At 46.3% G+C, this 62,463-nt stretch overlaps 1 protein-coding gene across 1 annotated transcript; it reads right to left on the bottom strand.

The window, feature by feature from the left end:
• Window positions 1-241: 241 nt before the first annotated feature.
• LOC130110378 (protein phosphatase 1H-like) lies at window positions 242-53,771 on the bottom strand. Its single transcript, XM_056277460.1, has 10 exons — window positions 53,502-53,771; window positions 34,778-34,967; window positions 26,968-27,351; window positions 20,918-21,030; window positions 20,397-20,481; window positions 18,619-18,737; window positions 13,210-13,273; window positions 6,731-6,838; window positions 2,359-2,510; window positions 242-620 (listed from the first exon to the last, which is right to left on the bottom strand). The coding sequence occupies exons 1-10, from the start codon at window positions 53,732-53,734 to the stop codon at window positions 473-475; spliced, it is 1,596 nt and encodes a 531-aa protein (XP_056133435.1). The 5' UTR covers window positions 53,735-53,771; the 3' UTR covers window positions 242-472.
• Window positions 53,772-62,463: the final 8,692 nt, after the last annotated feature.

Here is a 62,463-nt window from a genome sequence, read left to right on the forward strand (position 1 = left end):
CTCTGCCAAGGTTCAGAGGGAGACGACCATCGGTGTTAGCTGCCCTTGGGGATCCACCGCCACCACCAGGATTCATGTTGACCCCCCCAACACACACACAACCTATCATTAGCTAGAAACAGGCAGAGTTATTTCCTAAAAGTTTAGTTGAGGGCACAAGATGAAATAATATCACCACCATCTGCCCGTTTTTTTCCTTTCCTTTCTTGTTTTCAAATGCGCTACAGTTATGATGTTTGGACGTGCGTTTATAAAAAGATGCTAAAGGAAGCGGCGCTGTTCTACCGGTTCCTGACCTCCAGAGAGAAATGTAAGTTCAAGTCTGACAAAGTAAAAGGATTTTTACGTTGACAGAGACCAGGGGGTCGGGGTAAGAGGGTGTAGGTGGGGATCTTGAGTTCGGCCCTGCTGATTTGAGAGCTCGCGTGGGCTCCTTCCGAGGTCCAAGATCCTCGTCGTCCTCGTGTAATTCCTACGGCTGGCGGTTGCCGTACATCAGCGGCACGATGAAGACTGAGATGTCGTCCCCGGAACCCAGCCGCTCGTTGGTGATCCTCCAGCCCCGGTCCCTCAGCACGCCGCGCGCTCGCATCACCAGGTCCTGTGCTGCCATCGTGTACCTGGCAAACAGGTGGGGGAAATCAGTATGAATGGACTCCCACTAAGGCTGGGGATATATTCTTCCTCCCCCCTGAACAGGCGCCCCGCACGACCAGAAGAGGCACTAGTGCAGCGACCAGGACACATACCCACATCTTTATATAGCACTTTATCTAGACACCCAAAGTGCTTCACAGAAAAGAGGGGGGAACTCACCTCAACCCCCACCAATGTGTAGCACCCACCTGGTTGATGCACAGCAGCCATTTTGCACCAGAACACTCGCCACACTTCAGCTTGAGGTGGAGAGGGAGTAATCATTGAGCCAATTACATGGGGGGGATGATTAGGTGGCCAGATGGAGAGAGCCAGGTTGGGAATTTTGACAGGTCACGGGGGACCCCCTACTCTTTGCGCTAAGTGCCATGGGATCTTTAATGACCACAGTGAGTCAGGACCTCGGTTTAATGTCTCATCCAAAGGACGGCATCTCCTACTGCACAGTGTCCCTGTCACTGCACTGGGGCATTGGTACTTTTTTTTTTAAGACCAGAGGGAAGTCTGCCCCCTACTGGCCCAACAATAACTCAGTTTTCCCGGGAGGTCTCCCATCCAAGTGCTAACCAAGCCCACACCTGTGTACTCCAATGACTTCCAGTTTCTACTGCAGCAGTCATACCAGTTTGCTGTTTGTTGGCATGTGCTATTGACAATGGCATATTTTTCACGATGCCTGCAAGATTTACCATGGATAAATGTCAATGACATGCACACAATTGTCGACAAACAGGTGAAAAGTTTCAAGTTGTACATGTCAAGTTACGTCCACAATTATGAGGATGAGTCCTCATCCTTTTGGCCATTCTCCTTTTTGCTAGCTTGTGATTCATGCCCCCCTCCCCTTTATGGAAATTTTCATAAAGTTAGCGATGACAAAGCCCATCCATTTAGAGGGAAGACATGATTGGTCAGTTTTACTGTCATTTGAAATTACTCTATTGTTAGGACTTCTGTAAAATTACAGCTGGAACACCAATCACAGAGATGAAAGCTTAGCATTTTCTTCCTAGCAACTGCAGAGGCAGCAAAATTCTGACAGAGAGACAAAAGGGGCTTTTTCATTTAACCCATAACATTGCAGCACAAACTGAGTAGGCAGGTTTGAAGGGTTTATTTTCTAAGAAACATTTTGTTTAGATGATAGAACTGATGACTTTTTAAGTAGTGTTTTAGGGCCTAGAGGGCCCTGGGGGTTCCCCTCTGCAAGTGACCAATCATGCCGTTGTGCCTTGTGGGATTAGGTTGTGGGTTAGTGTGGGTTACCTATCGGTTAGGTTAAGGTTAGCTATCACTTAAGGTTAGGGTAAGGTACGTGTTAGGTTAGCTTGAGGTTATGTTAGGTTAACTTTGGTATTTTTTCCCGCGTTGCCAAGGCACGAGATCAAGTCAATTTTATTTGTTTTGCCCAATATCACAAATTACAAATTTGCCTCAACAACTTGATTGGTCTGCTGCAATGATGGTCCAGGAGCAACACTAATTATGGATGTCGTGGGAACAACACCAACACAGCGATATCAGATTGTGCGATGACGGTAAGTGCAGCACAACATTGGATGTTGTATTCATGGAAGGATTTTTTTTTTTGAGGCAGCATGACGCATGGTACCAAAGACTGTGTTGTGTGGATAACAAACATTTTCTGTGCATCTTTTCATGTGTAGGAGATGTGACACACAGATACAAGGCAAGCCAAACCTGTGCAAGTCGTCCGGGTCACAGTTGGCCAGGAAGGTGGTGACGGACTCGGCCACTTCCTGGTTAGAGAGGACGTCCCACAGGCCGTCCGTTCCCATCACTAGAACATCGTCGGTTCCGTGCTCGTACTGGGTCAGATTATATATCTTCACCTGGATGTCACGAAATAACAAAAGAAGGTTAGTCCTTCCGAAAGAACTGCAGAAGAATACACAGAAATCTCGGTTATTTCACAAAACACCGGTTACTTGAAAAAGACAGGACTATTTTGCAAGCCTTTAGTGTTTAACGTGACCCGAAGCCTATAATGTTAATTATTTCATATTATGTTTATAAGTGTTGGATAATCGGTTTTGGTGTGCAACTCTTCACACAAGAAATCAACACAACTAAAGTGTAAAGTCTTTGCCCACCATCTCTCGAAATTGCGGTCCAATCTTACTGTTGTGTCAAAACACCATTTTGAGAAGCAGTCGATCTTTCTATGTTGCTTAAATTACACTTGATTGTGCCTTTTCTTGAGAAAATACAAAAAAAAAATGGGACAGTCTTCAGTTCTAAAAATGTAATTTTGATAAACGGCATGTGATACAACAAATTATAAGCATCATAGGTGTCACCATTCTGGCGATGCTTCGGCTAAATCCAGCTTCGTGTGACTCACATATTCACCGGCACCACATAATAGGACCTGACGCAGACAGTAGGACATAATTCATATTTAACCCCGCACGTACCCACATTTAATTTTTAACATACTTATATAAGGCGCTTACTTGTTCACTAAACCGCTGAAGCCCACGCATCGCTGAACCCATCATAAAGACTATTGAAATGCATCAAGCTCATCTGGATCACTGAAAAGCTCTCCACATAAACTACTGAAGCACCCTCATGACAACTATCGAAACGCTCTCCTAAGCACCACTGGAAAAGCTGTATGTTCATTTCTGGCACTGAACTGCTGTCATATACTGCACCGAACACTCGCACATGAACTACCGAGTTACTCACACTGATGAAACACTCTCAAACACACCAAGGTGAATTGTGCTTGTATACATTACTGCAAAATACAGTTGTGCATGTACGTTCATTCAGTGACTATGTATGGTAATTTCAGTTCGAACGGGAGATTTTCTGCTAGAAATAAACAGAATTGGCGAGAACAACATTTGGCTAGTTGCCATTGGCTTCCTCAAATGTCAATCGAAAAAAAGAAGGGAACAAATATTTCAACAACTGTGGCTGCTGCAGTGTCACACACTTTAGTCAGACGGATGCTTTTTTTTTTCTTTCTCCCCAATTGTACCCATCCAATTACCCCACTTTTCCAAGCCATCCCGGTCACTGCTCCACCTCTGATCTCTGCCTATCCGGGGAGGGCTGCAGACTACCACATGCCTCCTCCGATACATGTGGAGTCGCCAGCCGCTTCTTTTCACCTGACAGTGAGGAGTTTCACCAGGGGGATGTAGTGCGTGGGAAGATCATTATTCCCCCCAGTTCACCCTCTCCCCTGAGCAGACGCCCTGACTGACCAGAGGAGGCGCTAGTGCAGCAACCAGGACACATACCCACAACTGGTTTCCCACCCGCAGACATAGACAATTGTGTCTGTAGGGAGCCCGACCAAGCTGGAGGTAACACGGGGATTCGAACTGGCAATCCCCATGTTGGTAGGCAACGGAATAGACAGATATGCCACCCGGACGCCCCCGTGCTTTTCTGAATAGCATCCTCTCAGATCAAAAGGGGGACATAGTTTTTGAAGTATGTCTATAATTTCTGGTCATGCCATAATGGTTAGCAAATGTGTGAAGATCATCAACCATTTTCCCATTAAATTGGCTTGATTTTGTTACCTACTTATCTTAGCCTGACACATTTGATTGTTTTAGTGCATTTTATCTATTTTCAGATGCAAGAGGTCTTTAAGAGCTGCTGGATGTTCTAGGTGATTATGGGTGCAGCCAAACATCGGTGGTTGAATGCTCTGAAAACAGGCTTGAGGAAGTAAGAACACAGGAATATAAATGTTGTGACAAAGAGGAAACCGGTTTATAGAGGGCTGGCAAGCTCAAACACAGCTCGAGCTGGCTCAGACATTTCAAAATCACATTAAAATGGGTATCAGCCCAAGCCCTCTCGAAACACGGTGCAAAGCATATCCATGGGATAATGGATTCAGTGCAGCTCTGTATCCCTATTTGACTCAGTGAACAACAAATAACACTTCAGAGACTTTGGGGTGAGCAGTGCAGCTTAGAGAGAGAGAGCGAGCGAGCAAGAGACCTATAGACGGAGATACAGCAAGGGTGCTGGGATGAGTAAAGTTTACATTGTGAACTCGACGTGAACCCGGGCGTTAATGAATTAAAGATCAAGCAGACAGAGAACTCTGGGAAAGTAAATGCAAAACTATAAGTTGAACTACATGGGGAGATGAAAGGGCTTTGAAAGCACTGCCAGAAAGACAGGTGAGTCTGAGTTCCTGTGCCGCTCAGAGCCCCATTCAGGCAAGAAGAACAGAGCTCCTCCGGAGGCTGTGGCACAACATCTGACGGGACTGAAGTAGTTTAAGTAGGTTACGACCTCATCTGGTCTATCTTGTACGGGCGAACGATAAGAAAATAAGACGGGCAGGATGGAGGAGATGGAGAGGAAGAAGGTCGAAGGATGGAAAAACAGAGAGGAGGAAGGACTGTAGGGCAGATGGAGGAATTGATTTTGACATTTGAAAATGGAAACAAAAAAAAAACACACTGCAGGCTACAGCAGGACTGGGTACACTAAAATCTGCAGTGCCGTCAAGACACACCAGTACAACACAAAATCTAATGGACCTCTCTTTTCATTCATTATCCAAACCGCTTATCCTTAGGGTCACAGGGATGCTGGAGCCTATCCCACCAGTCATTGGGTGGCAGGCGGGGAGACACCCTGGACAGGCCGCCTGTCCATCACAGGGCCGACACATTCACACACATTGACACCTAGGGACAAGTTAGTACGGCCGATTCACCTGACCTACATGTCTTTGGACTGTGGGAGGAAACCGGAGCCCCCGGAGGAAACACGCAAACACCACACAGAGGACGACCCGGGACGACCTCCAAGGTTGGACTACTCCGGGGCTTGAACCCAGGACCTTCTTGCTGTGAGGTGACTGCGCTAACCACTATGCCACCGTGCCGCCCCACCTCTCTTTTCACAAACCACAAATATTCATAAATGGGAAAGTATAATTTCACAGAGAATATACAGGCCTTTGGTGTACAGGGTCCATCTCGTAAAGAATGAAAATGGAGGAAGAGGAGGAATTGAAAAAGGGAAGGATGGCCCGAAAATATGAAAAACCAAGTGAGACGATGGACATTTCTCAAGTCTTTTACAGTGCTGTTTCCTCGGCAGATTTTGCTCCACAACTGCTGTGACACAAGTGAACATCGATCAAAACAATTTCTTAAAAACCTGTTATATGCTGCTGAACCATTGGGAGAGCTAACAAAGTACACACGTAATGTAAATAACTGGCTCCCAACGTGGACACACACTTGGAAAAATAAGTCCAAGTCGAGCAGCTGTCGACTCCTTACCTTTATATTGAATACATTTTCACCCTGTGCTAGGGGCTGAACAGTATCTATTGATTCAGCACTGACATCACTATGTGTACATGCGCAATAGTCCCACTGCAACGGATGCAAATTGGGCCTATCAGTCACATCGGGCTAAATAGTTTCTTCGGTCTACTTATTTCCATCCATCTACCCATTATCAGAACCGCTTATCCTGCTCTCAGGGTCGCGGGGATGCTGGAGCCTATCCCAGCAGTCACTGGGCATCAGGCGGGGAGACACCCTGGACAGGCCGCCAGGCATTTATTCAAAAATCACTCAGAACCGATGTACAAGTGCTGTTTAATTCTTTTCTAATGTTGGTCATTTAAAAGAAGTTTGTATTTTTAAATTGGAGGACAGCACTGTGAAGCTGACTGTAACCTCATGATACCTTCCTAGACACCACCCTTCTTTCACTCATTCACAGATCCGCCTCCATCTTTTCAGCGTGAGCCAAGTGCACCAGAGCTATTGTGTCGATTATGGACTAGCCTAAATTCATGGGCGAATATTGACTGAATACAAGCGTGTCACATCGAGTCGACTGGAGTGCTCAGAAACTGCCTTATCTTCCCCTCTAAATTCCCTCCTGTCACTGCCGGAGTGATAAATTATTTCCAAATGGAGCTATTAAGGTTCAAAGCCGCATATATCTGGGGAAACGACCCAGCTCACGCTGGATGTCATTCATCCGTCCATCCTCATGACCCGGTTTGTTCCATCAGGCAGTCTGCAGCGGCGTCTCTTACCTCGGGGCAGCAGGACAGGAAGGGCTTTATGTAGATATTGGAGTCGTGAACTTTGAGGTCGTGGTCGCCGAGACCTCGGGTCACACCGATGGTGGCCAACACCCGCGCCTGGGGAGAAAAAAAAAATACACCAGTATATTTCAGCGTTCACACACCTTCTCTATTTTATAAACGCCATTTCTTCTAAGGAAGCGAATGTCGCTTGTTGAGACTGGGTTTGAAGATCTTGCTTGGTGATTGCTCATGGGCTACTAAGACAACTAGGCCATATGGGGCAATAGCTTACACTCATTCTCAACACTACTCAGAATATGCTGATATAGTCTGCCGCTAAATTTAGTGCTTTTTGAACATGTTTCAGGTGTGGGGAAAAAAATTCCCATTTTGTACAATTGTAAAAGATTTCACTGCATCAATATTCTGTATTTCTTCCATTCTGCTTTTGTGGAAGAGCCTCGTTAATTAAACGTGTACATCTCTCACTTAACCTGGCATCTGTTAAACGAGAATGGCACTGACAGACGCCATCTTGAGATGGAGTGAAACACATCACATCTTCTCATCTCTGTCCAGAACCGGTCTTTAAAGTCTACTCAACGGATCGAGAGCGCGAATCGGAATAACAGGATGAGAAGAGTTTGAAACATTTTGTAGATTTGATTTGTTGGGTTTCTGTCTGTTCTTGTCATCTCTCTCTCTCTCTCTCCTTCTGTCCCCAAGGGGATTAGATTTACTTCTCAGAAAGAGGACTGTCATTTCCCGGTGGGCCTGTATCTGCCACACACACAATGCCTCAGTGTATGTGTGTATGTGATGTGACAGTATTAGTGAAGTGAAACAGATGGACCGTCTCCTCTCCCCCGTACAGGGCTCAGTGCTAACGCCCCCCCCCCAAGGAGTACATGTGCTCCTAAATGAAAAAAATTAGGAACACACAAAGAAATGTAGGAGCATAGTGAAAAATGTTCAAGTAACACAGAGTTTATCAACAAACAATTGATTACATACATATTTTACTGCCCATGTGCACGTGTGTGTGTATGTGTGTGTATGTGTTCCTTCTCGTGTGCAATTATGTGAAAACCAGTGGGGGACTATGAAAGTGGAGGACACTAGTATCTGGACACTAGGCATGGGCCTTCAATTTTTGAAAACGTTAATGACATACCTTTTTAAAAACACTGAAATGTTGAAACACAGTTTTTTGAATAAAAATTTGTAACAGCTTTTTAAAATATTTCAAAGTTTTTTTTTTTAACACCGAAGCACTGGACCAATGTTTTAAAACACTGACACTGCATTTTAACAGACATATTTGGTTCTGCAATACAGGTCCCCTCCCCCCTCATTCTGTATGCATGTGTGTGTGTACTAAGAGACACACATCTGTGCAATAGCGCATACCATCAAAATCACACATTGGCTCATGCCTACTAGATGCAAAGGGTATTGGTTGTCCGGCTGGTTTTGTATGTTGGCCGTCTGGCATGCTCAGCCGGCGGTCCACTGTAGGAGTAGGATCAAATTCCGCCATGTTAACGTTGAGAATAGTGACGAGTAGGGCAGTTCTTTTCAGTGTACTGAATCATTAAAAAGATTAATTTTACTGAACTGTTCAGTGCTTGACCGGAGCTCCAACTATGCAATCCTGCTCACTGAACTGAAATACGGCTGAATGTTCGGTTCAGCCCACTAACCGGTGAACTGAGAAACAGTAGTTACCCTGGATGTAACTCCAGTTCTATGAGTACATGCATAGCCCTCTAATGGGCTTTGCCATTGGTTTACCCTTTGAGGTTCCGCCTCGGCACCTGAGGCAGATCTTTTCCCTCACCACCCAATCAAGCAGTAGGAGCCACATAGTGCCCCACCACCTATAAACCCCAATGTCGCCACAGCTCATCTCCCTTTGAACTCAGCAACGAAGACTGGGGCCAGCTGGGCTAGAGGATAGAGAGCTACGTACGTATGTACTCATAGAACTGGAGTTACATCCAGGGTACCTACCATTTCTATATGCCGTACATGCTCCACCCTCTAACGGGATTCACTATTGATCACACCTAAGGCGAAGGCTGTTAGGGATGAATGTACTCTGAGCTGGGCCTGACTGACACCAGTCAGACACCAGCCAACGTAACACCCTACACAGGAGCAGTCCAATGGTTGAGCACTGCCCCACCCGAGGGTCTCAAACTGTACTGCAACAACCTGCTGTGGGTTTGGCACAGCTGACTTATCAGTTGACTAAAGAAGAGGCCCCACTTGATTGTGCACCAAACACCGCATAAAGTACTGAGTCAACAGTCATATTCCTGAGATACGACAGCACAAAGGTCAAACTGGAGGACCAGGAAGCCGCCAAGCAGATGTCTTCCACTGACACTCCCCGGAAAAGTGCCATAGAAGACACATTACCCATAGTAGGGTGCACCCTGAGGCTCACAGGGGCAGGGCAGCCCATAGCATCATAACTCTTGAAAATTGCGCCACAAACCCAGTGAGCGAGCCACTGTACCAACTGAGGAGCCCCTTGAGCCCAACCGCCATAGCAGATGAACAGTCCGTTGGATTTCTTGACCGTCACCAAGTGCTTCACATAACAGCAAACAACATAAGCTCACCCATGACATAACTGGTCATGGGTGAGCTTGTCAAGAAACCCAGCCAGATAAGCTAAATTGCTAGCCAGTGCCACCACCTGGGAGGCACCAGCATAGCCACGGTCAAGAAAGTTGGCCATCAACCGGTCCCACTCGTTCGGCAGTGACGGCCGACCGCCTGGCCAGAGGGAGGCTGAAGGGAGGAGGTAGACCCTGACTTCATCCTTGATAAAGAGCCCTTCCTTGTCCCACTCCCAGCCCTCCACAGAGCAGTAGGGACCATAAGCCACAGCTGGGGTCTTGGTACCACTCACACTGCGCATAGTGGAAGAAGGGTGCCATCTTGGGACATAGCACATGAGGGTGAGGCCTACCGTGTGGCAGGGCACAAAGGCTGACAGTGAAGTAATCCTGGGGAGAAGTGGAGGTGGGAGACAGCGGAAGTGGAATACCTATCCTCTTGGTGGCCAAAGAAAACAGGCTGGGCAGATTGTTGAGAGGGTACCGGTGAACAACCAGCGGCTCTAAGTTGAGGAAAAGAGAGGCTGGGTCCTTTTCTTCAAAGACATGACGGTCGTCCTCCTCGTCCCAAGATTTAGAGCAGGCCACTGCCTTCTTGCTTAATGGCACCTGGCTGGCATTGGAGAGGCGGAAGGAGTCAGTGTACATACTTCTCTACCTACTTCTCTAAACTTGTGTCTAACAATCGGCGCAATCTCAAAGTTTCATTTGACACCATTATTCATATTGTTACTCCTGCGTCACCTGCTGTTCTGATTTTTTTCAAGTGAGAAATGTAACACATTTCTTTCTTTCTTTGTGGGCAAGATTAATGAAATCAGATCGAACATTTCCCCCTCAGCTTCCCCCCCATCCCATGCTCCTCTCAGTCTACAATCCTGGAGAGTTTTTCCACCAATAACACTCCAAGATCTTAGTAACTTGGTTAACTATGAAAACTTCCTCTTGCCCCTTTGACATCTTACCCACATCCTCTGTTTAAAAATGTCATTGGCTCTATTGCTCCTGCTGTGCTCTCCATAATCAACGACTTTTTGTTATCTGGTCATGTCCCTGCTCAATTCAAACAAGCAGTTATTCAGCCACTCCAAAATTTTTTTAAATAAATAAATAAATACATACAAACATACATACATAAAAAACAAAATCAAACCTTGACCTTTTCCCTAACCTGAAATTACAGGCCCATTTCCAAGCTGCCTTTTGCCAAAATTTTAGAAAAAGCGGTTGCTAAGCAGCTCACAACTGCAATAGATGAGCATAATATATCTGATAAGTTTCAGTCTGCCTTCCGCTAGTTGAACTCAATAGAAACAGTTCTTAAGAGTCTCAAATGAAATCTTGATGCATGGTGACGCAGGAGAATGTTTGGTGTTTGTGCTGTAGGATCTCAGTGCGGCTTTTGATACTATGGACTACCATATCTTGGTTGAGAGACTTGGGCAGTGGGTGGGTATCTCTGGGTTAGCCCTGCAGTGGTTCTCCTCCTACCTCTCGGATAGGAGTTTTGTAGTTTCTGCTAGCAGCGTCACTCCTCATCTGAAACGCTGTACTGTGGTGGGTCTGAAGGTTCAGTTCTTGGCCCTATTCTGTTTGCTTTGTATACGCTTCCCCTTGGACAGATAATGAGGCACTTTAAAGGGTATCTCCTATCACATCTATGCAGATGATATTCAATTACATGTCTCATTTAAACCTCAAAACATAGCTAACTGGATGGCAGATAATTTCTTAAATACAGACAAAACTGAAATCCTTATTTCTGCTCCTCCTAGTAGATAAGGGATGGTCTTGGGTCTCTTGCCTCGTTGGTTAAATCCTCCATAAGAAATCTAGGTGTCACTATCGATGAGACTCTTGACTCTGGACCAACATGTCAAAGTGTCTGATTCATTCTTGTTTTTCCATCTGAGAAACATTGCAAAGCTCAGGCCCATTGTGTCTCAAGCAGAGATGGAAATGTTAATTCAATCTTTTTATAACATCCCGTCTTGACTCCCTTTTCACCTGCCTCAGCAAAAAATAAAACATTTTTAAAAAATCCCTGGATCGTTTACAAGTGGTCCAAAATGCTGCTGTTAAACTCTTGATCAGATCCTCCAAAAGGTCTCATGTGACACAGATTCTAATTGCTCCTCACTGGCTCCCCATCAAATTCAGAATCCAAATCAAAGTTTTTGTGATCACCTAAAGAGCTCTGCATCATCAGGCTCCTGCCTACATTGGAGATCTACTGCAGCCCGATGTCACCAGCAGGTCTCTACAGTCCTCTGATCAGGGTTTGCTGGTTGCTCCTCAATCTAGGCTTAAAACTAAAGGAGACTGTGCTTTTGAGTTTGTGGCTCCTAAACTTTGGTACGCTTTTCCTTTGGACTTGTATTTTTAAGCTTTAATTCCTCTGTGAAGCACTTTGTGATGTCTCTGCTCTCAAAAGATGCAATATAGATAAAGTTACTTCTGCCTGTTCTTGTGCCTCTAACCGGGGGAGAGAGGCAGGCAGGGCAGGTCTCGGCTTCCTCCTGACGATGCCAACCGAGGCAAAAGAAGCAGGCCTGGTGGCTGTCCAGAGAAGACATCTCAGTGGAGCAGGAGGAGCAGGTCTTGATAGGGGTAGGCATAACTGTGTCGCCGGAGGGTGACAGGCAGGAAAAAAAAAAAATCGCAGATCCATACTCAAGGTTGCTGAGTGAAAAAGGGAAATGACCTGCGGAGACGCTAGGGTTTTATAGATGGTGGGGGGCTGTGTGGCTCCCAACCACTTGTTTGGATGGTGAGGGAAAAGAGCTGTCTCAAGTGCCGAGGTGGAGCCTTGAAGGGTAAACCAATAGCGAAGCCCCTTATAGGGTGGAACATGTACAACGTAGAACGGTCGTTCATGAAGGATAAACCAGCAGGCTGACAATTTAGTTGGATAAAGATACCCTTTGCAAACTGAAAGCTGCTATAACAAAGTCCTACCCAGTTATGTACAGCATATATATTTTTTGTGACACCTAATTATTAATTAAAACGTTTGATACTACTTCCTACTTCGTTGTGTGTGTGTGCAGTAACATTAAATGTTAGCCTATGCATATAATATCGAGATATTGTCATATATATGGATTGCAGTCGAAGACCAATATTGTTGATCATTGCAGCTAAATGCTAGCAACCCGAATCAGCTGCGTATTTGCTGTCTTCAACACAACCCGTTCCTCCTGCGAACAAATGACGGTCAGCTGGACTGACAGTTCCTGAGACGGACCGTCTCAGGAAGTGATTCAGTTCAGTTCGTTCCCCCAAAAGATGCGACTCATCATGAAGTACAAAACATTGCTTGCGAAGCCTCGTTAGTTAAAGCTTGCAAATCCCCCCCCCCTCCTCATCTCTTTTTTGCTCCAAATTAAAACGAATGGGCTTCATTTTTAGCGATGTCTTTGCAATGCTTTTTAAATGCGTCTGTCCCCAACTGACTACAGCAGCTTGTAATCTTTACTCGCACACTGTGCTCGTAAATTATTTTTCCGGTTCACCCGTATCTATTTTTAGGGGTAAATGCGAGTGAAATACTTGTACCGTCGAGCTCTCCTGTAGTCCCCTGTGTGTTAGTTAGTGAGTGTGTGTGTGTCTTCTTTTCCAAGTTTTTGTTCCCCCACAGTATGCTACAAGTACATCAGAGAAACAATGTATGCCCACTCCCTGGGTAGCTGGCAGGCTGGCGGGCATGTAGAGACTGTGTGTGTGTCGAAGAAAGTGGTCACCGTTCTTTCAGCAGTTCTGATTTCCAGCAAAGAGCCATAAGGCTTGGAATGCACACACACACACACACACACACACACACACACACACACACACACACACGCGCGCGCTTACCTTTTTCCCTTCACCATATATTAGTGGAAACTTGAGGTCCTCATCCTCAATGGTTTTATAAGCCCTGTGTTGGATCAAGGTCAGAGAGAAAAGCAAAGGAGAGCATTAAATGGGCCTCTATAAAAAAAAAAAACACACACACCAGTGTCAGACTGCCCTCAGTAGAAATGGCTTTGAGCAAGGAGTACGTGAGGGAGTGAGGGAAAAGAACAAGGAGAGTGAGACGGACTGACATGGAGAGACAGAGGGTAGGAGGGAGAGCAGGGCGAGGAAACCACTTTTAATTACTCTTGATGTGGTTTTCCCGTTTCACGGCTGTACGGAGAGCAATTTTTCTTCCGCTCTGGTGTGAATCCACAGTTTTTCGCGGGACTTCCCTCGCAGTATCACAAACACCCATCCAACCATCAAAGGAAAGCAACGTCTCTTTATTGAGGACGTGTGGAACTCACCAGGGTGATGAGTCTAACAGGACAGGAGCTTTAGCCAACATAACACCTGTTTATTTGAATGGGGGCAAAGGAAAAGTTTCCACCACTTTTTGGATCCTAGTGGAGATATATCAGACTGTTGGTCACAGACACATGGGTCCAAACCACCTCCACCTCCACTGCTGATGCTGGATCGTTTCTTTTTTATTTTATTTTATTTTTTGATTTTCCCCCCTTTTCTCCCCAATTGTACCCAGCCAATTACCCCACTCTTGTGTGCCGTCCCGGTCAGTGCTCCACCCCCTCTGCCAATCTGGGGGAGGGCTGCAGACTACCACACGCCTCCTCCGATACACGTGGAGTCGCCAGCCGCTTCTTTTCACCCGACAGTGAGGAGTTCCGCCAGGGGGACATAGCGTGTGGGAGGATCACGCTATTCCTCCTCAATCCCCCCCCCCCCAAACAGGCTCCCCGACCAACCAGAGGAGGAGGTAGTGCAGCGACCAGGTCATATACCCACATCCGGCTTCCCACCCACAGACACCGCCAATTGTGTCTGTAGGGACGCCCGGCCATGCCGGAGGTAACACGGGGAATTCGAACCAGCGATCCCCATGTTGGTAGGCAAAGGAATAGACTGCTACGCTACCTGGATGCCCGCTGGATCTCTTTCTATAGGATTGATTCCTGCCGCTTTGCATCAGTCTGCTCCCTGCCTGCAGTGCCTCCATTCATATTATCTACGACAGTGGTGACTTGGGGTGTGTGTGTGTGTGTGGGGGGTTAATTTGTATAACACCTATACTTTTTATGAGAGGTAACTGTCCTCAAAAGTCAACTTTTTCAGCATTTTTTCCCCTCAATTTCTCATCAGCAATGGTGTCAGTTTCCTCAGTGTGGTTTCCTTACTGCTGCTGAATGCAAAAAAAAAAAAAATGGCAACACTATCATTGCAGTCCTGCAATAAATTTTTCAAAACTTTCCGATTTAGCTTATGTTGTTGGGTTTTCTTTATTTTCCCTTCAAGCACGACTCTCTGGGTTGCAATTTAGCTCGCATTTTTCCCTGCTAAAACATTTATGGGTATGACTGAGCCGAGCGAGCGAGAGAGAGAGCGAGCAACAGAGTGAAGATCTTTGAATGTGCAACACACAAAAGGACTAAGACGGGTTCAAAAGTGCACAAATGCCACAAGTTGCCAATCTGAGAATCTGCAAAAACAAACCCGGGTCTCGAGCTTTGATGTGTAAGATGGAGAGTCTGCGGCCAGCGCTGCCGTGGCTTCTACAAGCCAGATTAGACCTGGCGTCAGCAGACTGAGGGAAATGTTAACGACTTCAAACGCTACCATAGCTGGCTGACGTTTACACCGCCTGTTTGTCTTTCAGTACACGTCTCTCTCTCTCTTATCTGTTCTGTCTTTCTTTTTGCACGTTTTGCCCCGTCTCACGGTTAGAGACCTGTGCTTGCATTACCCTCCCATTCCTTAGGTGGTAGGGAGAGAGAGAGAGAGAGAGAGAGAGAGAGAGAGAGAGAGAGCCCTCTCTCATCCATCCATTTACCCTCTGATCAACCCGTCCTCTCCTCCTCTTCAATCGTTCCTCTTCTGACAAGGGGAGAAAGAGTCCACCGAGTCACTTGCTGCACCCTTTTTATCTTTGCAAGGCAGGTGATGCTCGGCTGGGGGAAAGTTGGCCGAGAGCGCAAGCTAGTGCTCAGCACTACCCGTTTTCATGTTCATAGTCACAACAGCTCACACCTGAAAGTCGACACATGCAATCATCTTATTCATTTCGTCACTTGCCATTTTGGGCCTCAACAGTGGCTGCTGGTTGGTTGGGCGTCCCTACAGACACAATTGGCCGTGTCTGCGGGTGGGAAGCCGGATGTGGGTATGTGTCCTGGTCACTGCACTAGCGCCTCCCCTGGTCTGTTGGGGCGCTTGTTCGGCGGGGGGGGGGGGACTGGGGGGAATAGCATGATCCCCCCACGCGCTATGTCCCCCTGGTGAAACTCCTCACTGCCCGGTGAAAAGAAGTGGCTGGCGACTCCACATGCATGGGAAGAGGCATGTGGTAGTCTGCAGCCCTCCCCGGATCGACAGAGGGGGTGGAGGAGCAACCGGGACGGCTCGGAAGAGTCAGGTAATTGGCCAAGTACAATTGGGGAGAAAAAGGGGGGGGGGGAGTGCCTGCTGGGGTAGAGGTGGTAGTGATGGGGGTTGTTGGGGGTGGAGCAAACTCACCAACCCATCTAGATTTTCACAGATTCTCTGCGAGCTACGCTGGTGGCAGATTTCCTTCTCTGACATCTAGGCTATTGCCGCTTCAATACATTAAAAAGAATGAACAAAACACATGTGTGCGTGCACACACACACACACACACACACACACACACACACACACACACACACACACACACACACAGAGCAGGTTCTGCCAAAACTGATAAATCTGGGGTCTGAGGAGTATTCTGCCAGGTATTCACCTCGAAGTGGTCCGCTGCAGTGTGAAGACTGAAGAACTAGAGCAGAAACGGGACAAACGACGGCCAGAAGCAGTGTTGCTTTAGCGCATCTCTCCACTTTTCTTAAATCCTTCTGCCTCAAAACAATTCTCCGCCTGCCTCCCTCCCCCACAACTGGACCGACTGACAGATTGACTGACTGACTGACTGACTGACCTGGGCTTAGCTTACAGCTGAGCAGATTTGAGAGGTGAACGTGTTTCACACTGGTCCGCACATCAACTATCATTTCAATGGCAGAGAGGAAGAGTGAGAAAGAGATATAGAGACAGAAAGAGAGACACACCAAATTCGTCCATTTTCAGCAACACAGATAAAGAGAGAGAATGTGTGTGTGTGTGTGTGATAGGAACAGTGACAGGAAAAATCTTTTCAGGTTATGACAGTGAACCCTCCATGACAACAGGATTTGGATCAATATGCTATGTACCCCTGCAGTTAAATTTATATAATGGAGAGAAAAGACGTTTTTTTTTTTTTTAGACTGGTTCCTTGTACGAGTAACAACTCACTGGAAAACTTAGAGGATGCATTGAGCATGGCAGAACAAAGCTCTTTACAAAAGCAGTGAAGGACAGAGTACATCTGGCTAGCTTGTGAGGCACACCGAGCTGAAATATAAACCTTTTGAGCGGAGTACAGTATTTCCCTGTGTGTGCACATTTGAGTGTACTCGACAGTGTGTATGTGTGTAAAACAGTGAATGAGAGCAAAAACTCTATGTGCAAAAGGGTGTTTGAATCCTGCAATATCAAAACTATATCATCATATGATAGCTAGCTCATTAGCTAATCATCATTGGCTAACTATCACGGTTAGCTCTTTAGCTTTCTCCAGACTTCATAGTATCTTACAAAAAATTCTTTTTTTGTTTTGTTTTGGATTTTCCCCCCTTTTTCTTCCCAATTGTACTTGGCCAATTACCCCACCCTTCCAAGCCTTCCCAATCTCTGCTGCACCCCCTCTGCCAATCTGTGGAGGGCTGCAGACTACCACATGCTTCCTCCGATACATGTGGAGTCGCCAGCCGCTCCTTATCACCTGACAGTGAGGAGTTTCACCAGGGGGATGTAGCGTGTGGGAGGATCACGCTATTCCCCCCAGTTCTCCCTCCCCCCTGAACAGGCGCCTCAACCGACCAGAGGAGGCGCCAGTGCAGCGACCAGGACACATACCCACCCGCAGACATGGCCAATTGTGTCTGTAGGGACGCCTGACCAAGCCAGAGGTAACACGGGGATTCAAACCGGCAATCCCCATGTTGGCAGGCAACGGAATAGACCGCTACACTGCCCAGACCTTACAAAAATTTTAACCTAAGCAAATGTGTGTGTGTGTGTGTGTGTGTGTGTGGTTGGGTGCGTGAAGAGAAAGAGCACAGAGAAAGAGAAGATGCTGAGACTAACTACAAACTACAACCTTTTGCAGAGCTTTCAGGGTCTGAGTCACTCCGTCCATAGCTGCTCGGAAAGCTGCAAGGTACTACCAACTCTACTTTTCATTTCCTTTGAATGTTGCATCAATTCACTTGGCTATTCTGTGCCAGAATGCATAAAACGATCCCAGAATATTACAAGGGTCTCATTATAGATTTAAATTTGATCCTGGTGCGATTCAGCCGTCCCGTAAAATACGGAATCATCCAGTAGTTGGAAACTTAAAAGACGCGGTCTGCACTAAACTGATACGGGACGTGCTTTGTGACGCATTTTTGAGAATCTATTCAGTGCAAATAATCTATGGGACAGAAACATCACAGGTCAGACTATTAAGACAGAGTGATTTGTACAAGATAGCAGGACAACCATGATATGTTATCCCTCAGCCTGTCTGTCATGTTATGGTCCACTACCCAAACAGAGAACGCGCTTATCATTGGACGTGACTCAGGACCAATGAAGAGGGATGGGAAGACAGTAAATCAACTGGGTGAAAATGACAACCCTAAAAGATTTACATACAGATGAACGGTGTTTCATTCTTTTTATTGCTGATGTATTTCAGACAATTAACTACAAATTTCCAAATCATGAATGCTTATTTTAGTGATTACCGTCAGCTGGGGGCTATCCCAGGAAAAATTATATAGTGCGTAACGTATTACGTTAGCAGCCAAATGTGGGAGAAGAATGAAGTTACTGGGGGAGTTTTAAGAAAAAGCAGTCCTTGTGGTTGCTGGCAGATTTGGCTGAGCAAGCTTGTAAAAGACTTTTACCAACAGAGACTACAACATTAATGACTGAAATCCAGGCTAAGTCATGCTTTTTTTTAAATGTACCTGTTAAACTGAATGTGCGCATGAGAGACTGGGACAGACAGCTGCACAAAAGGACAGACGTATAGAGAGACTTGAGAGAAAAAATGGTGAGAGACAGAGAGATGGAGATCTTATTGAATTCTTTATGAAGGAAGATTGCCTTCATGAAGGATTGAGGTTTAAATTTACTGACCATCCTCTCATGGTGAAGTCGCGGTAAAGCATCCTCTTGCCCACTTCCTTCCTCTGAACTCTCCTGGGAAACTCCAGGTGGGTGAATTCGTTTCCCAACAGGTGGGGCTGCATGAATCCCTGGAAGATAAAGAGACGAGGACACCCTGCCGGTCAGACACCGATTTACCACGCAGCAAACCTGCAGTTACTAACTCCATTTGTTTTCTTGCACATTTACCCGCTACTGCCTCATTCAGAACACTTTAAACTTATTGGACAAGGATTTTTTTTAAAAAATATATGCGCTGTATTAAAATCCATCCATCCATCAGCTTAACCCAGCAGTCACTGGGCGGCAGGCGGGGAGACACCCTTGACAGGCCATCAGGCCATCACACAGGGCCGACATACACACACATTCATACCTAGGGGCAATTTAGTATGGCCGATTCACCTGACCTACATGTCTTTGGACTGCGGGAGGAAACCCATGCAGACACGGGGAGAACATGCAAACTCCACACAGGGGACGACCCCCCCAAGGATGGACTACCCCAGGGCTCGAACCCAGGACCTTCTTGCTGTGAGGCGACCGCGCTAACCACTGCGCCACCGTGTTGCCTGAATAAAATGAACGTGCAAAATTCTCCCTCAACTCAAAAGCAACTCTCAGTGCAAGTGTGTTTGAGCAAAGCAGTTAAACCTAAACTGCTTCAAATGTGGCCACATGGTAAAATGAGTTGGGGGTACTGGACAGCTCAGAGATGTGAACGCATGTAACCATGCGAGCACCCCCAAAAGAACATGCATGCTCAACAGATCTTTTACAAATAATAAAATCCAAAGAAAATTGCACTGGTAGAATTATGAATCTCGTGTTATGGCATATTTCAAGGCATATTTCATTTTTAACATGTGCCTGAACATTGTTTTTAATGACAATACATTGAATTGAATGTAAGAATACAGTGAGGAGATTGACTTCTAATTGGCGACCCCCCCCCCATGTTCAGTTGCAGCAAAACTATCCACAACTACAAATGAGGAATAAATTCCGAAAAGTAAAATATCAGACAATAGAAAGTGAACACTTTTCTGCCAACTGGTTTCAGTTATTTTTTCTAAAGATTAAGGAAGTGAGCGATCCTTCTTTTGGGGGACTCGCCACTGTATTTATGTATCATGACATCCAGACTTCATCATACAGTGGAACTACACTCTCAGCCTTTTCAAATACACAACAACATTCTGATTTGATTATGACCCCCCCCCCCCCCCCCCGACTCTTTTCTCCTCAATTGAATTTGGCCAATTAGTCTACTCTTCCGAGCTATCCCGGTCGCTGCTCCACCCCCTCTGCCGATCCGGGGAGGGCTGCAGACTACCACATGCCTCTGCCGGTACATGAGGAGTCACCAGCCGCTTCTCACCTGACAGTGAGGAGTTTCACCAGAGGGATGTAGTGTGTGGGAGGATCACGCTATTCCTCCCAGTTCCCCCTCCCCCCTGAACAAATGCCCCAACCAACCAAAGGAAGCACTAGTGCAGCGACCAGGACACATATCCACACCCGGCTTCCCACCCGCAGACACGGCCAATTGTGTCTGTAGGGACGCCCAACCAAACCGGAGGTAACATGGGGATTCGACCCGGTGATCCCCGTGTTGGTAGGCAACAGAATAGACCGCTACGCTACCCGGACGCCTCTTGATTCTGATTTTAATCAAGAACTGGACTTGCCTAGTTACAGTGAATAACATGTTATCATCTTAGCTCGGACATTCTCGGCTTTCTCACCAGGAACTGAAGTCGCTGTCGTTCTGATTCTGGTGTGAACTCTGTTGACATGGGAATGATCTCATTGTTCCTGATAATGATAGCCCTGGAAATTGGATACACACATGGAGGCAGGCAGGCAGGCAGACACAGACACACACACACACAAAGTAGAAGCTTAACAAGAGCAGGTTAAAGTACACATTCAGAGCTGTGCACACACACTTATCAAAGCCACTGACAAACTCACACATTCAAAAAAGACAACAGACCCGCTGCGTGTCTCCATTGTGAGTTGTTCTGCAGCCGTTTTAGATTGAATATTGACATCAAATCTATTGTATGTGTGCATGTAGCTGGAGCACTCACACCATAAGGCTTTGGCTCTTTGGTACAAGTTTAATTTATTATTATTATTATATTTAGGCTCTGATCAACACACTGCTCTTATACAGACATTGGGCCAGAATTACACGCTGTTATACTGAATTGGATGGGGCTGTCGGTGAACAGCTTACATCGGAGGGGAGTGATACACACACCTGCTGTCTCCTGCGTTTGCAACGTACAGTTTCCCTTGCAGGTAGACCGCCGTCAGAGCCGTGCATCCTCCCGTAATGTTATAGACCTGCTTCTCTCTCTCTATCTGGGCATCCTGAGGGGTGAGCGAGAGACAGACAGAGAGAGAGAGAGAGACAGAGAGAGAGCTCTTCAATGAAAGAGCTCACAGCCAAAGAAAAATACAGTGGAAAAACACCCAAAAGCTTGCCCATACACAAGCAGGCAAAAACAAACACAAACAGCAATGCATGGAGCCTCTTCTCCCACTGGCCATACTGCATTCACAGCCCCCAACCACTGATGGATGTGAAAATAACATTGTTATATATGAACTACAATGGGAGAAATGCCGTTAGCGTTCGTCTTGGCCTTGAAGCATGTCAAAAGCAATAGCACCACAACAACAGAGACAAAAGAGAAAGAGAGAAAGAGAACAAGATAAAGATATAACAAGAGATGCATAAATTTACATGAAATAAAAAGTGTCATTTTATAAGATATGTTCATCAAAAGAATGTGACGTCAACCACAACTGCAAACACACTTGTATTTGAAAAGAATAATAAAACCACAATTTAATGTGAGATGGTTCAAATTTGTCATCAGTTGTCAGGATTCAGCAGGGTGTTGTTTTCATCCCGGCTTGGGAGTCATACACGCGTCTACCTACATCTACCTCTCATACAGACATGCAGAGGAAGGTACAGCCACTCTTGTTTCTGAGCCATTAACTCTAGTCGTGAGCTCCGTATCCACATGTAATCCTGTCAATATTTTGTGTGTGTCTCTGACATGCTTGGTAGGGCCCTGATGAGGTTCCTGGTTCCAGTACATTTTATATCCACTTAAAGAATGCATGCTTTTCCCAAGCTTTAATTAAAAGACTCATTTAGACCATTTTGGTCAGTGCTCAGTGCAACATAAGCTGACAGTGGATCATCAAATTAGGCCACATCCGCATATGTGTGTATATATATATTTATATATATATATATATATATATATATATATATATATGTGTGTGTGTGTGTGTGTGTATATATGTTTATACTGTATTCCTGTATGTGCTGTAAATAGACATTTTGGTCCGTTTTATGTTTTTTTGTGGCACGGGCGGCACGGTGGCGCAGTGGTTCGCATGGTCGCCTCACAGCAAGAAGGTCCTGGGTTCAAGCCCCGGGGTAGTCCAACCTCGGGGGTCGTTCTGGGTCGTGCTCTGTGTGGAGTTTGCATGTTCTCCCTGTGTCTGTGTGGGTTTCCTCTGGGTGCTCCGGTTTCTTCCCACAGTCCAAAGACATGTAGGTCAGGTGAATCAACTGTACCAAATTGTCCCTAGGTGTGAACGTGTGTGTGTGTGTGTGTGTGTGTGTGTGTGTGTGTGTGTGTGTGTGTGTGTGTGTGTGTGTGTGGGCACTGTGATGGTGTGGCGGTCTGTCCACGGTGTCTCCCTGCCTGCTGCCCAGTGACTACTGGGATAGGCTCCAGCATCCTCGCGACCCTGACAGCAGGATAAGTGGTTTGGATAATGGATGGATGGATGGATGTTCTTTGTGGACCCCTGTAAGAACATTTGTTCCATTTGCGACAGCTAGAGGAGATCCAAATAAACAAACAATAAACAATTAATCTCTCTCAATGGCAGTTTGGTAATGGTCAAATTTAAATGGTAAATTCACCATTTAACAGAATGTGACATGTCTGTGGGGTGTGTCTGCATACATAATAAAATGTGTGCTCATGTGTATTAGGACCTTTAACCCTTCCAAACTTTTTTTGTGTGCAGTTTCCAAACTTCAAAAAACGACAAATAGTCGAAAGCCTTTCTGCTATATTTTATCAAACATTTGAGACCATACTAAGAGCCCTTGCAGGCTGCGCCCCTTTCTATTGTGGCCGAATTTCCAGAGATGTGTACGCAACAAAACAAAAAAAACAAGAGTTTTCACATCATCTGCACCCGAACCTAAAATAGGAGAGGAGGAGGGAGGAGAAAAAAAAAGACATTAAAGTGCCCCTTTTGGAGGCCAGCTTACTCGTGTAAGCCTTAGCCAGCGGGCTTCATCCTGCAGAGGCCGTAGCTTAAGTCGTGTGAAGAAATCTCCTCTTGCACAGAACATTAAGCCAGGAGCAAGTCTGTTCTCTCAGCGGGGGCAGTGGGGTCGGCGTGAGATTCGGGTCCATTCTTTACTTAAACGCAGGCCTTCGGTGAGAAACGTAGCCTGCTTTCCACTGCCATCTAGTGGCTTCATTGTGAAGCACAGTGCTGAAACACTTAAAAGCCCCAAGTTGCTTATCTAAACTACTCATTGCTACACAAACAGGACATGAGAGCATCGAGCTCTATGGACGCGTATATTGAGCATCTATCTGTGTGTCCCACTTGGTCAAACACTAAAACCACAGGTCCCTGTTGCCATTTCTTCACTGTATTTCAAGACAAATGTAATGTGGTGTAAGAACGTGTCTGTTCTGCTGTTCAACTTTTTCCAATACGTCATTGATGGGAGTGTCGGCCAAAAGCCCAGTCTGTACCAGTGAGGCCAACTGAATGCCATAGTCTTATCGTGTGTATTCTCATCTTCTTATCTGAGTTACCAGAGGACTGTCATTTGGAAACATCTGTCTCAATTAATTTACCAAGCACTGTTCTGCTGACGAGATTATAGAGTATAGTTTGTTGACTATTGCAAACTCTTCTTACATCTCACATCTTTTCTCTCTCTCTCTCTCGCTCTCTCTCTGAATGATGTCTTCTTCTTTCTCTTCTTCTGTGTGATTGTGAATCGTGTGATGGGAGTCTCCCTTGTGTTGCACGTGCAGTCTGTCCTCCTCCCAGGTCTCCATGGTGATGGTGGTCGCCACCTGGACACTGCTTGGTATCCCCCTCATCATTTTCTTTTTATATATTTTATAAATCCATGTAATTTTGTTTTCCTGTTTTAACATTATATCCTTCTCTCACTAAGATGCGTGACATTTTTTTTTTTTAACATGGTGATGCTGGTCAGGTGGCTCAGGTCCTGGGCTGTTCCGTTGGCATCTGGACACTGCTTGGCATCCTCATCATATTCTTCATATATTTTATAATTCCATTATAATTGTGTTATTCTCTTTCAATTGTTGTGTTCTGTAAATTGTGTAAACACAACATCCATTGCACGCTGTCCGTCTTGGGAGAGAGATCCCGCCTCTGTTGCTCTCTCTGAGGTTTCCTCCTATTTTTTTCCCTGTTAAAGTTTTTTTTTTAAAGGGAGTTGTTCCTTATTCGATGCGAGGGGCTAAGGACAGGATGTCGTGTTGCTGTAAAGCCCCCTGAGGCAAATTTGTGATATTGGGCTATACAAATAAAATGGACTTGACTTAACTAGCCTCACATAGCTATCTGTCTAACTAAAGGGCGAGGCCAAGGAGGGACTGTGCGTATATGTCTGTATGTGGCACAGAGATGGGTAAAATCATTTTACAAATGGATGGGAAAAACAGATTTCTTTACCAGTTTAAAAGATGAACAATAAATAAACAAATAAATAAAAATAACATGCTAATTCCACCTCTGTCAGTTTGTGTCCACACTTACACTGTAGCAGCATGTCAGCCTGTTGTGTGAACACACTTGGAACAGATGGTCAGTTCCAGCCCTCCACCTTGTGTATTTATGTGCTCAGTGTCCATGTAAACATTGCTTGTGACATGACACACACAGGATGATGGTTAGTACAGACGGTAGTGATGATGGTGGTGGTGGGTCGGTGTGTTTCCTGTCAAAGTGTCCTTGAGCAGAACTGTGTTTCGTCACTGTATTTCATCCTGGATGGATGGATGATGTGGGGATAGTGACTCAGGAAGTGCGGTGGATTAGCAAGGAGGAAATGAGGGCAGCTATGAAGAGGATGAAGAGTGGAAAGATGGTTTGTCCAAATGACATACCTGTGGAGGCATGGAGACATTTAGGAGAGATGTCAGTGGAGTTTTTAACTAGATTGTTTAACACAATCTTGGAAAGTGAGAGGAAGTCTGAGGAGTGGAGAAGAAGCATACTGGTACCAATTTTCAAGAATAAGGGCAATGTGGAGAACTGTAGTAACTACAGAGGTATGAAGTTGATCAGCCACAGCATGAAGATATGGGAAAGAGTAATAGAAGCTAGGTTAAGAGGAGAGGTGACGATTAGTGAGCAGCAGTATGGTTTCATGCCACAAAAGAGCACCACAGATTTGATGTTTGCTTTGAGAATTTTTTTTTAAAATTTATTTCTGATTCCTCCCAATTTAGTGGCCAATCGATCCCTATTTTTAGTTCAAACACCCACCCTCGTACTGTATGCGTTTGCCAACTATATCTCTCCGGCCGGCAGTCTCGAAGGAGACACCTCGCCACTTCCGTGACAAGGTGAATCCAGGCCGAACCACTGCTTTTTCCAACACACACAGAGATGCATTCATGTGACGAACACAAACCGATTCCGCCCCCCTCCTGAAGACAGCATTGCCAATTATTGCTGCTTCATCGAGTCCCGCCATAGTCGGATCTGATGAGACCGGTGCGCGAACCCCGGTCCCCAGTGGGCAACTGCATCGACACAAAGCCGATGCTTAGACCGCTACACCACCGCGGACCTTTGCTTTGAGAATGTTAATGGAGGAGTATAGAGAAGGCCAGAAGGAGTTACATTGTGTCTTTGTGGATTTAGAAAAGCATACGACAGGGTGCTGAGAGGGGAGGTGTGGTATTGTACGAGGAAGTTGGGAGTAGCAGAAAAGTATGTAGGAGTGGTGCAGGATATGGATGAGGGCAGTGTGACAGTGGTGAGGTGTGTGGTTGGAATTACAGATGGGCTCAAGGTAGAGGTGGGATTACATCAAGGATCGGCTCTGAGCCCTTTCTTGTTTGCTATGGTGATGTACAGGTTGACGGACGAGATCAGGCAGGAGCCTCCGTGGACTATGATATTCACGGATGACATTGTGATCTGTAGCAAGAGTAGGGTGCAGGTTGAGGAGAGCCTGGAGAAGTGGAGGTATGCACTGGAGAGAAGAGAAATGAAAGTCGGTAGGAGCAAGACAGAATACCTATGCATGAATGAGAGGGAGGACAGTGGAATGGTCAGGATGCAAGGAGTAGAGATGACGAAGGCATATGAGTTTAAATACTTGGGGTCAACTGTTCAAATTAATGGGGAGTGCAGAAGAGAGGTGAAGAAGAGAGTGCAGGCAGGGTGGAGTGGGTGGAGAAGAGTGTCAGGAGTGATTTGCGACAGAAGGGTACCAGCAAGAGGTAAAGGGAAGGTTTTCAAGATCGTAGTGAGACGAGCTATGTTATATGGTTTGGAGACAGTGGCACTGACGAAAAGACAGGAGGTGGAGCTGGAGGTGGCAGAGTTGAAGATGCTAAGATTTTCCCTGGGAGTGACAAAGAAGGACAGGATTAGGAATCAGTATATTAGAGGGACCGCTCAAGTTGGTCAGTTTGGAGACAAGACATAAGAGAAGCAAGATTGAGATGGTTTGGACATGTGTGGAGGAGAGATGCTGGGTATATTGGGAGAAGGATGCTGAATATGGAGCTGCCAGGGGAGAGGAAAAGAGGAAGGCCAAAGAGGAGGTTTATGGATGTGGTGAGGGAGGATATGCAGGTGGCTGGTGTGACAGAGGAAGATGCAGAGGACAGGAAGAGATAGAAACGGATGATCCGCTGTGGCGACCCCTAACGGGAGCAGCCGAAAGTAGTAGTAGTAGTAGTAATAGATTTCATCCTGGATCCAAATGAAAAAAGTAGATGTGATTTGAGGCTAGTGAGTGAGAGCATGTACCTGTCATATAGAGGGGCTGAACTCTGGTGACATTTAGTGACACATGTCGTTCCCTCATGCATATATGTGCATCTGAGTAAACATCGACATGCCTGTACAAACAAATGTGTACTCACCAGTCTCTCTTTTCTCCCTTTGTTAAACCCCATCTTCCTCTACATTTGCGACCCTTCTTTCACTAACCCTCCATCACACACACTCAATAGTTTCCCTCTCTCTCACCATCTCTTTGAAGGCGTTCTCTATGGCTCCTATCACCAGGCTCTCGTGTTGGATCTTCTTCTCTGCAAAGAAACGTGGTGGAGGAGGGGTGCTGCAGGGCGACCCCGGGGCTCCGGGTGCTCCCGCTGCCCCACGCAGCGAGGCGGCCCGGGTGAGGGCGCGGTGGGGGCCCGGAGTATTGCCCTGGAGGTAGGGGTTGTTGTTGTCGAGCTCCTCCCCCAGGACGGTAGGGGGCAGAGAGGCCAAGTTGCGCAGCACCTCGATGACAGCCTGGAGCTGGCAGACGATGTGGTGCTGCAGGAGGCGGGATGCCACCACTGCAGCTCCCGACCCGGCGTGACCATCAAACAGGGCCCAGTAGTGGAAGATCAGTCCCTCCCCATCCTGCGGAGGACACAACCGCACACACAGGGGCACGAGGGATCACACACAAGCAGGTTAATGCACATATAAAGGCTAATTAATACTGAAAAATGAATAAAACATGGTCGAACACTGACATGACAGTGCTCAATTAAGACAGGTTTACACACGTGTCTATGAAACACATGCACGTGTACTCAAAAATGCAGACAAAACCAAGCACACATAGGCACACAAAAGCACATGCACACACACACACACACACACACACACACACACAAACTAAGTAAACATGAAATCAGATCTCCTCAAAGTTATAAAAAGCCTTCAAGAGCTCAACTTTGCAGACTTGCTGACTGCTGAATTTAACATAACAAAACTGAGCTTGGTGTTCAACACAGTCAGAACCCCATCAGGCTCAATGCAGAAGAGCTTATAGATTTTTTTTAATTTTAGTTCCCGCTGATATTTTATGAGGAAACATAAGGCATCATTATGTGCATTAGTCAGCGGGCCACCCACTGTCTCCGTGTTGCTGCCAAGGCTGTCAGATGCCTGCTTGAACCTCCTTGGAGATCCGCTATAAGAGGATCAGCACACGTAATGCTGCTTTTTAATAAAGCCAACTTCATGTTTTTTTTTTTTAATGAACTGCTGCTATTAATATCCACTTACAGTCTCGTTTACACACACACACACACGCACACGCACACGCACACACACACACACACACACACACACAGTCTTGGCTCTGGCTTAAAAATGTTGGCCCTGCCACAACAAAACACAAATTTCTATCTAGAGCAAAGCACTTTATGTAATTTTGAAGGACCAAACTTCCTCAAACCCTTAAATATGCAATACTTCCCAGTGTAATATTTTCCCATCACGGGTTTAGGTATTCCTGGCACATGCACAGACAGACGACCAATGTGTATGCATGAGAATATGCCCCCCGGCCCTCAGAGAGCAAAAAGTGTGTATGCATATGTATATTCATGTATATTATTAAAGATTGTTAGGGACCCACTTTGTTATTTATTTGGATTTCCCCCCCCTTTTCTCCCCAATTGTACCCAGCCAATTACCCCACTCTTCTGAGATGTCCAAGTCGCTGCTCCACCCCCTCTGCTGATCCGGGGAGGGCTGCAGACTACCACATGCCTCCTCCGATACATGTGGAGTCGCCAGCTGCTTCTTTTCACCTGACAGTGAGGAGTTTCACCAGGGGGACGTAGTACATGGGAGGATCACACTATTCCCCCCCCTGTTCCCCCTCCCCCCTGAACAGGTGCCCCAACCGACCAGAGGAGGCGCTAGTGCAGCGACCAGGACACATACTCACATCCGGCTTCCCACCCGCAGACACGGCCAATTGTGTCTGTAGGGACGCCTGACCAAGCCGGAGGTAACACAGGCATTCGAGCCGCCAATCTCCATCTTGGTAGGCAACGGAATAGACTGCTACGCTACCCAGATGCCCCCCCCCCCACTTTGTTATTTAAAAATAAATAACTCTTGCTCTAAATATTTCTCCTGGATTACAATCCTGCTACATGGTGCGACATGTCTGCAATTTAGCTCAGGGGATAGATAACATGCATGCATGTCGCTCACAACATCAAGACGTGCAGCGGTGCATGTAACGGAGGCATAATGGTTGAGTTATTGATTAACTGACAGCACACATAAAATATTGAAGCAACGTATTGTCAGTGTGTAATCTTGGGGAAGATAAAGTTAACCCAGCTACCAACTACTCTGCATTGGAATTAGTTAAGACACCAAGAAGAGTAACTGCTAGTTAACTAAAATGAAGTTATTTTGGAAATGTAGCTCACAGCATTTAAGCAACATCATGAAATAACATGCAAGACCAAATCTCTTGAGAGAAGACAGATAAAATGTATATCCATGTACATAATGTGGTCTGTGAAAGTGCCGGTTTCACCCCACTGCACAATAAGTGCCCCTTTTTTATTTTGAGCATATCAGAATCAACTTTATTGCCACGTGTGCTTATGCATACAAGTTATTTGACTCTGGTTCACAGTACCTTCTAGTATTTGCATATAACACTCAAAAACAAAAAAATAAAAGCAACAAAAAGGAAAACCAAAAGAAATAAAATAGGACTTTTAATAGAATACTGGAGTATGTATGCACAACAAGGTATGTTGCAACTATATAAAGTGTTGTAATGGCTGAATAATTTTATGATTTATTATACATAATTTTATATTACAGTACATAGTATATACTAATAATATATACTATATATTCATCTATATATTATATACAATATTTTATACTTATGTTATAATTATAATATATAACCAGTATACAGCAGTTATATGTGTATTTACAACTGTACACTTGTATTGCACATCTGGTTTAAGAAGAGGTAGTGCACATCAGAGATATGTGAGACATCTTGAGAAGGGGCAAAGTGTCATGTTTACATAATAAGGATCCAGTCTCTTAAGTGTTCATGACAGAGATGGCCTGTGGGGAAAAAAATGTTCCTATGTCTAGTGGTTTTAGTGCCCAATGCTCTGTAGCACTTGCCAGAGGGTAGGTGTTCAAACAGACTATGTCCTGGGTGTGGGAGGTCTGTGCTGATCCTGTCCTCTCGTTTCCAGGCTTTAGAGGTGTACAAGTCCTGCATGGTGGGCAGGGGAGCACCAATGTTTTTTTCTGCTGACCTTATCATTTGATGCAGTCTGTTTCTATCCTATTTGTTCCTGCTCCAAACCAGACCATGATGGATGTGCACAGGACAGATTCGATGACTGCAGTGTAGAACTGGGTCAACAGCTCCTTCGGCAGATCATACTTCCTCAGCTGAGGACTGAGTTGATGTTGGTCTCCCACTTCAGGTCTTTGGAGATGGTAATTCCCAGAAACTTGAAGGTCTCCACGGTTGACACAGGGCTGTTGGATAACGGTAGGGGGAGCAGTGCCGAGGGGTGGCTCATAAAGTCCACTGTCATCTCCACAGTCTTGAGCATGTTCAGCTCCAAGTTGTTCTGATCGCACCAGAGCACTAGCTGCTCAACCTCCTGTCGATATGCAGTCTCATCGCCATCTTGAATGAGTTTGATGACCATAATGTCATCTGCAAACTTCAGGAATTTAACAGCTGGGGTTGTTGGAGGTGGCATCGTTAGTGTAGAGGGAGAAGAGCAGTGGGGAGAGGACACATCCCTGTGGAGCACCAGTGCTGACGCTCTGTATACCAGAAGTGTCCTCCCCCAGCCTCACCTGCTCTTTCCTGCCTCTCAGGAAGCTAATGATCCACTGACAGATGGCGGGGCATACAGTGAGCTGGGAGAGTTTGGAGGAGAGGATTTCTGGAATGATGGTGTTGAACGCCAAGCTGAAGTCCACAAACAGGATCCTTGCATACGTTGCTGGGCAGTCAAGGTGTTGAAGGATGTAATGCAGTCCCATAGTGACTGCGTCATCTACTGACCTGTTTGCCCAGTAGGCAAACTGCAGGGGGTCCAGCAGGTGTCCTGTGACATTCTCCAGGTGGGCCAACATCAGTCGTTCGAAGGACTTCAAGACCACAGATGTCAGAGGGATGGCCCTGTAGTCATTCAGTCCTGTGATGGAGGGTTTCTTGGGGACCGGGATAATGGTGAAGCGTTTGAAGCAGGACCGGACTTCACACAGCTCCAGGGATCTGTTGCCCCCCAGCAAGTCTGTGCACGGGCCTTGACTTAATATATTCTGCTATTTTCTAGTATTTTCAGAAAATCTGTATTTGGTATGCCCTTTTACTGTCTATATTTGAGTTATGAATGTGTGCTGACAACAGATATGGTATTGCGATTGTGTCATAACATATTGTCTGTGTACTTATATTTTAATTCACAATTCCTATTTCTATTTTCTACAGAAACACAAACGGTAACATTCAAGGTTTATTATTGTAAATGGGGTGGTGACCAAAGAAGTCAAGTGTCTCCCATGCTGGCTCTAACGAGACACCTTGTGGTGTGTCGGTGGTTCCAGTGAGAGTGGGTGAGGGTTACCAATATCTCAAAAGGAAGAAAATGAGCTATAAGAAACTTGAAAATCTCTCTCAGTTGCCTTTCTCCCACTGCACATATTGCATTCCACAGCCTCACATCAGTAATAGCTTAATTGTGAGAACATTGACTGCAAATTTCCCCCAAAGTGATCCAGTAACCATCCCTTTTCAACCTTGCAACCCTGCTAAAGTTAATAAAGCCAATGCCACGTGAGCTCTACAGCTACTTTTACTGCTTTACCAGCCAGTGACAGTTTTAAAGTGGAACAGATCCTCCAAATGACCATTGGCCTCTCAACCCCAAAGGGACTGGAACAGTGATTAATTTTTTTTTATCAGTATTTATTGGTTAACGATATTGATTTCTCCACCTGACACTTTACACTAACACTTGGGAGTCATTATGTTGTGGTTTGTTGGTGAATTTTTCAAGTGTGTACATTTGGGTAAAACTAAATACAACTATGAGGAGGCAGGGTGTTGCTGGGAAAGTTTTCAGTCAACCCACCCAGGGTAAATGAAAGGTTCAAAAGCATATCAAGACTTCCGTGAGTCACTGATAGAAGATAAAAATAATCCTGTTGCCTCTGAATGGATGTAAATTGTGTAAAACGTCAGTACCATACTAAAAAGTGCTGACCCGCATATTGACACCATGCACAAAAAAATCCTCAAGAATACCAATGTATGTTAAAATGTTTCGTTGAAATTATATGACATTTGGATGAAGTTAAAAAAAAAGTATTTTTATCATTAAACAGATCTGCAGCTCTATGTGAGTCATTTGAAAGACTGGAGGGGAGATCCTGGAGGACATCATGACTCATTCTGTGGAGCGGTGTATGGGTGCTGTAGGGGTTATATCCCGGGGCAACAAAGCACCAGCTAAAGTTTGGTAAAAATGACCTGCATCATACAGAACAGTCTGTGTTACGCCAGCTCTGATCTGATGTCTGTGCTGTCGCAGAGAACGATCAGGATTTCATTAGACGACTCATTAGAGATTTTAGTAGTGACAAAATTTCAGTTCGTGCTTACTGTGCTGTGTCACATCTAACCTTCATAGCCCCTTTGGATCCAAAGTAGTGATCAATATGGCCACTATGTGGTCATACAGTGCATCCGGAAAGTATTCACACCCCTTCACTTTCCCCACATTTTGTTATGTTACAGCCTTATTCCAAAATGGATTAAATTCCTTTTTTTCCCCCATCAATCTACACACAATATCCCATAATGACAAAGTGAAAAAGGTTTTGTAGAAATTTTTGCAAATTTATTAAAAATAAAAAACTGAAATATTGCATGTACATAAGTATTCACACCCTTTGCTATGACACTCAAAATTGAGCTCAGGTTCATCCTGTTTCCACTGATCATCCTTGAGATGTTTCTACATCTTGATTGGAGTCCACCTCTAGTAAATTCAATGGATTGGACATGATTTGGAAAGGCACACACCTGTCTATATAAGGTCCCACTGTTGACAGTGCATGTCAGAGCAGAAACCAAACCATGAAATCAAAGGAATTGTCTGTGGACCTCTGAGACAGGATTGTATCGAGGCACAGATCTAGGGAAGGGTACAAAAAAAATTCTACAGCTTTGAAGGTCCCGAAGAGCACAGTGGTCTCCATCATTCGTAAATGGAAGAAGTTTGGATCCACCAGGACTCTTCCTAGAGCTGGCCGCCCAGCCAAACTGAGCAAGCAGGGGAGAAGGGCCTTGGTCAGGGAGGTGACCAAGAACCTGATGGTCACTCTGACAGAGCTCCAGCATTCCTCTGTGGAGATGGGAGAACCTTCCAGAAGGACAACCATCTCTGCAGCACTCCACCAATCAGGCCTTTATGATAGAGTGCCCAGACGGAAGCCTCTGCTCAGTAAAAGGCACATGACAGCCTGCTTGGAGTTTGCCAGAAAGCACCTAAAGGACTCTCGGACCATGAGAAACAAGATTCTCTGGTCTGATGAAACCAAGATTGAACTCTTTGGCATGAATGCCAAACGTCACATCAGGAAGAAACCAGGCACCTGTCATCACCTTGCTAATACCATCCCTACAGTGAAGCATGGTGGTGGCAGCATCATGCTGTGGGGATGTTTTTCAGCAGCAGGAACTGGGAGACTAGTCAGGATCGAGGGAAAGATGAATGGAGCAAGCTACAGAGAGATCCTTGATGAAAACCTGCTCCAGAGCGCTCAGGACCTCAGACTGGGGCGAAGGTTTACCTTTCAACACGACAACGACCCTAAGCACACAGCCAAGACAACGAAGGAGTGGCTTCGGGACAAGTCTGTGAATGTCCTTGAGTGGCCCAGCCAGAGCCCAGACTTGAACCCCATTGAACATCTCTGGAAAGACCTGAAAATAGCTGTGCAGCGACGCTCTCCATCTAACCTTACAGAGCTCGAGAGGATCTGCAGAGAAGAATGGGAGAAATACCCCAAATATAGGTGTGCCAAGCTTATAGCTTCATACCCAAGAAGACTTGAGGCTGTAATCGCTGCCAAGGGTGCCTCAACCAAGTACTGAGTAAAGGGTGTGAATACTTATGTACATGCAATATTTCAGTTTTTTATTTTTAATAAATTTGCAAAAATTTCTACAAAACCTTTTTCGCTTTGTCATTATGGGGTATTGTGTGTAGATTGATGAAAAAAAAAGGAATTTAATCAATTTTGGAATAAGGCTGTAACATAACAAAATGTGGGGAAAGTGAAGGGGTGCGAATACTTTCCAGATGCACTGTACATGCCTTTTTGGAATAGCTTTAAACAAAAAGGAGGGTGACTGATATGCGATATGTGACTGATATAAATGAATATGATCAGGGGCGTCCAGGTAGCATAGCGGTCTATTCCATTGCCTACCAACACGGGGATCGCTGGTTTGAATCCCCGTGTTACCTCCGGCTTGGTCGGGCGTCCCTACAGATAATTGGCCGTGTCTGTGGGTAGGAAGCCAGATGTGGGTATGTGTCCTGGTCGCTGCACTAGCGCATCCTCTGGTTGGTTGGGGCACCTGTTCGGGGGGGAGGGGTAACTGGGGGAATAGCGTGATCCTCTCACGCGCTATGCCCCCTGGCGAAACTCCTCACTGTCAGGTGAAAAGAAGCGGCTGGCAACTCCACATGTATCGGAGGAGGCATGTGGTAGTCTGCAGCCCTCCTAAGGTCGGCAGAGGGGGCGGAGCAGTGACAGGGACGGCTTGGAGAGTGGGGTAATTGGCCAAATGCAATTGGGGAGAAAAAAAAAAGAGAAATATATGACTATGATCAACTCCCAATCTCCATCTGGCTCACAAGGCTCCTGATTGCTTGTAAAAGAATAACACTTATCCATTTAAGAGGGCATGTTATGCATGTGTGTGGTAGTGTGTGTGAGCACATGTTGCATATCTGTGTACCTCTCCCAGCCTGCTGTGCTCCATGCGGAGCCCCAGGCTCTCTCCATTGGGCAGGGAGTTGCGTCTCTTGGCACTGGGGGTCTTGCTCGGTGTGGATGGTGGGCAGTAGCTCACTGGCCTCTTTCTGGCTACCACCACCTCACAGCATGCCTGGTCTTCATTCAGTGCACTCTTTCCAGCGTTGATCACCCTACAGGTGGGGAGAGGGTAAGGGTTATAAGGTTAGGTAATCACTCTACACACACATGGCCAGTCAGGCGCCCTGAGATAAAAGGTAAAACTTTACCAGGGATGTGATCAAGGTGGAGAAAAGTTACACACCAGCCAATGACCTAATGGAAATAAAAATTCAATGGGCCTGTTTCGGTTTATTGTACTGCACCTATCACTCCGGCAGGTTATCTCGCCTATCGTTCAAATATCCAATCCTATTTTTAAAATGTCTGCTTGACTGGTAAAAGTGAAAGTCACCGTTTTACCAGCGGGAGTGTCAGAAAAGTTGAGACACGTATTTTCCAAACACCACATCTCAGTTGCTTTCAAACCCCAAATCACACTGTGCCAGAAGATGGTCCATCCCTAGGATCAGGTCCTCCGGCACAAACGGAGCAATATCGTGTATGCCTTTAAGTGCCAGGAGGATTACTGTGGCTTGTCCATCAGGGAAACTAAACAGATGCTGGCCAAGAGGATGGCACAAAACAGCAGCGCTAATGCGTCAGGCCAGGACTCCGCAGTCTCCACCCATCTACAGGCCAGTTGCCACTCTTTCAAGGATGAGGATGTGCACATCCTTGATAGGGAGGAACGCTGCTGGTTTGAAACGGGGAGTCAAAGAGGCCATCTATGTGATGAGGGAATGACCATCCCTGAAATGGGGGGGGGGAGGGGGGGGGCTAAGAGTACATCTGTCGCCATTTTACAATGCTGTGATCGCAAACATTCCCAAATCCTCTGTGAATAGTAAACATGGTCATTGAAACTCTAGTTGATGGCCACGCCCATATTTGCATATGAAACTGGTCGTTGGTTTCGGTCATTATGCCACTGTATTGTTTATAAGGGTGGGGATACCTGCAGTCAATTGAGACTGAAGAGGCCACTTAGATGAGTGATGAAACGTTTCTCTCAATAAACGTTGTATCCACATGAACTGATTCAACCTTCTTTGGTTTTCTTACCTGGATTATTGAGCATGCATAAAAACAGCGAAAGTCACTGTTTGATTTTGAAATCAGATGGCACTGTGGCCAGTAAACAAAACAGATACCAACTCGGTTAGCGCCCACCTAGCAGAAAGAAAATCCAGGCCAACAGTAATTCCCATAAAAAAAAAAAACCTCAAAATCACATTATTGTTTACGCAGTAACTTAAAAAAGTGCTTTCAGTGCCTAACTGTGAGTTAGGTGACATGTCTCTCTGTGATTAATATGGTTTTTTTTCTGCTCAAGGATAAGCACATCTACACAGTCAGGCACATGTGTGTGTACACACACACACGCACACACACCCCTAACTTACCTGGAAGCGCCTGTCACAGTTCATCAGGGCACTTCCAGAGATGCAGCACCACCACAAACCACAAACAAACCCTCACCTTTTGATCCTCGTCATGAACATGAAGCAGACAAAGCCAGCCGCCTCGCTGGGCATTCAGATAAAAAGACCTCGGGCTGTGGCTCTGACAACTACCGTGACGCTGCAGCGAGCTATAATAATTATGAAAGACTGTGCTAGTGCTTCATCCAAAGAAAAAGCATCTGCCGTCTGCTTTTACTCCGCCGCTCGTCTCACACCGCAGCTGTTAGAACAGAGGGCTCTTTGAATGGTCAAACACAGCAAGTGGTGTATCTGTTGCTCGCAGCAAATTTGCAGCTCACTTTAGAAGATAAAATCTTAATGAGCTGTCAGCCATTTTAAAGGTGCATTTTAAAGCTTATTATTTTGGCAAAAACAGTGGCCCACAGGAAAGTAAGATGCATGATGGCGCCCATCATTGAGGGACTCAGCGAACTAGCGATGTCTGCTTGCAAATTAATAACGTTTGAGACCACAATATCAGTTTGGAAATGTAAAAAAAAAAAGAATATCATGACTGCTGGAATAGGCTCCAGCATCCCCACGACCCTGAGAGCAGGATAAGCAGTTCAGATAATGGATGGATGGATGTATGAATGAATATCAAGCCCCCCCCCAATTTTTTTTTAACACATTTACTTTTTGGAATGAAAATGCACAGAAAAACTATTTAGCTAATGTCTTTCATCTCAAAAGGTCACAATTACCTCCTTACAGTTATGGCAGGCCTTGTCCTTACACAAAGAAGGTATAGTTACTGGGATGCCATTGAACAGGAAAAAGGTCTGAGTAAATTTATTCAAGAGACATCTCTGCCAAGTCTGACGGACATTTCCAGAGGACATGTGACTGCAGGTTTGTGTGTGTGTGTGTGTGTGTGTGTGTGTGTGTGTCAAGATATTGGCAGGTCTACTCATTTGGCAGGTCTATTTATAGGACTTGACTGTGGGATGTTTTCTGCTAGGCTGCATCATTATCTGGTAATCAACCTCCAACACTTGTTAGCCTTCAGACACAAGAAAAGGGAGAGACAGGAGGAGGAAGTGAGTCAGAAAGAGACAGAAGCAGAGAGAGGGCGCCTGAAGGAGAGAAAGAACAATGAGGACTCAAAGGACAAGAGAAAGCGAGTGTCGTGGGGAGAAAAGAGGGACTGTGACGGACGAGAGAGAGAGAGTCTTAACACCTGCCTGCCACTCCATCATCTTGTTTATCATTTGCAATGCAGAACACAGAGAAGGAGGAAAGCATGAAAGGTAAAAGGAACAAGAGTGCCAGGAAAGAGACACCAATCGGCCTCTTTTTAAAACAAAATAATAATAACAATAGTGATAGTATGTTAAATGGAACGAGGCCAGATCAATAACAACATTTTCATTTGAAGGAGAAGACAGACTTTGGCATCTTGTTCTTTGGATTCAAATCTAAATCCCACTTACAAGCTCCCTCTTCACTATTCTGATTTTTTGGGTGCATTCCAACAAAGCTCTCTCATCTTCCCTCCTCAAAAGAAAATAACATGATGAATAATGACACGTTGATGGATGTGCCATTAACAGAGATACAAACCCATCTCTGTCAGCGAAGTTATCCATCCTCTCTGACAGCCGGATAACCAAAACACCATTTAAGCCTTGGGATGCATTTCTACCCCGAGGAGAAAAAGCCCTTCATCGGGCATCTCAAGTTACTCCCTTTCACCAGCCTAAGTTCATTTTCCTTTCCAGTTCCTCTGGTTGGTTTGGTTTTTCATCAGTACCATCAGATTAAAGGAACAAGGGCACATTAAAACAGGGTTGTCATCTGAAAAATCTCCTGAAACGCAATTCAGACTACTGCTGGGCGATATGCAAGAAAATATTATCACAGCAATCATATGGAATATGGCCAAAAGCATGTGGAGGCCCCTTTTAACTAGTGGGTTCAGTCACATCCATAGCTGACAGGTACACAGAATCGAGCACAAAGCCATGTAGTCTCTATAGACAAACACTGGGTCATACTGAGGAGCTCAGCGACTTTCAACATGACACCGTCATAGGATGCCACCTTTCCATCAAGTCAGTTGGTCAAATTTCTGCCCTGCTAGATCTGCCCCGGTCAACTGTAAGTCTGTTATTGTGAAGTGGAAACGCCTCAGAGCAACAACAGCTCAGCCGTGAAGCAGTAGGACACATGAGCTGACATAACAGGACTGCCGAGGGATGAAGCATAGTGCATAAGAACTGTTGGTCAGGAGCTTCATGAAACAGGTTTCCAAGGCCAAGCAGCCACACACAAGCCTTAGATCACCATGCTCAATGTCAAGCGTTGGCTGGAGTGGTGTAAAAGCACACCGCCATTAGACTCTGTGGAAACGTGTTCTCTAGAGTGATGAATCACTCTTCGCTATCTGGCAGTCTGACAGACCAATGTGGGTTAGGTGGATGCCAGGAGACGCTACCTGCCTGAACGCACAGTGCCAACTGTAAAGTTTGGTGGAGGATCAATCATGGTCTGGGTCTGTTTTTTTGTGGTTTGGGCTAGGCCCTTTAGTTCCAGTGACGGGAAATCTTAATGCTACAGCATACAATGACATTCAAGAGAATTGTGTACTTCCAATTTTGTGCCAACAGTTTGGGGACGGCCCTTTCCTGTTTCAGCATGACAATGCCCCCGTGCACAAAGCGAGGTCCATAAAGACGTGGTTTGCCGAGTTTGGTGTGGAAAAACTTGACTTGCCTGCACAGAGCCCTGACCTCAACCCCATCCAACACCTTTGGGATAAATTGGACCACTGACTGCGAGCCAGGTCTTCTCCCCAACATCAGTGTCCAACCTCACTAATTACTCTTGTGGCTGAATGGGAGCGAATCCCAACAGCCATATCCCAAAAACTAGTGGAAAGCCTTCCAAGAAGAGTGGGGGCTGTTATAGCAGCAAAGGGGGGGGGCAAATCCATATTAATGCCCATGGTTTTGGATTGAGATGTTCAACAGGCAGATGTGCGTGTGATGTTCAGGTGTCCACATACTTTTGGCCATGTAATGTATACAGATACAAAAACAGGATGTTTAAAAATCCAAGTAAAGTTCATCACTTTAACTTGGGAATTATAAAGTGTAATATCAAACCAAACTAATACTTCACACCTTGTTTTGTGAGAACCTTTAGGTAAACTGTAGGAACATTTAGATTCTCATCAACTTAGACAACAAAACTGGGTAAAACAATATGACAATTTGGCGGCACAGTGGCCCAGTAGTTAGCGCTGTCGCCTCACAGCAAGAAGGTTGCCTCACAGCAAGAAGTAGTTGCAGAGAAGTATGTAGGAGTGGTGCAGGATATGTATGAGGGAAGTGTGAAAATGGTGAGGTGTGCGGTTGGAATGACAGATGGGTTCAAGGTGGAGGTGTGATTACATCAAGGATTGGCTCTGAGCCCTTTCTTGTTTGCAATGGTGATGACAGGTTGACGGACAAGATCAGGCAGGAGTCTCCATGGACGATGATGTTCGCAGATGACATTGTCATCTGTAGCGAGAGTAGGGTGCAGGTTGAGGAGAGCCTGGAGAGGTGGCGGTATGCACTGGAGAGAAGAGGAATGAAAGTCAGCAGAAGCAAGACAGAATACCTATGGTTGAATGAGAGGGAGGACAGTGGAATGGTGAGGATGCAAGGAGTGGAGGTGACGAAGGCCTATGAGTTTAAATACTTGGGGTCAACTGTCCAAAGTAACGGTGAGTGCAGGAGAGAGGTGAAGAAGAGGGTGCAGGCAGGGTGGATTGGGTGGAGATGAGTGTCAGTAGTGATTTGCAAAAGAAGGGTACCAGCAAGAGTTAAAGGGAAGGTTTACAAGATAGTTGTGAGACCAGCTATGTTATATGGTTTGGAGACAGTGGCACTGACGAAAAGACAGGAGGTGGAGCTGCAGGTGGCAGAGTTGAAGATGCTAAGATTTTCACTGCGAGTGACGAAGAAGGACAGGATTAGGAACGATTATATTAGAGGGACCGCTCAAGTTGGACAGTTTGGAGACAAAGCAAGAGGCAAGATTGAGATGGCTTGGACATGTGTGGAGGAGAGATGTTGGGTATATTGGGAGAAGGATACTGAATATGGAGCTGCCAGGAAAGACGAAAAGAAGAAGACCAAAGAGGAGGTTTATGGATGTGGTGAGGGAAGACATGCAGATGGCTGGTGTGACAGAGGAAGACGCAGAAGACAGGAAGAAATTAAAACGGATGATCCGCTGTGGCAACCCCTAATGGGAGCAGCCGAAAGTAGTAGTAGCTGTGTTACTTTCTATGGGGTGGTTGGATTTGAGTTGTGTTTAGTCAGAGATTTTTGTTTAGTTTAAGTACAAACTTGTGAAAGTTATTTCGTTTACATGTAGTTAAATTGTAACATTGTTTGAATTGTTAGTTACATAAGTGAATCTGAGTATTGATAATAATAATGAGATTTATTCCAGTTCCGATTGTATGTGATTTCTGTGTGCTTGATAAGGACTTTTATTGCAAAATTCTATTGGCGAGAAATGCGTGCATCCGGGGTCTCAGTTAGGGAGCTGCTGTGATTGGCTGATTTACGTTCTGGGGGTGACGTCAAGAAAGTTAATACAGCTTCAGAGCGGGGACTCTTTAGTATGACGGGACGAGGACGGACTGGTGAGTGATTGCAAGAGTGAGTGAGTTATATTGTGTGTTAGCTTTGAGTTGAGGGTACTTGAATGATGTATGTTTGTATTTTGTGTGTTTTCTTTTTCAAGGTTCGTAACCTGTTGGTTAAAAATAAAGAAATTTTCGACCATTGAGTGACGTCCTGTTCATCCTCGCCTCAGCTGCGGGGCCTGTTTGAGAGTTAGCAGCACAGTTACGAACCACCACGACGGCAGAAGAGTTGCTGAACCGTCGCCTGGAAGAGAAAGGTTGTCGTATCTATGTTGTTGGTGTAAACGTAATAAACCCGCACATAAGGCCACTAGGGTCAGCGAGCAGGTGGTGAAATTTCCCTTTCAACAACGTACCTGTTTGTAGCTAGCATGCTAGCTCAGGTCCGTGTAGCTAACTAAAGTAAGGGCTCAGCTAGCAGTTTAGGAAGCTAACGCTGCTAGCTAAAGTAAGCACAGCTAGTAGGCTATGAAGCTAGTGTGCTAGCTAGCAATTATGAGAGTTAGCAAGGGAAAGCTAACGTGAGTTAGCATCGGAAGCTAACGTAATTACCATAACAAAAGCTGACGTGAGCTAGCAAGGAAAGCTAGCCCAGCCAGTAGAATAGGAGCTGGTTAACTAAACAGCTACCTGCTGATGCCAGTGATCACATTTAGCAGCCGTCTAAATTAATGGCCTAAGCTTTAGCTTAGTTTTGAGCGTACCTGGGTAGCAAGCCGGCGGGGGAAGGTGAGACCTTCCCCACTTTATTTATTTGTGTTGTTTTCTATTTTGGGCGGTATCCCCGGGGGACCCCTGGTGAGCCCGGTAACGCCGCTGAAGACTAGTCAGGCTGAGCTAGTCAGGGCAGAAGATTCTGAGCTAGTGTAGGCAGCTAGAGAGGGCGAAAGACTTTGAGTTAGAAAAGGAGATACAGGTACGCTCAGGGCTTAGCATCCAAGGTAAATCAATAAAAATGGAATCACTAAAGAAAGAGAGGACCAAAGTGAAGACGGCGTTCACGAAAAGAGCCAACTACATCCTTAGAATGGCAACAACCATGGGTCGAGATGAGCTGAAAGTTGAGTGGAAATCATTTTCTGATGATGCAAAAAGGGTTCTTTCTGCAAATGATGACTATGAGGCTGGCTTGCTAGCTGAAGTGAACGATGACGCGGAGGCACTGGATGGGCAGCTCAAAGCAGACATAGAGAGAGTAACCAGAGAGTGTGAGCTCAAAGTTGAAGAGGTGAGACGGGCAGTCAAGTCCAGCTTTTGGTCGAGATATGCGGAGACCGAGCTAATATCTGCCATTGGACGGGCAGAAAGAAGCTATGAAAGCGCTGAAGGAGTCAGCCTGAAAGGAGTAACCTACAGCAACGGTAAGGAGCAAAACGCACTCTTGGAAGGTCTCATCGCCAAGGCAGAAAATCTGCTGGCTGTCTGGGAAGAGTGGATCCCTGAAGGTGTTACGTGCGACATGAGTAAGCGGCTTCGGGTGCTGGAGGACAAGAGAAACGAGCTCTGAATCAGGTGGTTGGCAGAATTCGGCAGGGCCAGGAAAAAGGAGGCCGATGAGATCGCCGAGACTGAGAAGAGAGCCGCTGAGGCCAGGCTAAAGGCTGCCGAAGTTAGCGCCGAGTCTGAGGAGAGGGCTGCGGAGGCCAGGAAAAAGGCTGCTGAAGCTCAGCAAAGGATGGCAGAAGCTGCCGAAGAAGAGTGTGCTGAGCTAGCTAAGGCTCAGCGGAAAGCATGGGAGGAAGCACATAGCGCCAGTATGGCAAGCCTGGGAGCGGGAGGCGCACAAGCAGCAGCCAAACCGAGAGTGCGCCTCCAACCAACAAGACTACCGACGTTCAGCGGTTGCATGAGAGACTTCCACCGATGGCGAAGAGACTGGGAAAGTCTGCAGAGGCAGGGAGATCCGTCAGAGTCACCGGAAGTGAAAAAATTCCAGCTCCTAGACAGTGTGGAAGAAAAAATCGCCAAAGACCTCAGACTTTCGAGCTATGATACTGCAGGAGAAATGTTCAGGGTCCTAGAGAACCGGTTTGGGAACAAGACTACCATCGCGATTCAGATAATCAGGGAGCTGGAGAAGTTTCCAGCGGTGAAAGGAAACCAACCAAGAAAGACAATTGATCTGAATCAAGCTGTGGAGAAGGCCCTGACCGATCTGACGGATCTCGGAAATGCTGATGCCATAAAGAATCCGCTGGCAATGGAAACTATAGAGAGCAAACTACCTGACAGTGTGAAGATGGACTGGCTCAAATTCGAAACCAAACCCGAGAACGGTGTCACCGCTGATGGTCGCTTTAATGCTCTCTTAAAGTTCCTAAAGGAGCAAGAAGCGGTTTTCGAAAGGCTGGAGCAGTTAAGAGTGTCAGAAGAGCCTGAGAAATCGAGCAAACCGGAAAGGAGGGCGTTCACAAGGACCACAGGAAGGAATTTGGGAAAAGAGGAGTGCAGCATGTGTGGAGATGAGAAACACGGAGGCAGGATCTTCTTCTGCGAGAAGTTCAAAGGGCTCAGCCTAGCTGAAAAGAAAGACGTCATCGAAAGGAATGGAGCCTGCAGGAGATGCTTGGCATCCCATGGTGCGGATGGAGAATGTAGTAACAGGTTCTTCTGCAAGAAGAAGTGCTGCCAGAAAAGAGACGGCTCAGACCACCACTACCTCTTGTGCTCCGTGGAAGGAGGGCACAAAAGTGATGAGAAAAAGAGGGAAGAGGAAGAAGGGGGAAAGAGAGACACAAAGGCAGGAAGGCTCTCAAAAGAACAAGAGAAGGCCCTAGCTGATGTCTCTCCTGAAGTAGCGGAAAGGGTAATAAGGGCATTTACCAACAAGACAACAGCGTCAATGAGAGCGAGCACAAACGGTGATGGTCTCCTTGAAGAAAGGGGTTTGACAGAGCATCCAGTGCTTATGATGATCATGGAGGTCACAACCAATGGAGGACAAACTATTGGGACCCTGATGGACCTTGCGTCTGACACTAATTACATTACACACCAAGCCGCCAACAGACTCCGACTGAAAGGAGAGAAGGTAATGCTGGTCGTGCATGGAGTTGGTGGAATGAAAGTAAGAGTCCAGACAAAAAGGTACTTGCTCAAAGTCAGAATGTGGACTTCAGAGAATGAGTGGAGTCCCCACCAGATCGTCTGTTATGGACTGGACGAGATCGCACAAGCAGACCATGTCGTTAGCCCGCGGCAGCTCAAGAAGTTCTTCCCGGAGGTCAAGACAGAGGAACTGGTCAGGCCAAAGAAAATCGAACTCTTAATCAGCCACCGAGAGGGTAGGCTTGCTCCGCAGCGGATGAAGACAGTGGGAGACCTGGTGTTGTGGGACGGCCCACTGGGCAAGACTGTGGGGGGAGCGCACCCTGATCTGTTCGAAGAGGTGAAGGTATCCATTCACAACTCAAAGACACATTTTGCACGCTCAATGAGAGCAAAAGTGATCAAGGTCGAAGAGATTTCCAGAGAGCCAAATAGCTCCAGAGAGGAAACGCTGGGCCTGGAGCAAGAGAGTGGTGAGGAGATCAGGAACATGGCCACAACCAGCAAGGAAGTTCTTGAGTGGTGGAAATGGGACAGCATCGGAGCTGCCCGTGAGCCGAAGTGTGGAGGATGCCAGTGCGGGAAATGCCAGCCAGGGGGGAAGGAAATTACTCTAGCTGAAGGGAAGGAACTAGAAAAGATCAAGGAAGGCCTGACCTATGTGGCTACTGACGACCACAGTGACTCGCCGCACTGGAACGCGGGATACCCCTGGACTGAAGACCCGGCTTCACTTCCAAATAACAGGAAAGTGGTGGAAGCGACATTCTTGAGAACCGAAAAGCGCCTCATGAAGGACCCATTGTGGAGAGCTGCTTACGCAGCCCAATTACACAAGATGGTGGAAAGAGGAGCAGCCATCGAGTTAAAGAAGGACACAATCAACAGCTGGAGAGGGCCAGTTTGGTACGTAAGTCACCTAATCACACCGAACCCTCACTCTGTCACCACGCCAGTGCGGCTCGTCTGGAACAGTAGCCAAGAGCTCAAAGGGACGAGCATGAACAACATCCTGCTGAAGGGTCTGGATGTGCTAAACCCAATCCGGGCGGTTCTGCTCAGGTTCAGAGCAGGAGAGCATGCGGCCATAGGAGACATCAAGAAGATGTACAATTCTGTGTGGCTGAACGAAAGAGAGGTTCACCTTCATCAGTTCCTCTGGAGGGACTCACTCGAGGAAGAGATCAGAGACTTCGCTATCACTCAGGTCAATATTGGAGACAGGCCAGCGGGATGCATAGCGCAGTTGTCCATGAGGGAAACCGCGAGACTGCCCAGGTTCTCTCACATGAGCGATGAGAGAAGAGTGCTTGAAGAGGAAAGCTATGTGGACGACATCTTCACGTCCCACAATGACCCAGGGAAGCTGGACAAGATCACAAGAGGAGTGGAGGAGATACTCTGGGCCGGAGGCTTCTCGCTCAAACCGTGGGTTTGGTCCGGTCAAAGTGGGAGGTGCGAGGGTAGTCAGATTGGGCAAGCTGTTAAAAGCCCAAGTCCAGAGTCCGGAACCCTGGTGTTGCCCAACCAGCTAGGGCAGGAAGACAACAAGGCTCTTGGTGTCGGATACTACGTGGACAGCGACAGACTCTTCCTGATGATTTCAATCAACTTCTCCAAAAGAAAGCAGAAGATGAGGACGGGGGTCGACCTCTCAGAGAAGGAGATCAAGGAGAAAACACTAAACCCTCAGACCAGACGGGAGCTCCTAAGCCAGGTAGCAGGGCTCTACGACCCTGTTGGTGTAGCTACCCCGGCCAAAGCGAGAGGGGCCATCTTGGTAAGAAGAGCCTTCCAGGAGACTGGGGGAGGAGACTCCAAGAAAGACACGTGGGACAGTCCCCTTCTGACAGACCTCTGGGCAGATGCCATCAAGCTTTTTGAAGAGTATGTGCGGCTTCGTCAAATCAGTTTCGAAAGGAGCCTTACTCTTCCTGGATGGAGGGGGAGGCCGTGGGGCATCACGTTTTCAGATGGGAGTGATGACGCCTTCGGAGCTGTTCTGTACCTGAGGTGGGAGACGTCTACAGAGGCGGACATCCGCCTTGTTGAGTCAAAGGCCAAGCTGGCGCCCCTTGACCAGAAGGGCAATGTGGTCAAAGCAGAGTTCTGCGGCGCCGTCTTCGCTGCCAGGCTGAGAGGGTTCTGGGAGAGGCAGGGTCGACTTGAGGTGGAGAGATGGTTCCACTTTGTAGACAGCCAGACTATCCTGGGAGCTATCCAGAGGGAGAGTTACGGGTATCAGACGTTATTCGCGAACAGGGTCGGGGAGTTTCAGAAGGCTGGGCCAGTAGCTGACTGGTGGTGGATCTCAGGAGATCTGAACGTCGCCGACCTTATCACCCGAGGAGGTCCTCTAGAAGACCTGGGTGAGGGCTCCATTTGGCAAAAGGGTCCTGAGTTCCAAGTGAGGCCGGTAGAAGAGTGTCCCATGAAGTCCGCGGCGGAGGTGGCGGCCAGCACCAGAGAGGCTGTGAGTAAGCTCCAGCGGAGGGCATTCACAGTGGCTTTCACTAGAGCCCAGTGGAAGAAGACGGCAAATCCTGTCCAGGGGCGTCTGGATGGAACTGACGAGGCTCCTGTGCACACGGTGAAGGAGGAAGAGTCGACCTCCGCTGAGATTGAAAACAAGGAGAGGCTCTGGGGCGCGGCTATCGTTGATCTGGTTGAGCCTGAAAAGTTCAGTAGCTTGGCCAAGCTCTGTGGGGTGATCGGTTGGGTTCGCCGAGCTGTTAAGAGACGGATGATTGGAGAGAGCAGAGTGGGAGGCTAAGCACTCGAGAGAGAAGGTGGGCAAGCCAGTTATCGATGTGGGGGAGGTCAGAGCTGCCTTTTGGGACCTATGCTTGGCAGCCCAAGAGGGGGCAGCTTTCCCTGAGTCTACATTGAACAGGCTTGTAGTCGTCAGAGAAGAGATGTCAGGACTACTGTTGTGCTATGGAAGGGTCCAGACCACAGGAGAGACAGGAGTGCCACTGGTTCCGTATGGAGCATGGATAAGCACCCTGCTGGCAGCGAGCGACCCTGTGATGCTGGCCGTGCCTCTTCGGGGGGACCTGGCTCCAGGGTCGTTAAAGACTTAAAGAAGAAATTAAAGAGTTGACCGAAGAAACACCACCAAAGAGAAAGCGGTGATTATTAGTGTGGTCTCCTTAGGTCTAGAGTCCAGTAGACCAAGTGGGAGGTGTGTTACTTTCTATGGGGTGGTTGGATTTGAGTTGTTTAGTCAGAAATTTTTGTTTAGTTTAAGTACAAACTTGTGAAAGTTATTTCGTTTACATGTAGTTAAATTGTAACATTGTTTGAATTGTTAGTTACATAAGTGAATCTGAGTATTGATAATAATAATAATGAGATTTATTCCAGTTCCGATTGTATGTGATTTCTGTGTGCTTGATAAGAACTTTTATTGCGAAATTCTATTGGCGAGAAATGCGTGCATCCGGGGTCTCAGTTAGGGAGCTGCTGTGATTGGCTGATTTACGTTCTGGGGGTGACGTCAAGAAAGTTAATACAGCTTCAGAGCGGGGACTCTTTAGTATGACGGGACGAGGACGGACTGGTGAGTGATTGCAAGAGTGAGTGAGTTATATTGTGTGTTAGCTTTGAGTTGAGGGTACTTGAATGATGTATGTTTGTATTTTGTGTGTTTTCTTTTTCAAGGTTCGTAACCTGTTGGTTAAAAATAAAGAAATTTTCGACCATTGAGTGACGTCCTGTTCATCCTCGCCTCAGCTGCGGGGCTTGTTTGAGAGTTAGCAGCACAGTAGCCTCACAGCAAGAAGGTCCTGGGTTTGAAACCCGGGGTTGTCCAACCTTGGGGATCATCCCAGGTCATCCTCTGTGTGGAGTTTGCATGTTCTCACCATGTCTGCAGTGGGTTTTCTCTGGGTGCTCCAGTTTCCCCCACCATCAAAAAGACATGCACAATAGGGTTGATACTGCTGTCTGTGCCCCTGACCGAGGCATGGCAAGACAAAATGGAGTTGGTCCTTGGGCACAGCACCGCGGCTGCCCACTGCTCCTAGCTACATAGGTAGGACGAGTTAAATGCAGAGCATAATTTCCCCACGGGGATTGATAACGTTTATATATTTTTTTTAAATCAAAATCAAATTTCAAAATTTCAACCCAATACAACGCCAGTGAAAGATGATAAATAATAACATTGTATTATTTCTCAACCCTTATTGGGACCACTATAATGCACCCAAAATCTCACACCAAAGTGGGGTAGAAATGCTCCATCATTTGCCATCTAATTTCCCTCCTTCATAATAACCACAAAAAACAAATACTCAACTTGGTAATTTAAGCAAGCAATCTGTAATTTTTAACACGTTTTCAAAGATTATAGATGTGGGGGTTACCAATAGTAGAATTGGTTGCTGTAATGTGTCTTGTGGTTATTCCTGTACTGGATGTATGTTCACATGCATGCAGGCTACCTTGCAGAAACATAAAAAATAAAAAATTACAGACAGCATGCATGCATTGGTAAAAGTACACACAAGGGATCGCCCTTTACTGTGGTCATGGGTACTTCAATAACACAGATACCACTCAGCTGTGCTCTTATGTGCACCGCATCACTGGTGCTCCCGTCATCAAGATGGACAACGCCCTGTCAGGATTTTTCAGCTACAATACTCAATGACGCATCAACTGCGTTGGAGTTGGTTGATACATAAGAAGCCCAGGAAGCCCCTGTCCAATTAATCTAAAGAGCCATCAACAGACACGGGTAATGTGATGATCTCAGTGTCCATTTGTATTTGTGTATGCACTTGATATGGCAAACTGATGTGTTGTTGTAATTGCTATAGTTAATACTGTGTGTGTGTGTCTGTGTGTTATTCTACACAAACAATGACTGTAAAAAGTATTACAACAGCCTTCCTGATACTGAGTCACATCTCTAAGCAAAGTGTCCCATGGCTTAAAACCCTTAAAGCTCCCTCCTCTCCTTCCCCCAGATCTTCCCTTCATGCCTGAGGTGGATTTGATGAGAGTGGATCAGGAATCAGGAACACTATTTGTCATTTCATGTACGCAACTACATGAAATGAAACGAAATGCCGTTTCCCCCGGCTCACAGGAGTGCAACGCAAAGACAAAAACACATATCCAAAAACTACAAGAACACACACATCCAAACACACATATATCCAAACTATGTAAAAAAAAAAAAGAAAAAGAAAAAATACTGGCCACGGGAATGAATGTCAGCCAGGATGACCGCCGGAACTTAATGGGCTAGCAGTTAGCTTAGCCTGCCCCGCTTTCACGTCCTATCAGATCGCCCTCAGTGTTTCCTCCTTGGGCGCAGCTCCAGGCAGGACCGTGGTCCCTGGGCCCACCGGATGCAGCAGACCAGGCTCCCCCAGGTGATCCAACACCAGCTCTCCCAGCCAGACACCCTTGACACCCCCCCCCGCACTCCACATGACGACGCCAATAACACAGTCAATGCTAGGTGAGGCCGCCGCCATACCGCCCTCGGTGTTATCAGAACTGCCGGTCTACATGGACTGACAGTTAGCTTAGCCTACCCTGCTTCCACATCCTGTCAGACAACCCTCGGTGTTACCTCCTCGGGCGCAACTCCAGGCAAGACTGTGGTCCCTGGGCCCACACGACGCAGCAGACCAAGCTCTCCCAGCCGATCCAGCGCCAGCTCTCCCAGCCATCAAACGAAGACAAAACTTAGACGCAGACGTGGACAAAGACATTGCAGGGATGGTACTGGGTGAGGCCGCTGCAAATGTGAATTAGCGCCACCATGTTCCCACACCGGTACTGGGTGAGGCCGCTGCAAATGTGAATTTGCGCTGCCATCTTCCCATACTGGAAGCGGTGCGTTGTGGATGGTTGCGGTCCAAGACTTTATCTGGTTCAATCGGGCCAGTCTTTGTAACAGAAAGACCGAGCTGCGCAAACATTTTGCATAATCCATGAACAAGACTTGCATATGCATACATGGTTGTGTGTGTGTGTGTGTGTGTGTGTGTGTGTGTGTGTGTGTGTGTGGCTGTGTGTGCGTGTATCTGTGTGTGATTGGCATGTACCCTCGCATATCTTCCTTCTTCCCAGTCCATCATTTGCAGGAAGAATGACCTTCATTTCCTTTCCTTGCCCATCAGTTTTTTTCTTTCATTCTGAACTGGCTCTCCTCTAAACAGAAGTAAAACCTAATTTCCCACTCCATTGTCAGACATCTAATGGCTTCTTTTGTTTCTACGCACTCCAAACCAGCGTCTGGTGCAGATGTAATGGCACCAGGGATGTAATTAATGGTAAAACACAATGGCTCACGGCTTTGTCACTGGTTTCACAGCGAGCCAGAAAGAGATGGTAACAGCAAAGTGCAGCTACAAGAGCCAAATTCTGAGCTGGACCAATTTAATATTGAGCCTGTCTGTGTTTTAGATGTTTTTACAACCACCCAGCACCACTGAATACATGATAAGCAGTGATGAGTGCAACACAACTTTATTTTTTTGTTCTTAAATACAGGAATGGATTGATTTTTTTTTTGGTGAGCTTGTCTTCTTTTAGTCCTGGAATCAAGGGAAATGAACGGCACTGAAATTACTGGGGGGGGGGGGGCTCACCCTAAATTTGCAACATTAGCACAGCCAATGTTGGCATCAAGGCCCATCCCCAGGGTAGTGACGATAAAAACACAGGACTTTCATCCGTCCATTATCCGAACCACTTATCCTGCTCTCAGGGTTGCGGGGATGCTGGAGCTTATCCCAGCAGTCATCGGGCAGCAGGCGGGGAGACACCCTGGACAGGCTGCCAGGCCATCGACTTCTTGAATGCATTTGGTGAACCATGAAAGGTTCTTTTTTTTTTTTGCCTTCCTTTACATGAAACTTTAGGAAAATTTCGCTGCGTCATCCATTTAAAACATTTTAAGCAAATTCAAGCGATGAAAACCTCCTGTTTTTGCACATTTCCTTAAGCCTCTGTGCTGTTTTTGCCGTGACCACAGAGACGGCTTGTGGCGACGTCGGGAGAGGACAAGGCTAATCAGTGAGGAAAATGGAAGAGGCTTTAATTACAGATAAATGCCAGAATGACTTGAACTCATTAACCACTGCAAATTCCAAAGAGATGCTTCCGCTTAAGCATACTCTGAATGTGGGAGAGGGGGAGAAAGAGAGAGAGAACACGGAGGTCAGTAAGTCTCAGTGAGGTAAAAGCTCTCCCTCCTACTGTTTCTCTTTTATATCGCCCTCTGTCATCCTCTGGTAAGAGAGGGATTAAACATCGTATGAATGAGCAAGTGAAAAAGCGCCATGAGAAAACAACCATGCAGGAACCTGCAAACTGCTCCCCAGAAATAAAAGCAATGCTTATACTTGTACCGTCAAAGCAAGGGCATGTGCATGAATCGTGTGAAGGACGTGAAGCGGACATAATAAAGAAAGACATTCTAGTGGAGCGACACATTATTTCTAACAGAGTGGAGTGAGATGGACCTCTAAGAGTTAACTGAGCAGTTGTAATGTATTGACCATGGTGGCCTGAAACCGGATAGGATGGGGATGTTCCCACTGACCTAGAAAAACGACATGAGTACAACGCCGGTAGGCTATACCATACAGTTGTGGCTGTTGACAGTAACGTGTTACATTTTGGGCAATGGTCACAATTTTAAAAACGAAATATGGTCAAAAACTCGGGATAAAATCTCAGTGATGCCATAGGTAAAGACAATTTTATGATACTGATGATGATGATGATGATGACAGCATGCGGTGGTTCAATCAAAAATGATAGCACAGGCCTTTATATTTGGAAACAAGATATCTTTACCAAGAGACTGCTGCCCTGGAGGTAAATTTCATCACAGTGCAGTGAATGCACATGATGACAGAATGCTGACTGTAAAAAAACAGTTGTATGTGCAGGATGACTGTTTGCACTGTCACCTTGCACTGAACATAAGGTCCTGTCGTCACTGCACCACCTATAGACACGTCTGTGTGAGTTACTAGGACAGCTGGCAACATGTCCCGTCATCCGTGTTACCAAGACAATAAGACTCCGATTGGCTAAATGTGGATTTGAGGTGAAAACAGTGAACTCACATGAGTCAATATTTTTTAAAATATCAATATAGATTGAGGATTGAATGCCAAATGGGAAAATCTTTGTTCCAATATGGTACAATGGAGCCCTGCCTAATGTACGATGGAGCCCTGCCCAATATGATACGATGGAGCCCAGCCTAGGCTCAGCAGTAATGATGTGATGCATTTGTATATCAGCCTGAAGGTAATGCTATATTAATATCCGCCTGTTCAAGTATGACAGGGCATATTATGACCTCTTCGTCAACTACTATTTCACCACATGCTATAACTACGCTCCATCAAACGTGTAGGCTATGTCATTTTTTTCATCTTTCAGTCTAATCTCTGCTTAATTGTATTAATGTTTACAACTTTGAATGTTTCGTGTTATTTATTCATTCTGTCTGTGTGCACCTTTGTCATTACCTTCTTTCCATCTGTCCACTTTCCCTTCATGCAAGCACGTTTTAATGTAGGGGATGTGCAACACAAATAAGGCCAGATAGATAGATAGATAGATAGATAGATAGATAGATAGATAGATAGATAGATATCCAGGGGTAGCCTATTGGACAGGATATCACTGTAAGACTATAGGAGTTCATCCATAAATTTCTCACATACATGTGATATCAACTTAAATGAAGCCTACACCTGTGGTTTTAACTCTCTTTCTATGTCTGTCAGGGCGCAACTGCTGAGTAAAGCATGACGTCACCGCTGGAGCGCAGATGGCACTCGGCTATGCCCTGTTGATGCCGAGCTGAGAGTAAACACACCGACCGACGATTAAACACAAAAACACAACATTTTACAGATATTTCTTACTCTCACGGGCCCGTGTGGCCCTAACACTGCGGCTAAATCCACCCGATGTATATCTAGAAAACAGTCCTAAATGGAGTGCATCTCTTCTAGTGCACAAATTGCCAGGGAGAAATTTTTTTTTTTACCAATCTAACAAAGGCTGCGGTGGATGGGACTAGCGGCGGCACGCAGTGAGGAACAGCAAACCATAAACAAAACGTGGTTGTAATTCCCAGATGCTGCTGCTGCTGCTGCTGCTGCTGCTGGTGTAGGCTGCTGCAGCTGCAGCAGCAGCAACATCACATAATAACATCGCTCCCTCTCTCAGGAGATAACCGGCTCATAATCTGCCCGTGTGTTGTGTGTAGGCCTTTGAATGAACACCGTTTTAACTATTTCGAGTCATGCACTAATCCCCATTTAGCTGCAGGTTGCACGCTGACACCGAGATGCCGAGCGGGTCCAAAGCGGGTGAGGGGTTCGGCTGACACAAGGCTCGAAGGGGGGGGGGACACTAAAGCCACGGTGAGGGTTCGCTGTCGTGCGGCTACTTACTCGGCGTACCCGGTGGCCCAGGGTAATCTCTTGGTCTCCTTCAGGATGAGGATGGGCCGCGCTATGTGGTCCGCGGAGCACTCGATTTCGTCCGGGGACAGTCCCAGGAAGTCGGGTCTCATGTAAGGGAATTTCAGAGGCAGCTCCGACCCAACGTTGTCCCCGCTGGACGGACCGCCGGCCATCATCCCTCCCATGAAACTGGCCACCGCAGACTTCACCCGCGTCAGCATGTTGGCGCCGCGTCGCGGCGGAGTGTCCGTGGAGCGGTGCGCTGCGCCGCGGCTCCCTTTCCCAGAATTTCCCCCCAGCTCGGCGACGCGTTTTCGGGCGACTTGGGCGATGATGGAGCAGACGAGGAGACCCCCTCACGAAAAATCTCCTCACCCTCCCACCACCACCACCCCCCCCTCCGCCAGCGCCAATTCACGGTTTCATTCAGTGCGTGTCGGGGGCAGCAGCAACGGCAGCAGCGGCTGAGAGATGACGACTAACTCCTCGGTCCCGGTGAACGCGGAAATACACTCCCGATTAGCGGGTCACGTGATTTATCAAGGGCCGGATTTGGTCGCCCCGGGGTTGCGGGGGCTGATCTGCTTATAGGGCCGATTGACAGGAGGTGAAAGGTAGTCTTTATCTGGAGACTTTCAAGCAATACTCACGGAACAGCCCCCCCCCACACACACACACACGGTTACTCAGCCAGACTGCACAAGACCAAGAGCTTTGCCAGAACAGCAGATAACACACATGCAGGAGAAGAAGCACACTACTCTAATCTACACAGCACACACAAGTTTACAGTTTAGACCGTGACACCTGTTGGTATGAATGTACAGTGCAAGATGGCCCCACACCAGGTCTGCCTGTCAAATAGATTAGTCCCAAATGCCTGTCAAGTCTATCGGTTTCACTGCACCGCGATACGCGACTTAAAACCAAGCACAACATAATGCCATGCAGTAGTACAGCACAGGTGTAGCGAAGGTGGGGTTGGGTGAGTTATTCAATCTACCGACCCACCCCAAAAAACCTAACAAAAAATAAGAGGTCCAAAAAGCCCAAATGTAACCAAGCAACAGCTATCTGAGGAACAACGATAGGCTCATATTCACTGTCATATGGTGATTTTAAGGATTAAATGTGCCTTCTTTTAGTGATACTGTGGATAAAGTGTATTCACAGGGTCAAAGGTCGGCTTGCATGAGATACCTTTCCTGCACTTGGGTTAAAAAAGGTTCACTTCTTGGAGAAAAAAGCCCCCACCCTTGTAGCAGGCTGACTACAGTCCTGTATTGTCTACCATACCTTAACTCTGACCATAAAAACACTTTATACACCATCTTTGGTGAGGTTTTTTTTTCACCTATGAAAATCCTGTAAGAGCAATATCTGTCTGGAATATCTGTCTGTAGCCTTCTCGGTTAATGAAAGTTACACAAGTCCCTGCAGATTTTCAAGAAAAGGCTGAACTGCGTGTGTCAGGTAGGCACACGCATTGGTCTAAAACAGTCTGTGGCGCTTTTTTCTGTGGGGATTTTTACCCCCCCTTTTCTCCCCAATTGTATCCAGCCAATTACCCCACTCTTCCGAGCTAGCCCGGTGGCTGCTCCACCCCATCTGCCGATCCGGGGAGGGCTGCAGACTACCACATGCCTCCTCCTATGCATGTGGAGTCGCCAGCCGCTTCTTTTCACCGGACAGTGAGGGGGACGTAGCGCGTGGGAGGATCGCGCTATTCCCCCCCCCCCAACAGGCGCCCCGACCGACCGACCAGAGGAGGCGCTAGTGCAGCGACCAGGACACATCCCCCATCCGGCTTCCCACCCGCAGACACGGCCAATTGTATCTGTAGGGACGCCCGACCAAGCCGGAGGTAACACGGGGATTCGAACCGGCGATCCCGGTGTTAGCAGGCAACGGAATAGACCCCTACGCCACCCAGACTCTGTGGTGCGTTCTGAACAGACCCCTTATCGTGTGACGTAAACAAGATGCGCGCGCAGAACGTGTGGCAAAACATGGCCGAGAAACAACATGTGTACCTATGAAACTCACAAATGAAAGCGTTTAAAAATTAAAATTAAACGGAGAAAAGTTCGAAACGTGAGAAAATGGAAATCTCAGAATATGTTGAAGGTCTAAGAAAGTGTAACGGTTTCCAACGGGGTTAATTAAGAGCATTTTTTTAAAACTCCGCTACACAAGGAAGACAGAAAGCATTACGAGTTGAAACGCTAAGCACTGGAGAAAAACTTCGCGATCCGTTTATTTTAAATCTAATGAAAATTCGATGAAAACATTTCTGGCACAGGATACAAATCTTCTACACCAGACTCGACAAATTAAAACAAACAACCATACAAAAAGAAACACAACACAACGTAGTTATAAAAAGCACAATAGTCTCACAAATAATCATAGTCACACAATACTCACAATGATCCCAACTCAGCTTTATAATCGTATAAAAAGTCATTTGTTGACCAAAATGTATCTAATCTATTTTTAAAAGAATCAGATGAAGGAGTTTATGATTGCTGAAGCTCAGTGGACAAGTGACGTCACGAAGTTGCCAAACATCGGCTGCAGGGACGTGACTGAACACCTCATAGACACACCAAGTATATTTACCAAAGAATCAATGAAGGCATACACGTCTTTAGAAGCATACCATTACTTTGTTGGTGGACATGTCCAAGACTGCTTTCACCATCTGTTATCGAAGGAAAACAAGTTTTGCTTCATCAAATCAAAGGTAAGCCCTCACAGTTTAATTGTTTGTACGATTGAATTGTTTGTATTCAACAAAAGTTGAATTGTTTGTACGGTTAAGCGATCGAGGCTGGAGTCAAATTATGACCTCAAACATCACGACACAGGAAAGTTGATGGAGTCGTAGTCAGACTTGAGGAAGGCTGGACATTAACAACACAAACTTTGGTTTGGCACTTGCTCTATCTACTAGGACAGTATCACATTTAGAGCTGTTACTTACGTATGTTCAATCACTTATCTGTGTAAGAAACGGATACACGCCAGATATGAAATGTTCTCCACAAATCTTCGCGTTTGGTATTTGCTCTTCTGACCACGTCTTCCAGTCCCCCAGACGGATCGCACGAGTCCACGTCTGTCTTCTTCGTTTTTCGACTGGAGTTTTCCCTTTCGGCACGCGATAAAATGCAGATGCTTGTTGTTACCATCTTTACGATTTGTACAACCGACAGCGCAACAACCGTGAGGCGTTTCGTTTTAAATCAACTTCTCTGTGACGACCTCGTCTAAATGATAAGACTCGTGGCCCCTTTTTGCCTCACAATCTGCGCACGCACATTTGGCGCATGTAAATAAGGAAACACGTCTATAAATTTGGGTTATCGGCCGATTAATTCGGTTTGGAAACACTGAATGATTGATCCCGGGGGGAATATTTTCTATAAATCCAAAAAAATTGATTTTGGATTAAACGGTATTTTGGATACCTCCTCAGTTGGTCGTGTAACAAACGTAGGGGTAGTGTAAGCTTTATTCCACATCAAATTCACTTCCTGTCACAGTTATGTTTCCCTAACAGTTCTTCTGATTTTATTTGAGGATGTCTCCACCTCCTGGCCGGTTTACACCATCTAATGAGACAGCCTGAAAAAAGCCTTGTTAGTCGAGCTCTCAGAGTGCATACTACCAATTTATTCTAAGAAATGCCCCAGAGGACTTACTATGATGCTCATTCATCCTTTTATGAAATTATTTGGGCAATATCTCTGCAGCGTATGACTGAAAAACGGAAAATGCCAATACTGAGTCATGCCGTGTAGTGATCCTCGGTGCGGGTAGCACGGTGGTGCAGTGGTTAGCGTGGTCGCCTCACAGCAGGAAGGTCCTGGGTTTGAGCCGCGGGGTAGTCCAACCTTGGGGGTCGTCCCGGGTCATCCTCTGTGTGGAGTTTGCATGTTCTCCCTGTGTCTGCATGGGTTTCCTCCGGGGGCTCCGTTTTCCTCCCACAGTCCTAAGACATGTAGGTCAGGTGAATCGGCCGTACTAAATTGTCCCTAGGTGTGAATGTGTGTGTGTGTGTGTGTGTGTGTGTGTGTGAGTGTGTGTGTGTCTGTCGGCCCTGTGACTGTGTGATGGCCTGGCGGCCTGTCCAGGGTGTCTCCCCACCTGCCATCCAATGACTGCTGGGATAGGCCCCAGCATCCCCTTGACCCTGAGAGCAGGATAAGTGGTTTGGAATGGATGGATGGCTGGATGACCCTCAGTGCATTTCCTTTTAAAATTTATTTCTGATTTTTCCCTTTTTCTCACAATTTAGTGGCCAATCGATCCCTATTTTAGCTCAAACACCAACCCTCATACTGCATGCGTTTGCCAACTGCATCTCTCCGGCCGGCAGTCTCGAAGGAGATGCCTCCCCACTGTGCATTTCCTGACATGGGATCAATGTGATTTTTGAACTGCAATTTAGACCTGACTTTCACTATCTCATGATGCATTTCTGCCTTGATGTGTTTCCAGGATGGAGACAGCTATCCTTGTCAGTGAAACAATGCAATGCAACATGCAAAACTCAGTGTAAACATTTGGGGAACTGTCTTTAGATTAACCAGAACGGTTAACCCAGAAGAACAGTGTGCATCATGCATAATAGCGGACAACCTGTGCACAAATTGTGCACCACACTGACCGCTGAATTACCAGTCTGCTCGCAGTTATGTCAACACAAAACTGAATCTTCTGCAATGTACTCAGGAGTGGTGCAGAAATGAAAACAATATTCACGAGTATAAATAGCATGCTGCCACCGAATATGTCGAAGAATGAGACATTTTTGTTATCGATGCCCAAAGGCCTTCACACTAAGTACTTATCAGTCCAAAACAGAAGCTGCTGTCAGTTATAAAACGATATCTGAGATGACTCTGAGACTCATACGTATGGGGTAAGTCAGAACATTTGGGATGGGTTTAAGACGGTGGATTTACTAAAGGCTTACGTCCATGTATTATGTGTTCTTGGGTAAGGGGGTTAGGACTTTCACGTGGTACTATGTGACGTAAAGGGTTTCTGATGAAGCAGATGGCAGTCTTGGAGAACTTGAAAATCAGTTTGTGTCAGAGAATCAATAGTTACAAGATGTAGGCTGTGCCTCTTTAACGCTGACGGGTGTCCAGACGGAGATGCCTTCAAGTGGGATTTCTCTGGTTAAACTCAAAGAAAGTTGAATCCGTTCATCCGGACACGACATTTACTGACAGAAGGTTAAAAGCCAACACACACACACACACACACACACACACACGAAATTGTTCAAGAATTCAAATATCTTGGTGTTACATTGGACTCCACATGATCGTTTAAGAATCAGATATAAAAAAGATGTCAAAAACTATTAAATTCAATCTTTATAATTTTAGGCAAATTAGATCTTCATTATCAGAAAATGCTGCTAGGGTGTTTCCTCACTCGATGATTTGTTTCTCATATTGAATACTGTTTCACAAACCGGTCATTTACAAGTGCAGCAACACTCAAACCGATAGCATCACTCTTTAAAAAGGCCTTCGACAGAAAGCCTTCTTCTTTTCACCACTGCGATATTCTAGAGAAACACAATCTCCTAAATTTCGAGAATTTCAAAACATTCAAATATACCTGCTCTGTATACAAGTCACTACATGGTCTTGCCCCACCTCCATTAAATGAATACATTAAAATAAGAACAAGCAGTACAAAGAGCCTCCACTAGAGGGGGCTGTGAGGTATCGTTCAGACGCACCACTTTCAGTCAAACACTGTTGTCAATTAAGGGCACTAAGATCTGGAATAACACACCTTCTGCAGTAAGGGAATGCCCCACATTCCCCACTTTTAAAGCCCATTTTAAAAAATGGCTCAAATTACACCAAGTTGGTAATCATTTTTAATCGGCGCGAGCTAAGTCCAGCTTTGTCCTGCTGATTATATCAGCCACTTGTGTGTGTTGTGTTTCATGGCCTTATGTTGTGTTTTATTGTGGTGTATGGTTTTGTGGGGTGTATAATGTTGTATTGTTTGTATCGTTGTGTATTTTAGTGTTATTGTGTTGTGTTGTGTTGTGTTGTGGTGTACCACATCTGTTTTTATTTTTTGCTTTGACCTGCCTAGGGACATCGGATGTAAGTTAGCAGTATTATGACCATCCGGCATGTTTACATGTGTATCTGCGATACCAATGTTCATTAATATGCACTGTCTCTATTCAAATAAACAAACAAACAAATAAATAAACACACACACACACACACACACACACACACACACACACACACACACACACACACACACACGCACACACACACTTGACGTTGCAGAGGTTCCAGCCCTTCAGGGCCTGTTTTGCTCCTAGCAGTGCAAGTCGTTTGTTTGATTTTTGGGTTTTTTGACAGAATAAAAAGGAAAACTCTCTTTAAAGCTAATCTCTGCATGCATCAGTGCAAAACTGCCATTGTCGTTCTGAGAGGGGAATCCTGCAAAATTTAAAATCGTTACAAATCTTGTTCCATGCTGACCCATTTATAACCCCCCCCTCCAATTGTACTTGGCCAATTACCCCACTCTTCCGAGCCGTCCCGGTCGCTGCTCCACCCCCTCTGCCGATCCGGGGAGGGCTGCAGACTACCACATGCCTCCTCCGATACATGTGGAGTCGCCAGCCGCTTCTTTTCACCTGACAGTGAGGAGTTTGACTAGGGGGTCGTAGCCCCCCCCCGTTCCCCCTCGGAACAGGCGCCCCGACCGACCAGAGGAGGCGCTAATGCAACGATCAGGACACATACCCACATCCGGCTTCCCACCCGCAGACACAACTGTGCCCCTGATTTATAAAACGTTGTCACTGACTCTTACAAACTGATTGATGCTAAATTCCACAAACGAGACAGCACTCTTGCCAGGATCACGAGATCATGACAGAGTCAGCTGACCGGACAGTAACGACTCACGGATTTTTGCCACTTGTTGACCCCGTTTCGACAAACATAACGTAACACGTGATTAGGTAGACGTATTTGTATCAAGCGCCTTATCACAGACACTGCTCAGCATGCACGACCTCGGTGAGAACTGCCAGCAAAGTGCAAAGATGGACGACAACAAAAGCAACTCTCAACTTGCCCAGTAGATAGAGCCATTGGACAAACTGAGGCGGAGAGGCAGGTTTCCATTGAAAGCGAGCCAAGTATGTCTGTTTTTTATGGGTTTTTTTCCCTTCTCACCCTCTTGTTTTTGTTTTTCTCACCCCGGTTTTTCCTCACATCTTCTTTCGGGAAATGTGTCGTATTTCACTGTGCTCTCCAGTGACGCGGTACCAGGTCATGTGAAGAAACGCTTAACAAATGGTTTAAAGCCAAGATAAACAACGCTTTCCAAAAATGGAACATATTTTCTACCTTATTGCTGAGTGATGTTTTAATGCCAATATAATATTTGTGGGTGCGTGCACGTGCGTGCGTGCGTGAGTGTGTGTGTGCATTTACACTTGTTAAGGTGTGCTTTTTGCATAGGTGTGGGTAATGGGGTTTTGGTGAAGTGTGGATGAGGATGGGTGGAGTGTTTTTAGGCCTCCGGTATGCATCAGAGACGTGGGTTTAGCAAAACAAAAAAGACAACAAAAAGTAGAAAATAATTTTACGTTTCTACTATCGCCATAAATGGCACACTACAGTTTCCATCTGTAATGGGGCTCCAGCCGCCCATTTGCAGGTTTATCGTTTCTCAGGGTACACCTGTCAGATCCAGACTGTATCTTTCCTCCATACGAGAGCGAGAGCGAGAGAGAGAGAGAGAGAGAGAGAGAGAGAGAGAGAGAGAGAGAGAGAGAGAGAGAGAGAGAGAGAGAGAGAGAGAGAGAGAGAGAGAGCGAGGAGAAATGTTTTGTTTGGCCATATGGTCAACAACAGTTTGTCTGCCCAGAGATGATTGGACTGAGATTCATTTTGTGCGTCCCGGCTCTGTTGTTGTCTTGCCTTTGGAAGACACTCGTTGCCTAACACCTGGACTGCTTTTAAAAGAAGCACGCGAGCTTACTGTAAAAGACAGAGTGAAGCCTTTGCCTCATTCATCAGTCGTTCCCACATACAAAATTGTTATTTACACCCCCACGAGATCTTCTTTTTTTTTTTAGCTCTCAAGATCATCTGGCGGGCAGGAGCAAAGCCTGATGGTTATTTATAATTCCTTCCCCCTAACATCTATTGTCTACCCTTTGCAACCAGCAATCAGCCAGGCTTGCAAAGACGCCAGTGTTAGCCAGTCGGTGTCTAAATTCAGGGGTTATATCTTATCGCTGCGCTTTGTTGGAGGCCGCCACACACAGACCTTCAGTTTGTACAGCGTCCTACCTGTGTGGATCTGCATTCACCTTTAGAACGCTTGTTCAGGAAGGCCACCATCTGAGGTCATGACATTACTGGCAGTGTTCGTGGGAGGTCGCTGCTGTTCAGTAGGATGTTTGGAAATCGCCAGTTTTCAAGGAATACTCCTATGTGCACGTGTTGCTGGGAATCATTTGTTAGACAAGATGTTTTGCATCTACAAGCATGACAAAAGAAATACCCCCCCCTTTTTAAAGCCCGAGGGAGGGATTTTGATTTTGGATGTGCTTCAATGTGGAAATACGGCTGTAAATCTGAAAGAGGACATAGCAACGCTTGTTTACAGATCTCTCCTGTTGAATTTTGTTCTTAAGTCGGATATGTCTAAACTTCTTAAGCGTTGAGTGGGTCAGTATCACATTATGTTGACATTATCGTAAATCCCAAACTGCACTCGCTGTGGCTGTCTACACTGAGTCTCCTTCACATTGTTTGGGCGGCACAGTGGCGCAGTGGTTAGCGCTGTCGCCTCACAGCGAGAAGGTCCTGGGTTCGAACCCCGGGGTCGCTCAGCCTTAGGGGTCACCCCAGGTCGTCCTCTGTGTGGA

This window comes from Lampris incognitus, chromosome 3 (assembly GCF_029633865.1).
Source record: "Lampris incognitus isolate fLamInc1 chromosome 3, fLamInc1.hap2, whole genome shotgun sequence".
Taxonomy (NCBI): domain Eukaryota; kingdom Metazoa; phylum Chordata; class Actinopteri; order Lampriformes; family Lampridae; genus Lampris; species Lampris incognitus.

Bases quoted from the DNA above. Each gene is read 5' to 3' on its own strand.
- LOC130110378 (XM_056277460.1), bottom strand. From the start codon at position 53,734: ATGCTGACGCGGGTGAAGTCTGCGGTGGCCAGTTTCATGGGAGGGATG. The intron at 18,738-20,396 runs GTGAGAAAGCCG...TTTATCTTCCAG, and splicing joins GACAGCGACTTCAGTTCCTG to GGATTCATGCAGCCCCACCT. The intron at 6,839-13,209 runs GTAAGCGCGCGC...TTTTCTCCCCAG, and splicing joins TATATGGTGAAGGGAAAAAG to GCGCGGGTGTTGGCCACCAT.